We start from the raw sequence: 72089 nt of genomic DNA, 5'->3' as shown, positions 1-72089 counted from the left end.
AAGACACGCCATCTTCCTCCAAGTCCTTATAGATCTGAAGACTTGATATTTGCTAAGCTGGCAATGTTCCCAAGTAGGTCTGCAGATCCAACACAATCCCTATCAAAATCCCAGATGCCATCTTTAAAAAAACTGAAAAGCTTATTGTAAAATTCATATGGAAATGCACCTGACCCAGTGTAGCCCAAACAATCTTGAAATAGGAGAACAAAGTTAAAGGACTACACTTCCTGATCTCAAAATTTACTTTAAAACTATAATAATCAGGACAATGTGGTACTGGCACAAGATAGACATGCACAAGATAGACATGCGGTACTGGCACAAGATAGACATGTACTTCAATTAAGAATTCAGAAATAAACCAGTACATTTACAGTCAGTAGACTTTCTACAAGGTGACAAAATGATTGCACTGGGAGAGAGTCGTCTTTTCAACAAATGGTACTGGGACACCAACATACACGAAAACAGAACTTGTACCCCCACCTCAAAAATTAATTCAAAAGAGGGGTGCTTGGGTGGATCAGTTGGTTAAGCATTTGCCTTCAGCTCAAGTCATCATCCCAGGGTCCTGGGATCAAGCCTCACATTGGGTTTCCTGCTCACTGGGAAGCCTGCTTCTCCTTCTCCACCCTGCTCATGCTCCCTCTCACTCTCTTTCAAATAAATAAATAAATAATCTTGAAAAAAATTAACTCAAAATAGATCATAGACCTAAGTGTAAGAGGCAAACTATGAAACTCTTACAAGAAAATACATGAGAATATGAGTGTATCTTTGTGGGCCTGAATTAGGTAATAGTTTCTTCATGAAACACAAAAAGCATTAAGTGACAAAAGAAAAAAACAGATCAATTGGACTAAATAAAAATGTAAAGTTTTCTGCTGAAAGAAAGTGAAAATATAAACTAAAGAATGAATTTGTTTTCAAATTATATATCTGTTTAGAGACTTATATCAAGAATATATGATAAAACTTTTTAAAATAAATAACTCATAACTCAAAAAATAAAAGACCCAATCAAACAGCAGGCAAAGGACTAAAATAGACATTTATTTTCAAAGACAGGCAACTGGCCAAGAAGCACGTGAAAAGATATTCAACCCCATTAGTTATTAAGGAAACGCAAAGCAATAGCAGAATAAGAAACCGCTTCATACCAACTAGGATGGCTATATATATATATATATATATATATATATATATATATATATATATATATATATGGATACTAGCAAGTGTCGGCAAGGATGTGGGGATACTAGGAACCCTCCTTCATTGTGGAGTGGAAAGTGGTACAGCCACTTTGGAGAACAGTTTGGCACTCCCTCAAAACCTAGAACCCACCAATTCTACTTTTTAGGTATACACCCAAGACAGATAAAAACATATGTCCACATGAAAACGTATACGTGAATCTTCATAGTGAGCAGCGTTATTATTTATAGTATCCCCAAAGTGGAAACAATGCTGATGTCCGCCAGCTGAGGAGTAGGCAGAGAGGGTATGATGTATCTGGGCAGTGGAATCACAAAAAGCATGAAATACTATTGTATGCTACCTCCTGAACCTCAAAACCATGCTGACTGAAACACAGCAGTCCCAAAAGATCACATATTGTAGGACTTCATTTATATGAAATGTCTAGAATGGGCAAATCTGCAGAGACAGAAAGTATAATAGCCATTGGCTAGGTCTGAGGTGGAGGAGGAAGAGGAAGAAAAAGAAGAGAGTGATGGATGATGGGTACGGGCTTTTGGGGGGCGGTGGAAAAAATCGTTTTTAAATGATGGTGATGGCTGTACAGTCTGCGAATCTACAGAAAAACATTGAATGGGGAAACATCCCTAAGGAAGGATTCTGAAGGCTTCAGCAGGGCTACGTATCTTTGAATCTGTCTGCTTCCAATAGTGTTTGGATGGAAGGATGCGGAAGGAGGAGGGAAAAGGCAGTTTTCAGAAAGTTCGTGCGTGGCTGGATGGAGGAAACAACGGGTAAGTCATAACTAAATGTTCCTTCACAAAGAGCCCACTGGTAGATAAATACGATGAATGTGAATACCTTTTATTAAGCTTATCTCTCTTGCTTTGAGTTGCCATTTGGAAGGTAGCTAGAGCTTGGTTTTCAAAAACATTATTGGATATAATAAGCAATACCTTGACTTCCAGACGAGTTTGACTCAATATTATTTTTCCTTTCTGAAGAGCTATTTTAAGCAAAGACTGTTAGTAAAGAGGCAACTGATGTTTGCTTTATTTGCCTGTCTTCTCAAAACGCAAGTACTCCCATGTGAAATGCCACCTGGAGACAGTGGCCATGGCCCATAAATTTAATTACTAACCTTTAATTCATAGCTGGCAAAATCAGTTCTTGAAGCATCTAAGCTAATCAGGCTTCTCTAACAATGCCAATCAATTGTGCAGCAGTCTACCTTTGGCTTAATTATTCTTGCACTACATTACATTTTCAAAATGTCAAGAATCCTTTTCTGGAAAAGCAATAAATCATTCCTACATGGTTTAGTAGAAAGCCTGTTGTTCCCTCGCACCTGACCTTGGCTGCATGAAGTTGAAATTGATCATTTACTACAGTGGTACAACATTACCGAGAAAGGAGATTCAACAAGAACCACAGCCCACAGAAAAGAAGGAGGCTTTGCAGCACACTGTTTCTTCAGCTAAAATGAACCAGGTACTGTCAGATGCTGTTGTTAAGGGTTTGCATGTCCGCAATATGTCTGCTTCGTTTTCTGAAGCAGATGAGCTCCCAGGCTTCTTATGCTTCTGAATTTCTGCGATCTCGGCAGCGTAAAACCACCATAGCATCAGAAATTCAACTAATCGCTTGCTGTAGATTTGGATCAAAAACAACAGTTTCTTCTCTTGATATTTTCTCCAGACTAAAAAAGATATTTTCAATTAATTCTCAGAAAAATTAGAAGAAAAGAGTAAAACAGAAGAAGGCAGCTCAATGTTAAGATTAAGTAGCAGGATAAGGGTTGGATCTGGGTTCAAATCCTGATTGCTCCATTCACTACCTGCATGAGGCTGGGCAAGTTCATTTAACCTCGGTAACCCTCGTTTTGTGCTTTGATGCCCAGGGCTTAATTACAGGTCGGTGCTTCTAGACCAGTGGTTCTAAATGGCTCAATTTTGCCCACCCACTCGTAGAGTGGGAGTTGGGAGCATTGTGTAATATCAGGAGACACTTTTTGATTGTCCCAGCCAGGGGTGAAGTGTATTAAATAGGTTGTGGTCAGGGATGATGCTAACCATTTTATAATGCTCAAGACAACCCTCTTTAAGGAATCATCTAGCCCAAAATGTCAAAAATGTAGTAGTTGAGATGCTCTGCCCTAGAGTAATTGGCACACCGCTTGATACATAGGATATATTCAGGAGACCATTACTGTAAAGCCATTCTCATCACGAATACAAATTTGCTCTCCTCTCTCCTTAGCCAGTTACTACAAAATCATTAAATGCAAGAAATATTTTAACAGTAGCTAATATGGGAATTATTCTCTTAGTAAATCTAACCAAACGTTTTCTTTCTACTAGGATTTAGTTTCTTTAAATGATCTCTTCTCAAAATAGTGATTACTTCTCATTTTAAAATTGTTCACCATGAATGAACATATGAATTAGATCTTAAAATCTCCCGTAGACGGGACATCTGGGTGGCTCAGTCAATTAAATGTCTGCCTTTGGCTCAGGTCTTGATCCCAGGGTCCTGGGATTAAGTCCCACATCGGGCTCCTTGCTCAGCGGAGAGAGTGCTTCTCCCTCTCCTCCCTACCTGTGCTCTCTCTCTCTCAAATAAATAAATAAAATCTATTTTTATTTAAAATAAATAAAATCTTTAAAATCAAAATCAAAATCTCCTTTAGTCTTTGCTGGTACATTTTTCTTCAACCCAGAAACTTGGAGCTAAATCACAGAATGGTAAAAATCTTAGATGTCTTTGAGTTTACTCTGACACATAGAGCAGAACTCGGTTAGCTTTAAAATAATTATTCCATCATTCTAATAGACCATTAGCTCTATTCATTGACTTCTTAGCTTAGTGCTTCTGCATTTAGGTTCCAAGCTAGAGAGGCTAGGGTTTCCCTGGGTTCCCCTGTACAGTAGGCCTTACCTTGTCACTGCCAGTAACCTGGGTTACCATGCAGGTCCACATTTACCATGCTTCTTTTGCTCTGCTTTGTATTGTAGGGGCCTGTCTCTGCAAATTACATTCTTCAGGCTCTCTTGCCTACTGACCTCTGGCTCTATTAGCCCATGTCAGGCAGTGACAAGAAAGAATATAGGAGAAAGGGAGATACCAGGGTGTCTCTCTCTCTCTCTCTCCTTCAGAAATCACCTCCACCATGATCTAGGTTGGTCCCTGGATCCTGGAAACAAGCATCCCCTTACTTTGTCCATTACTCTTAGGGTGGCAGATGCTTCCATTCTCTAATCCCTAATCCAGGTTGTCCCCCTATCCCATTTTCAGATGTAACGTCATTTATTTTCTTGCCATTGTCTTTGTTTTGAAATAATTTGTCCATGTTAAATGTCCTTCATGGTGCTTGTATCTTTTAAGTCCGTTCAACCCTGCTATGGGAAAGAAAGGAAAAAAGCAAGTAAAAAAGATAGCTGAAATCAAGATCAGAAATGAATATCATATGACCTGCATCAGATATAGAAAATGCAAGTCCAGCACCGAGGTGTTGAACATAGATGGAAAGGGGTGGAAGGACCCACAACATTAAATATCCTCGAAGCACCAGTCATACTCCATAAACATGAGCCTCTGGAAGCTCTCAGCTGCCATGATATCTTTAACTGGCCAGCCACCAGTGGCACCAGTTTTGGCAGCTTCTACCCAAAAAGCTGAAAAAGTGTTGGTTAAATTTTTAAAACCCAATCTGTATGATCCCAAGTCAGCACCTTGTTTCAGCTAATTCTAGAACACTCTAGACTGGCTTCTCAAAACGTGGCTTGCCAAGGCCTTCAGTGGGTTTCCTGGAAAGAGAGCCTAAGATGGGATTGTTTGAGGCAGTGCTCTGTAAAGAAAACCTTTAAGGAAGAAAAGGAAGCAGGATAGGATAGGATGTGGTTTCAGGTGAAGTCTAGCTTCAGCCTCACCCTGCTCTGCTGAAAAGCTCTGAGGCCGAAATGATACCCAGGGTTTGTCCCACTTCTGTTTCTCCATACCTGTGAGTCACTGGGTACCAGTTGCTGAGAATGGGGATAGGTAGACAGAAGCAGTAGCCCAGGAGCTATCCTTCAGAGACCTTAACAGCAGAAGACATAACCAGTGGGGAATGGACACACGGAACCTGGTAAAAGGAATCCCAGGTGATCCCCTGGAGGCATGCTTAGTGTTGACATCATCTTTGAGCCTGTTGGAAAGACAGCTACAGGACCCATTCCAGACTTTCTAGATCAGAATCTGCATTTAACCAAGATTCCCAGTTGTTTGTACATTGAGGATTGAAAAGCTCCAGTCTAAAGAAGTTGAGAGAGAGAGAGAGAGAGAGTGAGTGTGTATGTGCGTGTGTGCGCGCATGTGTGAAAAAGTCTTCAATATCACAATGAACTCAAAAAACATTTGTATCAGAGAGGTTAGGTTCCTATTATTCTAGTATTTGGTAAACCAAACCTATGGTGTTTCCTTTGGTGGAAGGCAACACATGTTGCCTTAAAAACTACAAATAGGAAACCAAGAAGCAGATGACTCATTTTAATAGACCATGGCCAATCTCTGCAGTTTTCTAGAGTTGGAAAATCTCCGGGTGCTTCCTGGACCATGTCAGTAGGGCCCGCCAACGCCAGCAAAGCCCAGGCTCTCTGGGGCCTGGCTCTGGCCTGGCTTTGGAGCAGCCGTGGATCAGCTTCACAAATATTTGCTCCCTGTGATATGGGGCCAACTGGAATCTACAAAATGTTCTGGAAAGAGAGATGCAATTTAGAGTAGTGGTCTGTAAAATGTTATGGACAAAGCAGGTGGCCAATATTTTGGGTCATAATATTTGTGAAGTCACGCTTGGAGATTTAGAATGCCTATACTAAAAGAAATGAATTCATAAGCCCTCAGTATTTCTTGCCAGGCCTTCATACTTTAGTAAGAGTTTAGTGGGAAGAGTAATTGGGTTATTCGTATCTCCCAGTCACCCAGGAAATCTCCATACTTTGCTTAGTAATAGTGCTTTATTTTCTGTTTCTTGAAAACCAGATATGCACGTGTGAAAGGGATTAAAAGTATTCACCCAATTCTCGTCTCCTTCCTGGGCACATGGGGGGATTGTACTTTCCAAAACCATTTGATTTAGATGAAGCTCTATAGTTAGTTCCAGCCAATGAAATGTGAGTGGAAGTAATACATAAATCTTCCAGGCTGAGGCATTTAAGAATTCGGGTGATAATCCATATTCTTTTTTCACTAATGTAGTGACCTACATTAGTGCGATATGGAGGTGGTTCAAGTTGAAGAGAGTCTGGTCCTCTGATTCCCTGGACTGGGGAAGTCCCCACTAAACTGCACTTGATTTCACATAAATTTTGGTTGCCGACCCCCCGAGATTTCAGAGTTGGTCTATTGTAGAATCTTGCAGTTACTTAGCCCGATTAATAGAATATAAGCAGTCAATATCATATAAGTTTGGGAGCTAAAATATTAAGATACTCCAAGAGCGCTGGATTTGGAATCAGAAGACCCAGATTCAAATCTTGGCTCCGACACTTATTAGACATGTGACATTAGGAAAATAAACATTTCTGGTCTTAAGTAATATTAGATTGTTTTACATAAACCCTAACACCCCTTTTCCCCAACGTCAGCATTCTCTAATTCTTTGAAGCCTCGTATCATATTTTCTCCTTTTAGTCTAACGTTCCTCCCTGCCCCTTACCCTGCTTGCTTATAGGAAATGATAGTCATGAGAATGAAGTATATGTACTAATGTAAATTCTACAAAGATAATCTTTATAAAGAGTCATGGAATCAGTTCATGCCTATAAAAATACAGTGTTTTATGAAGAAGGTTCTGTCAGTACATAAGCTCTATTTACAAGGCCATTCCTTATGCTTGCCTGATTTACTCATCGGCCTGATTCACAACAGTGTCTTTCAAAAAAGCCATCATTGTCACATTCGGTGGTCTGCCCCCAAAGAATCAGTCATATGAAACAGAACTGTTTGTGTTACCACAAAATTGATGAGTTTCCATCTGGATTTAACCACAGTCCCATCTCCAACTAGAATACTGGAGACCAATACAGATGGTAGCTGAGAAATTTATTCTTTCTGGAATGGTGGGAGTCCCAGTGAGTTCTTTGGGTGCAGATCGCTACTTAGTAAATCATTTGCATGCTGATTTGTTTGGGGGCCTTCAGGTTTCTCCAAATCCTCCTTTTGTGTCCAAGGCATAATGCTGTTGCTGTGACATCCAGACCCCTCCCTCCATATGTGCATTCACTGCCTCTTCTTTCTTCTCTTGCCTTTGACATGTCAGATGGTATGCTACAGGCTTCGATTGCAGTAGACAACACTAGTGCTTTCCACTTTAAATCAAAAAGACACGAACTCTTCATTTGAAGGTGGAAAACCCCAGCTTCTTAAAAGTTTTTAAAACACTGAGATCGAAGATTGATCCGAGGGAAAATATCAGGGGACTCTGGGGGGGCAGAAGGGAGAAAATTGGGGTGAGAAAGGAATTACGGACATAGGAATATATACATTAATGATTTCAGGCAGTGCCTTGTTCCTGAAATGAATATATCCTCCCAACTTGAGTCGTCTTTTCAGAGCTCTTCTGAAAACAGGAGGCATTTTCTGTCTCACTGCCTGTGTGTTCATGGTTGGTCCTCTCTGGGGCTGTTCCAGCAGCTGCCTCCACCCCCGCTGCTCCTAGATGAATTGTGTCGGCCCTACTGTGTGTTAGCTGCCATTTCAGAGGGAAAGTCCCTTTGTCGCTACTTTCTGAGACTTCACAGCTCTGATGCTTTTCAGGAGCACCAGAAAACAAAACACTTCCATCTACAAGAAAATGCAGGTGCCACCACTCTGTTGCTACAGGGCAGAGAGAAAGTAGATTTTTTTCTCATTTTTTCACAGTGGGTGAAAGTCCCTGAGGACAGACTTTAAAGGGAACCTGCACAAAATATGGGTGGAGTATTTGGGTGTGTGTGTTGGGGGGGAGTTGTTGTTTGTTTGCATTTGGTCCTTTCATTTCTGTATTTCAAAGTGGGATCGGAAGCCTAGGTTCTTCTGTGTTGTTCGTTCTTAAGCGTAGATACGTAATAATTACAAGGGCTCTTGTAAAATCAAACCTCTTTCCTACTCGGACACAATGAAAGGAACATCGTTCAAGTTATTAGTTGTATGTTTTGCAGTAATTTATTCTCCCCTACCCTCTGAATTCCTAATGAAGAATTCTGAATTCTATTGAAATCTTCAGAACCAAACTTTGATCTTATTTTTGTTCTTTGGCTTCAAGCACACATTCGCCCTGATTTCTTCTTTTCCCACACTCAGCTGACTTTGACATTATTTTTCCATCTCTACTGCTTCCTTCTAGTGTTTTTCCTCTACTAGGAGTTAGCTGCCTTCCTCCTCTTTCTGTAACGACAACTCAGTTCCTCTTTCCTTTGACATAAATAGCTTCGTTCTATCCTCCTTCTTGTGTAACTTTTCACCCAATTCTTTTTTTCCTTTATCTTTTTCTTCCCAATTTCTATCAGAATCCAGATTAATTCTACTTTGTTTCTGCCCCCCTGGCATTCGTCAAGAATGACAGTAGAGCATGGAATAACAAAATATTTGGCTTACTTGTTGGGTTAAGAAATTAAAATATATGTTTCCTGTGAAGATGGCATTTCTTCCCATGCCTTGGTAGCATTGGGGAAGTTTGGTGTCATTCCATGAAATAGTACTTACTGGGATTTTATTTTTGATAACATTTTGCTGATTTCACTTGATGGAAAATCAAAGATCGCCAAAAATGTTTGATAATTCTTCTGTCTAGAGGGGAGAATCTTCCTCTCCCTTGAGCTTGGCTGGGCTCTGTGACTGTGTGGGCCTTGAGAATTTGGTGAAAGTTTGGCTGTACCTGTCTCAGAGCCCAGTCCTGAAGAGACTGGTCGTTCTACATCCTCCGTCTTATAACACTCACCCTTGAAGCCTGAAGTCACCATGGAATAATGAGCCTTGTGGAGGAGCCATGTGGAGGAGGTCTTTGCAACAGTCCTAGCTAAGTTTAGCCTCCGAGTCGGGGCTCCAGGCACACAGAATAAGGCCATCCTGAACCAACCTCCAGCCCAGCAGACATCAGCCGATGTACAACTTACCCCTTATTGCATTTGGAAGTTTCCTTTGGGTCTTGGCCGTTCTCCCGATTGTTGCTACAATCATTTTGCTACTCCTGCTCCACATATGGGAGACTCTCTGGGTGCCATTCCAAGCCCTCTGCCCCTTCAATCCTTCTTGGGCTCACAGGTATTTACAGAAACTCCATGCAGTGACATCAAACACTCCCAACCTAGACACTGCATTTCTTCTCTAGGATATGTTTCTAATACAATGTCTTGGCTGGGAAAAGACATACACCTGTTCATACATCCCCCAAGCCTACCTCCCTGTCCTGCTTTCCCTCCCTAGGGCACACCCCGGACAAGAAAGTGAAGAGGTTCAGGAGACGGTCACTATTTCTTGAGATTTTATCAAATGGCAGGCACTGTGCTAGGCTTTTCAGATACACAAGTGAACAAAACAAAAATCCCTTCTATCATTCTAAAAGGGCAGGCAGACAATAAATAATAGCAAAAAAAAAAAAAAAAGACTAAGTAAATTATATACTAAAAACGTATAGTAAAATATATACTGAAAGTGCAATCAAAAAGGAACAAAACAACAGTAAGAGCAATAGGTTGGGAATGGAGGGTCTCAAGGCAAACCTACTGAGGATGTGATATTTGAGTAAGAACCTGAAGGAGGTGAGCCTCGTGGTTGTCAGGGAGAAGACTATGACCATGTACTGAAGACAGTAGTATGCCTGACATATTCAAGCAACAAGAGGAGGGCTAGTGTAAATGGAAAAAAATGTCATCAGAAGAGGACTAAGATATGTGTACAGAGTCTTGTAATCCTTGCAGAGGTCTTTCTGGCTTTGACTGGGAATAGCATGCGGAGATTTTGCAGGGCTGTGAGCCGAGAAATTGGCCTGATCAGGCATAGGTTACAATAGGAGACCCTTTGTTTGGCTGAAAGCAGATTGGCCTGGGGGAGATGAGGAGGGCAAGAGAAGCAGGTACCCCTGTTGGGAGAAGCTATCACAGTAATCTGAGCAAGACATTATGATTGCTCAGACTTAAGGTGGTAACAGTGGAGTCGATAGGACATGCCAAGACCTGCCCTGTCCAAGATTTCATTTTTTTCCCCTTCAAAGTCTTTTTCACTTTAGCACAAAAGTATTTTATAGAATGCAGGTTCAAAAGTCTTACACTTAAATGATCATGTGGTCTCCCAAATCTGCAAACTGGGCCCTGAATTCTTTCCCTTTCCCTCAAGACCCAGGTGTTTAAATCTCAAAACATGAAAGGAACCACTTTTTTTCTCCGCCTTCCAGAGAACATGTCCTTTCCCTGCATCAGTGAGCCCCAAGTGGCCTCACTACAACTTGATAGATGAAAGAAAGCAAGGACAAAAGCAGAGCAGGAAAGGCTGGGGGGGACCATCAATTATTGTTTCAGAAATATCATCACTCCACTCTTGTTTTGCTACATCACAAAGAGTCATTGCAAGTCATGGTTGGTGTGAGAGAACATACGTTATGAAATAAGGTCACTTTCATGGAGCCACTTGCCCCTGAGGATCTTCAGCTGACCACCAGATAACATGCCAATTTCAGCAGGAGAGAGCCTACCAGTACCTGGTCAGTAAATATATGCTGGATTAGTCTTTGGATCCAGAGTTAGCAGAAAATGTAGGTTAAACCAATCTCTCCTGAATTTCTACCTTTTTTTTTTTTTTTTACCCCAAAGTCCCATTCTCTCTTCCACATCCTTCTAATGATTATTTTTTTCTAATTGAATTATAATTAACATACAGTGTTACATTAGCTTCAGATCTGCAATATAATGATTCAACAATTCTGTACGTTACTCAGTGCTCATCATGATAAGTGTATTCTTAACCCCCTTCATATGTTTCCACATGCCCCATCCACCTCCCTTCTGGAAATCACCAGTTTGTTTTCTTGTCTTTAAGAGTCTGAGTTTTGGGGTTTTGTTTTGTAGTTGGTTTTTTGTTTGTTTGTGTTAAATTTCACAATTGAGTGAAAGGGTATGTTATTTACCATTCTCTGTTTGAATTATTCACTTAGTGTTATACTCTCTAGTCCAACCATGTTGTTGGAGATGGCAAGATTTCATTCCTCTCTATAACTAATATTCCTGTGTGCATGCATGTGTCTGTGTGTGTGTGTCTGTGTGTTTAAGTAGATATCACATCTTTTTTATCCATTCTTCTATGGGTAAACACTTGGGTTGCTTCCATATTGTGGCTCTTGCAAATAATGCTATAGTAAACACCGGGATGCATATATAGCTTTTTGGATTGTTGTTTTCATTTACTTTGGGTCAATACCCGGTCGTGGAATTACTGGGTCCTCTGGTAATTCTATTTTTCATTTTTTGAGGAAACTTCATACTGTTTTCCACAGTGGCTGTACCACTTTGCCACTTTCCTACCAGCAGTGCAGTGAATTCTTAACTTCTTAAGTACTCTGTGAGCCAAAAATCCGCTCAGTACTTTTAGAGTCATCTGCCCAAGGTCACATGGACGTCAACCAGCAGATTCAGGCTTCTGGGCAGGCCTCTCTCAGAGTCTGTACTTTCAGGCACTAGCAATGCTGTCTCCCATTATAACTAGCAGTTTGACTATGGAGGGCCTAAGTGTGGTTGGCTTATATTTATGCTCCTTGACATACATTCATGAAAAATGTATGTCTTTCACCAAATTTGCAAAGTGTCGGGCCACTGTTTCCTCAGATTTTTTTTTTTCCTGCTTTATTCTCTTACTCCTCTCCTTCTGGGATCCCAAGTATAAACACATTATTTCTTGAGCTATTGTCCTACAGATCCCTGAGAGTCTGCTCACTTTTTAACGTTCTTAGGTTGGATACTGTGTGTCTTCGCATTGGCTGACTATTCTGTCATCTTCAGTCTGCTGTTAAGACCATCCAATGGATTTTCTATTTTTATCATTTATTTTTTTAAAGATTTTATTTATTTATTTGAGATAGAGAGAGAGAGAGGCTGATGTAGGGCTCAATCCAAGGACCCCAAGATCAGGTCCTGAGCCAAAGTCAGACGTTTAACCTACTGAGCCACCCAGGCACCCTTATTTTTAAGATAACATACTGTTTAGTTCTAGAATTTCCATTGGGTCTTTTGTTTTTTTTAATGGTGTTTTTTTTTTTTTTAATTATTTTGCTGCTGTGATTCTTACCTTTTTTCATCTTAGCGTGTTTTCCTTTATGTCCTCAAACACAGTTATAAGAGATGCTTTAAAATACTCATCCTGCTGTTCCCAGTACCTCATTCATCTCAAGTTTGGTCTTGATACTCTCTTTTCTTGAATATATGTTACATCTGCCTATTTCTTCATGTTACAAGAAAAATCTGGATTGTATCCTAGGGACTGAGGATAATACATTAAAGCATCTCTGGATTCTGTCAGGTTCCTTTGAGAAATACTGATTATTATTTTTATTTATTTATTTATTTATTTGACCGAGAGAAAGCACAAGTAGATGGAGAGGCAGGCAGAGAGAGAGAGAGAGGGAGGCAGTCTCCCTGCTGAGCAGAGAGCCCGATGCGGGACTCGATCCCAGGACCCCGAGATCATGACCTGAGCTAAAGGCAGCGGCTTAACCCACTGAGCCACCCAGGCGCCCCCTGATTATTTTTATAAACAGGAAGTTAACGTTGCGGAACTCAAACTGCAACCTTTTTCTCCCCTCCCATCGGGAGCAGCCGCAGTCCTTGCCGCTCTCTTAGCCTTAGCTGGGCTGCTGGGACCTTCCTTCTTCCTGGGTGACCTGGGGGTTGACCACAGGCTGGAACAGAGTTTACCTACCAAATCTGGGACACCCTCTCTGTATCTCTCTCCTTCCTTCATCTTCCTTCCCCTTTCCTCCTTCGCTCTATCTTCCCGCACTGTCTAGCTGTTGTACTAACCTGAACTCTGACATCTGATTTTTAAGCCAGTCCATTGCAGGATTTTCTCTCTGAGTTGGAGTCCACCCCCACAGGGGAGATCAGACCACCCTCGGGCTAAAGCCGTCAAAAAAATGGGCAACACCACTAGTCACTCCTTTTTTCTTTGGTCCTATTATCTCCCCGACAGTATCTGTTTTCCTCTGGTGGTTCTCCTATGCTTTTCCATGTCAGTTTTCTTTGGTTTGCCCCAAGTTGATAATATCTGCCTAACCGAGAAAGGAACCTTCCCACTCTTCTTTACTCGTCAGTTAGCTCTCCTCCATTTGTTGAAGAGCCCACGGCTGGGCTTTATTGTGTTCATCTCTATTTCGACCCCAAGGGTTTTGCTACAGAGTGATTCCTAGGCCACCAGCACTGGCTTCACCTGGAAATTTTTAGAAATTGAGAGTCTCCAAGATCCACGGAACCAGAATCTGCATGTGTTAGGTCCCCCAATAATGGGTCCATGTTTAAAGGAGCGAGACTGATACAAAGTGAAGGTCAAGCAAAGCTTTATTTTGTGCCAAGCATCAAGAATCAAACCAACCGGCTGGGGCCACGGCTCTTACAGAGAGGGAGACCCCTCTCTGCCTCACAGACTAACTTTTTTTTTTTTTTTAAGATTTTATTTATTTGCCAGAGATAGAGAGAGAGAGTACACACAAGCAGGCAGAGAGGCAGACAGAGGCAGCAAGAGAAGCAGGCTCCCCACGGAGCAAGGAGCCCGATGTGGGACTCGATCCCAGGACCTTGGAATCATGACCTGAGCCGAAGGCAGCGACTTAACCAACTGAGCCACCCAGGCGTCCCCAGACTAACTTTTATAGAGCAAAGGCCATGTGGTTGAGCCTGGCCACACACAGGTGGCCATTGAGATTGCAACACACAGAGAAAGCTGCACAGTCATGCTAGGTCACACACGGGTGGCCAATTGAACTACAATTCAGCCCATAGTAGCTATTTGCACTAGCCTATCCCCTTGGTGAGAATTGGCGCCCAAAAGGCAGGGCCCACACTCCTTGGTAGCTAGGGGGACAGCATGCACACTCTACTGATTGGATGTCTGCACCTGACCCGACTCATCCCTGCATTCGGGCTGTTATCTCCACCTGGCCTGACCCACCCTTGTATTTGGGCTTTGTTACCTGGGCCTGGTTTCCCGGACTTGCTTTTAAATAAGTTCCCCTGGGGTGGGGGAGGCAGGGTCAATTTAAGTTTTACTGCATAAACAACAAAATGGCTGTTCAACCGAGGTGGCACCGCTCTGGCTAAATAGGCCCTTACACATGAGAACAGCGTCCCACGTGATTCAGATGCACATTAAATTTGATAAGCGTGGCCATAGAGCACACTGAGGACCACATCATGGGCACTTGGCAAATGCTAATTAACAGAGCAGATAAATTCTTCAGCCCAACATTTACTACTAAGGGAGGGTATATTTGCATTGAGAAATCATTTTCCTCTCAGATTTTAATATTAACATCTGTTCTGTATTGTCCTCTTAAAAAAAAAAAAATGCTACCTAAACTGGTGGGAGATTTGGTTGGCAAATATGAGTCTGGATGGTAAAGCAAAGATATTTTAAAACTCATCAAAAAAAAAAAAGGAAATTATCACCAATATCAGTCATTTCATTTGTGAGAGAACCAGCATCATGTTGGTTGTAATTGAAATGCGGGATTTTATGAATCAAATTCTCTGTCTACTTCTGTAAAAAGCTTTTCCCCTGCCTCTAGGCTATAGATGAAATCTCCGGCAAAAAAAAAAAGAATTTTCCATCCACATCCTATGCATAAATTCATCCAGATGAAAGCATTCTTCTTGATTCTTCTTTATTGGCAAGCAAAGCTGATGATAATTATGTGCTCTGGCAAAGCAAATCCTGTCCTAAAAATGTTTCTGATAAATGTTTATAGTTTAGGAAACTACAAAATAAATTCAAATGTAGAATATAGAAAAAGGTTGACACCAACCACATGAATATATCCCCTTCACATTTAAAAGTAATTCTACCTGATTAAAATTTTTTTCACTCTTCTTCAGCTAATGATAACTCTTGATATAATTTTATATGTTGAATTCTTTAAAGAGAAATTATAATTTAAAAGCATGCAAATGGGAAACAATGCTAGTGGAGAAAGAACCATCAGAGAGTACAAAGTTACATATAAAGCAGGGAAAAGAAAATTGTCAAGAAGAGTTTGTAATGCATACACAGAAACAACAAAAACATGTTTGTGCACCTAGTACATAATTATGTTGCCTAGAGACATGAAAATAATATCAGAAGTCTTACCCATAATGAAATTAATTAGTCTAACACCCCTCTCTTTCCAAGGGATCAGTGATTTCCGTTACCATGTAATAGACAAAAGCTGAAGTGTTTTTCTTTTGTCCATTCTGGGCCTACATTGTTATTAAATTAGTGCAGTCTGTGAAAATGACACTTCTTAATAAGAATGGAACAACACACTTAACAATAAACCCCCTTAAAAAGAAAAAAATGTCATTACATTTGAATGTTAAGATAAATTTCTTCTCGATGGATCCATGGAGTAGCTCAGTATTTAAAATCAGCTTATAATGGACAGCTATGAATTCTCAGTCAAGGAAAAGAAGCAACAATGTAACTGCCACAGAAATGAAATAAAATAAGGGGACCTGGGAGGCCCAGTCAGTTGGGCATCAGACCCTCGATACTGGATCAAGTCATAATCTTGTGATCTTGTGATCTCTTGATCTCTGGCCTGTGTGGGTCTCTGTGCTCAGCAGGGAGCCTGCTTGGGATTCTCTCTTTCCTTCTCTCTTTACCCATCCCCGCTCATGCTCTCTCTCTCTCTCTCTCTAAAAATAAAATAAAAACAAATGGATGGAACTGTAGGGTATTACACTAAGTGGAGTAAGTCAGAGAAAAACAATGATCATGCTTTCACTCATACGTGGAATATAAAGAATAGTGCAGAGGACAATAGGGGAAGGGAGGAAAAACTGAATGGGAGGAAATCAGAAAGGGCAACCAATCATGAAAGACTCTTGACTCTGAGAAACAAACTGAGGGTTGCGGGTAGGGAGGTCAGTCGGGGGATGCGGTAACTGGCTCATGGGATTAAGGAGGGCATGTAAATGATGAGCACTGGGTGTTTCAGGCAACTAATGAATCATTGAACATTACATCAAATACTAATGATGTTAGATAGTCGAATTTGAATTTTAAAAATTTTAATTTAAAATTTTAAAAAAGAGAAATAAAAAAAAATAATCATCATTGTGAAAATAGACAATGTCCTGTTTTTCACTGAAATGGCCCTTACGGTTGGCCAAGAATATGTTATCTGACTATATAATTTTGGTGCGATCTTCAGGCAGATCCCAATGGACCAAGGTCACCGTATCCATCCCCTCTCTGGCTTTCCAGTGGGCTCACTGCTTAATGGGGCTGTGGATTCATTTCTACAGACTCTGCTTTATTGAATGATCATGAGGAGCCTGAGTTTTAGGACCAAACAGACCTTGATTTATTTCTTTATTTTTTTTAAAAGATTTTATTTTATTCATTTGACAGAGAGAGATCACAAGTAGGCAGAGAGGCAGAGAGAGAGAGGAGGAAGCAGGCTCCCCGCTGAGCAGAGAGCCCGATGTGGGACTCAATCCCAGGACCCTGAGATCACGACCTGAGCCGAAGGCAGCAGCTTAACCCACTGAGCCACCCAGGCGTCCCCAGACCTTGATTTAGATCCTAGACTACCATACATTAATGATGGGAGCTTCAGCAATTTAATTAACTGTTAAGCCTGTGTTTCTTCATCTTTAGATAAGGAGGAGTTATCTCCCTTATCTCATAGGACTGTGTAAGCAATTAATTTAGATAATTTGTGGAATGTTCTTATTCTAGTGCTTGACAGAGAGTAAGCACCCAACAAATGATTCTTCCTCCTCCTCTTTCTTCTTCTCCCCCTTCTGCTCTTGCTATAATAGGATTTTCAGGGTAAAACCCATGGGGGTGGGGGTGTTAGTGGGCCAGCCACAACTCTGAAATAGGTGATGTCTACAGCAGCTCTGCCCAAGAAACTCCATCCATTTAGTAATGGAAACATTGTGATCTATCTCACCCAATATGGCAGTCACTAACCTCTGGCTGAGATGCACTTGAAGTATGGTTAGTGCAACTGAGAAGCCAAATTTTAAATCTTATTAATGTTAATTTAAATATAAACTTTTTATTCTTATGTGGTTAGTGGCTACTGTACTGGCCAGTACAGATCCAGAGAAGGGTCACTAGCTTCATGCAGGGAACAGACAGGTGACCTAAATGAATGAAGTGAGTTGAGTTAATGATAGACTCAAATGGCAGTTGTCATTTCATGCCTTGCCGAAAGGAGTCAGGCAAGACGAGTCAGCCAGTGCTGCTGGACTGGTGTAGAGCTAGCTTTTCTACTGTTTGAGGAGAAGCCAAAAATCCAGGTTTTTTACAAAGTCTTCTTATTCTTTAAAATATCACTTAAAAATTTTTGGAACCACTACAGGCCAAACCAAATGCGTATACTGATCAGACATAGGCCATAGAACATTAACATGCAAACTCTAGCTTGAAGCCCATTCTTAAAATCATGGAAAAGTCTCCAAATTAGACTATCCCAGGAAGAGTGGGGAGCAGGGAGCATCACCCTCATTACATATCAGGTCAGTTTCAAAGGCAGTGGGACTTGGGAGCCCCATTAATGATGGCCTCGGTGCCTACGTTAGACCTTGAGAATCCACCTCAGTCCTGGGTCCTCCATTTTCCATGGCTTACAAGCCATGAGAATATTTTATTCAAGATCCCAAAACAAAGTTGAGGAGTTAAGGTAGGTTTGAATTGAAGAACAAGGTCAAGTTAATTCTGGAGACAAAGTTTTCACTTGGTGGAAGTTGAAATCCATGTATACATTGTAATCAAAGACCTGTCCCATGTAGGAGTTTTCAAGTTTTTAAGAGTCTACCAGGCCAAACCCTTGGCCGCCTTTGCTGCTTTTGCTTTGCTTTTCCCCTTCCCTTTTTCTCGCTTTGCCTTCAGCCTTTTCCTTTGTCTCTGGTTCATCCATATGGGGTACTGTCCATGCTGGTCTAGAAGACTCTTTTTGTTTCTCTTAATTTCAGTCTCCATTTTCATGTCATCTTTTTCATCTTGTACCACACACTGAGTTTTCTTTTCACAATGTTTGGGTACCACCACAGTTGCTATCTCTTGAACATCTTTCATTAAAACATCACTATCTATTTTAAGAATACTTTTCAGTGGCTGAGTTCCTTTGGGGCATTCTTTTTTCTCTTTTCTGCACGCATCTTCCTAAGATAGACTAAATCTTAGAAGAATCTTGGGGCACCTGAGTGGCTCAGTCAGTTAAGCACCCAACTCTTGATTTCGCCCCAGGTCATGATCTCAGGGTCCCGAGATCAACACCCAGAGTGACATCGGCTTCTCTCTCCCTTTGCCCCTCCCCTTACCGGCACTCTAAATAAATAAATAAAATCCTTACATTAGTGTTTCATGGTGCAGCTCATCCACAAACACTTGGTATCCATTAGTGTAAGCATCTTCCCCAAAAGGGGAGTAACCGGGACAGGGACCAGCTCAGTCTTCAATGTTCTCAATTCTTAGGACTGGCAAGCCCCAATGGCTGGAAAAAAAAAAAAAAAAAAAAAAAAAATCTGTCCTGCTTGAACTCAAAGCTCTCTGGAGTCTGGTAATTCTAAGACAGCACCAGTTTTCACTCAATGTATTCCCTCATTCATCCACTCAGTTATTATTAAGCAGCTCATCTTGCAATCACTGCTGACCTCCCACTCTGCCCGCCACTTCAGTGTGCCCATTAGGGAAGCGGCTTTTAGACTTGTCCTTATGTAGGAGCAAAGGCAACAGCGCACCAGGGCTGAGATGCCCTATCCTTGGCCTGGGATTCAGATTGTCAGCTTACTGTCTGTGTGGCCTTAAACAAGAGACTTGACTTCTTAATACCTTATCTGCAAAAGGGCTAGAGTAAGTGTCTTCCTTACAAATTGGTGAGAACATTAAATAAGAAAAGTATAGAAAGGGCTCAACTTCAGCACAGCAATTCTCAATAAAAAAGGACATTCACAGGTCATGGATTACCTTCCACTCCATTACAGGGGCACACTCCAAAGTAGGAAGTGTCGCAGGCGGGTAATTTGCCCCTGCCAGGAGAAGACTTTTTTTTTTTTTTTTTTTAAGATTTTATTTATTTATTTGAGAGAGAGAGAGAGATCACAAGTAGGCAGAGAGGCAGGCAGGGGCGGGGGGCCCAGGGAAGCAGGCTCCTGCCAAGCAGAGAGGGCTCCATCCCAGGACCCTGACTGAGACCTTGACTGGAGCTGAAGGCAGAGGCTTAACCCACTGAGCCACCCAGGCACCCCCAGGAGGAGCCTTTTATCACTGACTTCATTTAGAATGGCTGGTGCAGGCTGATAATGAAAAGCACACTGACTTCTAATCAGTTTTATCATTGCTTTAAAATTTCTCTACAGAGGGTGTGCTCTGTTACTGTCTGTTTCTGGAGGATCCCCAGCTATTGCCTCCAACCCTGCAGTACCACTGGCTTCCTATTTATCCCTCCTGTGGTCTTGCTTTGCAAGTAGCCTCAATACTGATTTTGAGCCCCCTTGGAATCATATATCCCAGTGGATGGCAGATAGACGCCTTGTGAACCAATACGGAGCACTTAGGACAGAGGGTGACCCACTTGTCCCAGTTTATCCAGGATTTTCCCAGTTTGAGCACTACAAGTGCCGTGCCCTCTCAGTCCTGTGCAATGGGGACAACCAGTTAACCCTGAACTGGCCACACATTGAATAAAGATGGTAGCAAAGGCAAGAAGCCAGAGTTTCCACACTAAGAATTTGAATATCATTTGGGGTCGCATCAGCAGAAAAAGAACTATCCACAAAATACAAGCACACACACACACACACACACATTCATATTTCAGAGCTTGGATAACACTGGTATGCCCAGCCCCTGCCTTTCTCATTACACAAACATCTGCCTCTACCCACTGATCATCTCCATATGCCCAGACTCATTTAACTGGAAGTAGAGCTAGCAACTACCTCTTCATGCCCTTTCTTGTTTCATGGGTTTTGATGTGCCTGCTAAGGGAATGTACAACGTGCTCTAAAGCAGGCCACACAGACGTGTAGTTGGAGCCAAACTGATCATTGCATAATTGATAATAGGCCTTTTGTATTCACATTCTATTTAGATTATTGTATGAAACAGGTGACAGGTGTTCAGAGAGCATTACCCAAGCCGCCTGTTGCCCAGAACATCCTGAGACCAGCTGGAGCGAGGAGCCCAGAGGAAATCCCCATAGTAATTTAATAGTTCACAGGGCTTTGGGTTTGTGTGGATTACAATGAAGAATTAAAGTGATATTGACCACCCACTTAAGAAGAGCCTTTGTGCTTTTCCCTTGATATTTCTGCACTTATTTCATTCCCAAGGATATTGCTGCAGGGTGACCAAGAGGAAAACTTTTTTTTTTTTTTCTCAGAAGGGTGTATGCTACCATTTGACATGAGAAATAATTAAACAGAATACAATTAGTAGGAGAGAAGCCTGCTTTGAAACACCCAATTTCGGGTATGCCAACTTTGGGGTGGATGGGGGTTCCTAACTTCTCTTTTCGAAAGATTTACAACAGGGCACCTGGGTAGCTCATTCAGTTAAGCGTCTGCCTTTGGCTCAGGTCCTTATCCCAGGGTCCTGGGATCTAGTCCCTAATCAGTCTCCCTGCTCCACAGGGAGCCAGCTTCTCCTCCCCTTTTGCCTCTCTTTCTCTTTGTCTCTCATGAATAAATAAATAAAATTTAAAAAAAAAAAAAAAAAAAAGATTTGCACCAGTGCCAGAGGTGGGAGAAAAAACTTAGCATGCAACTTTCAGGATGACAAGTTGGTGCTGAAACAGAACTGGGGGCAGGACATGCCACTTGGTTTCCAGAACTCCTACTTCAGGCTCACAGCTACACTTTCCAAAGTTAATGAGCCACTACCTTGTTCTTTGTTATCAAATTCACTTGCAATTGCCCTAACTTTTTAAGTATTTCTCCCCTGTTTTCTCAGGTACAAATCTGGGTCAGAATTCAGAACAAAATTGGGTCAGAATTCATTCACTGGCTCATTTATTAAGTGTGCCTCCTATTTCCAACACACCATGTGGGAATCCATCCATTATTTGTCCCACAGATACCTTAAGAGTATCCTACTCAGGCACAAGCTCTATGCAAGGCAATGGAGACACATCCTGCACATGAAGCCCATGTCCCAATGGAGCACACAGACCCATTTCCTTGCTTTGGAAAAAAAAAAAAAAAAGTACAGTTATAGGTAGGGTAAAAAGAGCTAGAGCAAGGAAGTGAAAGATAATATTTGAGCAAGAACTTGAAAACAGTGAGTGAATTAGAAAGACATTTGGGGGAAGAATGTTCCTGACAGGGAAAGCAAGCTGTGCAAAGGCCCTGAGGTAGAGGATGCCTGGATGGCTTGAGGCCCTTGTAAACACTTCAGCTGCACTCTAAATGAAATGGCAAGTTACTTTATAGGGTTTTGAATAAAGGAGTGATGTGAGCCAAGTCAGATTTTAACAGGATTCCTCTGACTGCCCCCTGAGAAATAGCAAAGGTCAAGAACAGACTCAGGGAGTCAGAAGACTGTTGGAATAATCCAGGGAGGAGAAGTCAATACACAGAGAGGAAGGCATAATTCTAACCCTCAACAAATACATAGCTAAATGTTTTCTGGGGGGAAACAGATCTTTGCAGCATTTTAGCAGAATGGAATAATATAAAGCAAGCTGAGGAAAGGGTAATTAATTCCAACTATTAGGGAAGGCTTCTTAGAGGAGGTGACTGCAAGAATGACATTTTCTGTTCATTCTTAAGCCCCCTTCATTCCTTCATTTTTCTCTTCCTTTTCCCTCTCTCCATTTTGCTCTCTGCTTCTCTCGCTTTACAGTTGTCTTTCTTTTGATGACTTTTTTATTTTTTTTTTTGCTTGAGTAATAGTTAATCATGACCTAAAGGCTAATTTTCATAGCACCTTTATAGCACCTTACTTTTACTGCCCTCAAATCTGCTATAACTTCATTTTTCTTCCTTCAGGCAAATAGAGTTCAGAATATCAGATAGTGTTTCACAGAAGGTTTTTAAGCACTGAAAAAATGGATTTTGATGCACAAAATATGGCAGTTAATAAAACTGATTAAAATGTCACTGGATATGAAGGGGTTTGGAGTGGAAGAGGGAAGTGCTGTTGAGATTTGATTGGTAGAATCTCCTTAATGGCTGAGCTGGTCCATGGGCACACGGAGGTCTAGTGTTCTATTCTCCTTCTGTGAACGCTCGCAATTTTCTCTAATAAAAGGTAGAAAAATTGCATTAGATCATTCTCATGAAAAACTGCCATTTATATCCTAAGTGTTTGGTATCTTTTACAACTTATAGCTTTGAAGCTCTTTTTGTTGGGAACCAATCTCTGAACAGAATGGTTTGCAAGAATAAACATTTCAGGATTTAACTATTTTAAATATGTGAACAGGATGGGGCCGGTTTTCCTTTCTTTCTTCATTTTAGGTAGTGAGATATCAACCCTTGTTTTACATTCTGAGTTCTATAATATGCTCGTCCTGTTCGATAATGTATCTCTAACAGAAACTGTTTGAAATAACTGGAGACGTTTGAAGGAGTTCTAGAATAAGACGGGGCTTCATCAGCAGGGATCAGCCCATGGTAGGTGTGTAACGGATATTTGCAGAATTCACCTCAGAAGGGGTTTGTCTATAAATCTCTACTTGCTCCCAGATAGCCCTCACAACCAGATGACATTTATTAATTCTTAAAGGAAGAACACTAGAGGTCAGTCTTCACATTGAGAAAGAATGGGAAGGTAGCAAGAGACCTTGTTCCTGGAAAACAGACTGACAGTCTTCTTCCAAATAGCCTCTTACATAGTGAGGAAATTATACTAGACCAACGTCAGTGTAAATTCCTTCTATTATTAATTATATTCTTCTATTACTAATACAGCTCAGGAGTATGAAAAGCATCCAGATATGCAGTATGTAAGTGTGTATGTGCTTACCTTTCCATAGAGTAGATGGTAAGGATCATATAACAAATGTGATTTTTTTTCAGCCCTTAATCTAATAAGATATCCTTTAGCAATCTTTTTTTTTTTTTTTAAGATTTTATTTATTTATTTGACAGAGTGAGACACAGGGAGAGAGGGAACACAAGCAGGGGGGTTGGGAGAGGGAGAAGCTGGCTTCCCACTGAGCAGGGAGCCCAATGTGGGGCTCCATCCCAGGATGCTGGGATTGTGACCTGAGCCAAAGACAGATGCTCAATGACTGAGCCACCCAGGTGCCCTAGCAATTTTTTTTTATAAGATTTTATTGATTTATTCGTCAGAGAGAGAGCATAAGCAATGGGAGTGGCAAGCAGAGAGAGAAGCAGGCTCCCCACTGAGCAGGGAGCCCCATAGGAGACTGGATCCCAGGAATCTGGGATCAGGACCTGAGCCAAAGGCAGATGTTTAACCAACCGAGCCACCCAGCAGTCCCATCCATTAGTAATCTTGAACCTAAATTAAGAAACTGGAAATTAAAATCTAAACTCATATAGGTTAACTACACTCTCTGCAAGTCCCAAACCCACAACAGCAGTTTGGTGACTACCTTCTTTTCCTGCTTCATTAAAATACGTTTCCCTTCCCAAGTAATGGCCATGATGAATCTGAGGACTTGGGTTGCTCAGCTTCCAGATAACCTTTCTCAGTGTTTTACCCACTATCAGATTTTTTTCTCTCCCCAACCCGTGCCCAGTTTGAACATGTGCTATTCCCATGATGCATGTTCGTCTCTTTATACAACATCTACCAGTATCCCAAGTCTTGGACAGTAGCATGTTTTCCCCTGCTGATACTATCTCCATTACTAGAAGTACATTCCTTGTTGACTCTGCTAAAGCATACTAAATTCATTGAAAATAATGTCTCATTCTGTTCTAAAATTATCACCCTAATGATGGCCATTGAAGAAGAAAAAAGTTCTTTCTCTTCTATTGTTATGGATTAGAAAGTAAAGCAAAGAGCACCTTAAACAACAATAAATGTTAACACAAGAAAAAAATTAACTATAAAAGTTACTTAAAAGTTGCCTTTAAAATATAAGGCAAGTACAGATCCTTTTTCTCTTTGGTTAGGTCTATTCCTAGATATCTTATGATTAGGGGTGTAATTGTAAATGGGATCAGCTCCTTAATTTCTCTTATTATTAGTGTATAGAAATGCAACTGATTTCTGTGCATTGATTTTATATCCTGACACTTTGCTGAATTCCTGTACAAGTTCTAGCAGATTTGGGGTGGAGTCTTTTGGGTTTTCCACAGAAAGTATCATGTCATCTGCAAAGAGCAAGGGTCTGACTTCTTCTTTGCCGATTCAGATGCCTTTTCTTTCTTTTTTTTTTTTTTTTTTTTTTTTTTTTTTTTGTCTGATTGCTGAGGCTAGGACTTCTAGTACTATGTTGAATAATGGTGGTGATAGTGGACATCCCTGATATGTCCCTGACCTTTGGGGAAAAGGTCTCAGGTTTTCCCCATTGAGAATGATATTCACTGTGGGCTTTTTGTGTATGGCTTTTAGGACATGGAATATTGTTAAAATGTCTATGCTACCTAGAGAAATCTACATATTCAGTGCAATCCCTATCAAAATACCATCAGCTATTTTCACAGAGCTGGAACAAATAATCCTAAAATTTGTGTAGAACCAGAAAAGACCCTGAATAGCCAAAGGACTGTTGAAAGAGAAAGCCAAAACAGGTGGCATCACAATCCTGGACTTTAAGCTCTATTACAAAGCTATAATCATCGAGGCAGTATGATACTGGCACAAAAACAGACACATCCAATGGTCAATGGAACAGAAAAGGGAACCCTTAACTCTGTGGGCAACTTTCCTTCAACTGCAGAAAAGAATGTCCAATGGAAAAAAAACAGCCAAATAGACTCCAAATGGATGAAAGACCTCAATGTGAGGTAGGAATCCATCAAAATCCTAGAGAAGAACACAGGCAGCAACCTCTGTGACATTGGCCACAGCAAGCTCTTGCTAGACACATCTCCAAAGGCAAGGGAAACAAAACAAAGATTTTTTTTTTTTAATGAACTATTGGGACTTTATCAAGATAAAAGACTTTGGCACAGCAAAAGAAACGGTCGGTTGACAAAACCAAAAGACAACCAATAGAATGGGAGAAGTTATTTGCAAATGACATCAGATAAAGGGCTATTGTCCAAAATCTATAAATAACTTACAAAACTTAACACTCAAAGAACAAATAATCCAAACAAGACATGGGCAGAAGACATGAACAGACATTTCTCCAAAGAAGACATACAAACGGCCAACAGACACATGAAAAAGTGCTTGTAACACTCAGCATCAGGAAAATACAAATCAAAACCACAACGTGATACCACCTCACACCAGTTAGAATGGCTAAAAGTAACAAGTCAGGAGCCGACAAGTGTTGGCAAGGATGTGGAGAAAGGGGAACCCTCCTACACTCTTGGTGGGAATGCAAGCTGGTGCAGCCACTCTGGAAAACAGTATTGAGTTCCCTCAAAAAGTTGAAGATAGAGCTGCCTTACAACCCAGCTATTGTGCTACTAGGGATTTATTCCAAAGATACAAATGTGATCCAAAGGGGCATGTGCACCCCAATGTTTATAGCAGCAATGTCCACAAAAGTCAAACTAAGGAAAGAGCCCAGATGTCCATCTACAGATGAATGGATAGAGAAGGTGGGGTGTGTGTATCTATATACTGCATACACACAATGGAATACTACTCAGCCATCAAAAAAATGAAATCTTGCCATTTGCAACAACATGGCTGGACCTAGAGGGTATTATGCTAACCAAAATAACTCAATCAGAGGATCTTATCTTATCATATGATCTCACTCATTATGTGGAATTTAAGAAACAAAACAGAGGATAGTAGGGGAAAGCCATAAAAAATAAAACAAGAAAAAATCAGAGAAGGAAACAAATCATAAGAGACTCTTTTTTTTAAATATTTTATTTATTTATTTGACAGACAGAGATCACAAGTAGGCAGAGAGGCAGGCAGAGAGAGAGGAGGAAGCAGGCTCCCTGCTGAGCAGAGAGCCCGATGTGAGGCTCGATCCCAGGACGCTGAGATCATGACCTGAGCCGAAGACGGCTTAACCTACTGAGCCACCCAGGTGCCCCAATCATAAGAGACTCTTAATCAAAAGAAATAAACTGAGGGTTGCTGGAGGGGAGAGGGTTTGGGGGATCGGGTAACTGTGTGATGGGCATTAAGGAGGGCCTGTGATATAAGGAGCACTGGGTATTACATAACACTGATGAGTTATCTTTTATCAAGATATCTTTTATCACTGACCTCTATCTCTGAAACCAATAATAAATTATATGTTAATTAATTGAATTTTAACTTAAAAATGGTGTAAGCAAAACAAACAAACAAACAAATAAATAAATATATAAATATATAAGGCGAACCTTTAAAATACAAGGCAAAGCCCATGGAAGGCAGGGAAAAAGACAAGGTATGGGACTGGGATACATCTAACAAAGAACTTACATCTAGAGCACAAGAAGATATCTCAAAACTCAATGGCAAAAAATATAAAAAGCCAATGAGAAAATGAATAAAGACATGAACAGGCATTTTATTGAAGAGGAGATAGAGGTAGAACACAAAAAGGTGTTCAATTTACCAGCCATTGGAAACGTCCAAATTAGAATCACAGTGAGAGGCAGCTACACACCTATTGGCTAAATGGTACAGCTGAGAGTAGTATAACCATACATTAACTAACTAGAACCAAAATAAACACCTAAAAAGGACAGGATGGTATTAGTGAAAGAATAGATATACAGGTCAGTATGACAGAAGAGATTCCTCCAAAATAGGCCACACGGTAGTCAACTGATGTTTGACAAAGAGCAAATGCAGCTTAATGGAGAATGGATAGTCATGTCAGCAAACGATGTTGTAGTGATTGGAGATAGATGGATACTGAAATTCAGCTAGACACAGACTTTACACGTTACACAGAAACTTTCAATGGATCACCAGCGTAAAAACAAAATGTGAAGCTATAAAACTTCTTGATGAAACATAGCAGAAAATCTTCATGAACCTGGGTTTGCTGGTGACTTCAAAAATACAACAGTAATAACAAAAACATTGAAATGCACAGATATTTGAAAGAAAAATTGCTAAGTTTATTTAAATTAAAAACTTTTTAAATAAAGATTTTTATTTATTTATTTGACAGAGAGAGATCACAAGTAGGCAGAGAGGCAGGCAGAGAGAGAGGAAGGGAAGCAGGCTCCCCGCCGAGCAGAGAGCCCAAGGAGGGGCTCAATCCCAGGCCCCCGGGATCATGACCTGAGCCGAAGGCAGAGGCTTAACCCATTGAGCCACCCAGGTGTCCCTAAATTAAAAACTTTTGATCTGTGAAAGACAAGCCCCCATCAGGGAATAATATTTGCCAAACACATATCTGAGAAAAGACTTATATCCAAAGTATACAAGCCCCTCTTAAAACTCAACAATAAGAAACAAACAAGCTGGTTAAGAAATAGGCAAAAGTTCTGAATGGACGCCTCGCCAAGGAAAGGATATACATGGCAAGTAAGTGTACAAAAAGATGCTTGACATCATCTATCATTAGGAAATTGCACATTGAAACAATGAAATACCACTTCGCCCCTGTCAGAATGGCTACAACCCAAAACTGACAGTAACTTCCATCGAGGATGTGGAGCCACAGGAGCTCTTATTCATTGCTGGAGAGAATGCAAATGGAATATCCATTTTGGAAGACATTTTGCAATTTGTTTACAAAACTAAACATGGCCTTACCATACAATCAATCAATCACGTTTCTAGGCATATATCCCACTGATTTAGGAACTTGGCCCACATAAAAAACCTGTATGTGACTATTTACCCAGATTTATTCATAATTACCAAAAGTTGGAAGCAAACAATAATAGGTAAATAGATAAACAATTTGTACCACCTCTACAGAATGGAATATTATACAGCAACAATAAAAATGAGCTACCAAGCCACAAGGAGATATAGATGAATCTGGAGGTTCCATGGGTGGCTCGGAGTCTAGGGATTGAGCCCTGCATCCACTCAGTGGGGAACCTGCTTGTCCCTCTCCCTCTGCCCCTCCCCCAACTCATGCCCTCGAGCACTCTCTCTCTCTCTCTCAAATAAATAAAATCTTTATTTTTTTTTTTTTAAAAAGAAAGATATGGATGAATCTTAAGTGCATATTGTTAAATGAAAGAAGCCAATTTGGAAAAGCTGTGGGCTGTATAATTCCACTCATATGAAATTCTGGAAAAAGCAAAATTATAGAAACAGTGAACAGATGAGTGATTACCAAGGGTTCAGGAGTAAAGAGAGGGGAACACTTGAAGACATATTTAGGATGGTGAAACTTCTATTTCTTTGTTTAAACTTAAAGGGAAAAATAGTGGCTAATATAAAAAATTACAGTAACACCAAAAGCCGGTGTGCAAGAGTAGCAACAGGATCACGCATACATTGCTAGTGGAAACACACTACTTACTCTGATAAACAATTTGGCAGTTCCCTATATAACTGAACAGGCAGTTACCATGTGGCGCAGAAATTGAACTGTTAGGCATTAATCCCAGAGAAACGAAAATTTATTGTGGACTGAATGTGTGCCCCCAAAAGCCATATGTTGAAACTCTGCTCCCTAATGTGAAGGTATTAAGGGGCAGAGTCTTTGGGAAGTAATTAGGACTAGAGCCCTGGATGGGGGAGGGGGATTAGCGTTTGCCTCTCCCTTCTTCCCATCCTATGAGGACTCATAGAGAAGACAGCACTCTGCAACCCAAGAGAGGGCCCTTCGTAAAACCTGATTTCCTGACCCCCTGCTGATACTCAGAACTCTGACTTTCAGACTCCGAAGCCTTGAGATAGCTTTCTCTTGTTTGCAAACCACCCAGAGTATGATGCTTTGTAAGAGCAGCCCAACCAGACTAAAACACTTACCTTCACACACACACCCGCGCGCGCGCACACATACCCCTGTACGTGCAAGTTCATGGCTGTATTCATGATAGCTCCAAACTGGAAACAGCCCAGTATCCTTCAGCAGATGGATGGGGAAACAACCTGTAGTCCATCCACACCAGGGAATACTACTCAGGAGTGAAAAGGAACCAATTGCTGATACAGCAACAGCTTGGGTGAATCTGCAAGGAGTTACACTAAGTGGGGGAAAAAAAAAAATTCCCAAGGATAATACAGGATGTTTCCATATATGTAAAAGTGCTGAAATGACAAAACTTTAAGAACTGAGAATGTGTTCATGGTGGCTGTGGAAGGGGGAGGGATTATAACCACCCAAGCAAGGTGAGTGTAGTTACAAGGGAGCAAATTCATGGTTGCTTGTGGTGCTGTACCTGTTCAGTGTCTTGATTGCCCTGGAGTCATAAACAGGTGACAAAACTGTATAGAACTAAATACATACACAGAGACACAATGAAGCCAGGTGAAACCACAGAAATCTACATATAATTGGTGGATTATATCTATGTCGCTGTCCTGGTTGTCATATTGCACTAGATTCTTATGAAATGTTAACATTGGAGAAAATTGAATCAAGTGCACACAGAACTGGTATTTTTGTATTTCTTACAACCACATGAGAATCTTCAACTATTTCCCAATAGTTTCAATTAAGAGAATACATAAACAGTGGCTAAAGAATTCAAACAATGTAGCTAGTCAGTTCACAGAAATTTAAATATGTCTTCAGATGCTTAACCACATTTTTCTGCTTGTTCAGACTTAAATTTCCTATCAGAGCATGTGCAAAGTGGTTGTTTCCGCGTCTTGAGACTGGCTGGTGGAAGAGTTGATCAAAATAATCTGAGATAACAGTTCCCTAAGGCAAAAACGGGAGTGGGGGGATGGGGGGGAAGTAATTTCCAAAGTAGATTGGTATTCTGAACGATCACCACAAAAATTACAGTATCGGAGAAGGAAAATGGTAATGCTGGGAAAATACGAATCTTCCCTCGGTTATCCGGCTTTCAAAATACGTTGCCAGGCTGCAAACCCGACACGTGAAACGAAGTCCCTACTTGGCATGTGTGGGCATTCGTGTGGGGAGCACTGGCAACAAAGTCCTAGTTTTCCACCTTCTCTCTGCTAAGCTCTTCTCTGCTTCTGCTCCCACCTTCCTTCTCACATTATCATCAGACGCAAAGAAAAGCAAAGGAGTTTAACTGGGGAGAACGAAGCTGCTTCTATCACTTTTTTTTTTTTTTTTTTTTAATTGAGGGAAGCTAGGATTCACTCTGGAGGGTGAAAAACCTCAGAGGTTCTTGCAAGGATGTCCTTTCTTGGTTGATGGTGTTGATGCCTTCCTACAAGGCAGCAGCAACCATTCTTATTCTGGGGGGAAGGGGACTGCTCTTTCCTTGTCCTGGCACAGCAGAGTAACTGCTGTTGATAGCTGATAAGGCGCCAGCGACTCGTCGACTTTCTCATGGCTGCCGGCAGGGTCGGAGCTAATCCCAGAAACTTTTATTAGGATGATATTTTTAAAACTGTGCCCCTTGTGCTCTCGCTGGCTTTCATCAAAGGCTAAGACAAAAACCTGCCTAATCTGTCTGAAGGGCCAATCTAATATGCCCTATTAACTGTGTTTATGGAGGAAAATGCTTTGTAACATTATATATCATAAAACTCAGCACATGAAGCAGATGCAAAATGTTCCAGAAACTGCCAATATTGACCCATCTCTTTTGCTCCCAAGCAGATGAACTTGAGACCCAAGAAACACATCAACTGTCACCGAAGGAAGAATAATAGAGAAACACAGGGTCAAACTGTTTCTCCCACCCTATCTGCTTATTCTGTAATGCCCTTCAGAATACCCAAGCTGCCTAGAAACATTTTGTAAATGAAGAATATTTCTTTTTTTTTTTCCCCCCGAGGGGCACCTAGGTGGCCCAATTGGTTAAGCTTCTGCCTTCAGCTCAAGTCAAGATCTCAGGGTTCTGGGATGCAGCCCTGCCTCAGGCTCTGTGCTCAGCAGGGAGTCTGCTTCTTGCTTCTCCCTCTCCCTCTGCACCTCCCCCCAGCTCATAATCACTCACTCTCTCTCTCTCTTTCTCATAAATAAATAAAATCTTGGGGCACCTGGGTGGCTCAGTGGGTTAAAGCCTCTGCCTTTGGTCATGGTCCCGGGATCCTGGGATGGAGCCCCGCATCGGGCTCTCTGCTCGGCGGGGAGCCTGCTTTCCCCCTCTCTCTCTGTCTTCCTCTCTGCCTACTTATGATCTCTGTCTGTCAAATAAATAAATAAAATCTTTTTTAAATAAAAAAATAAAATCTTTAATAAATAAATAAAAATAAAAAATTTTTTCCCAAAATTATATTGGTCACTTAAAATGTGCAGGTAGTCAAGTCATCATATCAGAAGGCTCAGCAACCTATATTGTTTCTTACCCTCCAACCTATTTCTGTCCTGGTAATGCCCAGCCACCTGAACTATGGGGGGTAAGGGGGACTTGTTAAAGGTGCAGGTTTGCAAGCCTTTCCCCAGACCCACTGAATCAGATCTCTGGGGCTCAGGGGCCCAGGAAATGATAGCTTTAACCAGCCATCCAGGTGATTTTAAAACTGATGCAGTCTTACCAAATCTTTAATAATAGATTTAAAAAATTATGTTTAAAGATCATAAAACCATCTTTATATTTTAAATAGATTGATTTGTCTGCACATTTCTTTTTAAAGTGTCTTTTGGGGATTCTTTTGTCTTGTGAATTTTAGTACATAAACATGATTGAAACACAAAGAGGACTGCATAGTTATAACTATAGACGGACATAGAGATCTTCATATCTAGCTAACTTGAAAAAAATTCCCCACGATAGAAATGGTAAATATTTTTTAAATGCTAATAACAAAAACAAAATTCAGGTTTTATGTAATCCCGATTAAGCCTAATAGGAGCATGGATTTTTGCAATATAAGGGACTGAGGGGAAAATTATTCATTTTATTTCATTTTTTAAAATTTTCATCGTGCTTGACTTAGATCATTTCTCTAATGGGTTGCGTGGCAGTTTCAAAAATATGAAATGCTGACGAGGATCAGTTTCTTCAAAATAAAATGCAAGCCATGGTGAAAGGAGAAAAAAGGCAAAAATCACCCCTAATTTTGCTCGAAATGATAGCTGGGGCCTGATGACAGCGTACTGTGCAGCCAGTGTTTTCCAAAGCGTTTTCCAAGAACACTGGCCCCATGTGATGTGCCTCTAGGGAAGGGTTCCATTTTCCCAAATATGTTTGCAAATCGCTCCAGGCTCCCTTGCCTGCACCCCGCCCCCCATGCTTCAGAGAGCGCACGTCATTCACATTAAAGGCTCTGAGGAGTCCTGTGGGAAAGAAACTCACTTGACTTTGATCAGCAAAGCATTTTTCAAGCTTATATGTCCCCAGAGCCTTCTGCTCCCCTTCCCCTCAATCCCTTATATCACCTCTCGAGGCTTTCTTCGAAGCAGGCACACTTGGAGGTTGCCGGGAGCAATCCTGAATGTGTCTACGGAGTCAGTGCGGTGGGGTTAAATCTCTTCTCTGAACCTGTCCGTTGGATCAATCTACCCTTCACCTTCATCTTCTAAAGCCAGGCTATGGGTCATCCGTGGCAGGAAACTCTAGGACACCCCCATTCCACGGCCATAAGAAGCGCAGAGCCCCTACCCTGCTTTTCAGCCGCACAGCCTGATGTAAGCAGAGCAAGGTGTCAGAAGCGCGATTCCTGCCTGACACTACTCTTTCCTTGAGGATCCCCATGGAAGGTGGTTTCCCAGGCTCCTTCCCTAAAAGATGGCATCTCATCTGCCTCCTACTCCAGAGATTTCTGTCTGATGTGCTTGCTGTTTGATGGGCTCGCCCAGGGCAATGCTTTCCAAAGCCCCCTCTTTATGGGGGCTGGAATGACTGGAAAATACCGCCTATTGGTAATCTTTCAACATTTCAGTGTAAAATCCTGTTCCTCCTTAAGTGATGGAAGTGCTCTGAAGTCCAACAGCAAGGTCTTCCCCCACACATGGATATGGCTGTTAGCATATCTTATTCATCACCATCGCTGATACCTAGAACAATAGTGCAGTCCATAAGGGGCCAGTGGGCACTTGGCAAACTTGTTGGAGGGGAGACTTAGGCAGAAAACTCAGTAAGGATCCCATGGGAAATCTCCTCAGAGCAGAGCATCTCTGTGGCTGACACTTCAAAATCCTTTCAGTTCCCCCTTCCTTAGGCTTTCCTTCCAGGACGGGCAAGCCTCCTGAAGCATGGGGCCGTATTCCAGGCACTCACTCCTGTTGCTCTAGGACAGCAGCAATGTTAAGATCTTCTCCTAAGATCCACGGAATATCTTATGAGGGCACCCAGCAGGGGCCTGTGGCCAAAGGAATAAAATGAGTTCTTGGTCCATCAGTCACTGAAGGGAAGTCACTGTGAGGATTAGGGGATTTTTTTTTTAAGTTTTTTTTAGATTTTAATTATTTATTTGACAGAGAGAGAGCACAAGCAGGAGGAGCAACACGCAGAGGGATAGGGAGAAGCAGGCTCCTCGCTGAGCAGAAAGCCCAGTGTGGGACTCGATCCCAGGACTCTGGGATCATGACCTGAGCCGAAGGCAGAGGCTTAACTGACTGAGCCACCTAGGCACGTAGGAATAGGGAGTTTATCAGAAAACCAGGATAAAGCAATACAAATCCAGAGTAGAAAAGACCATGAAGCTATGAGGAGTTCCAGAGTCTTTACACAATCAGGCTCTTTCTTGAGGGTTGGTCACACTCTTGTCCATTCTTGGCATCCAAATAAGATGGGGCCTGACTGTCAAACTCACAAGGAAGCTCCCGCATTTTCTTTGAATGGGCTTTTTAGCTTCCTCCAAAAGGACTCAAAATAAAAAGGAAAGTAGCATAACAAAGGAAATAACCCAGTCATCAGAGAGGCAGGAAGACTCTGGGTCAAGCATGTGACCGTTCCTGCAGTGACATCCAAGGGGGGGCCTTCTGACTGCACTTCCAAGCCTGAGGGGGCGGGGCTGGGAGTAAATACGGGAAGAGCACGTTCCTTAAATTTGGGGTCAAATTGAGAATCCCTGCTTGGGACCTCCCCTAGATTAACAGCATCACAAACAAGAAAACGTCATTTTTCTCTCCTTACACCAGGCTTTAGCACAACTTTGGTGCCCAGACGGCTCAGTGCAGCTCTCGGCAGGGAATTCTGTGGCACAGGCCCCTGGGTGACTCAATTGCTTAAGCATCTGTCTTTGGTTCAAGTCATAATCTCAGGGTCCTGGGACAGAGCCCCTCCTTCTCCCTCTCCTGCTCCCCCTGCTTGTGCGCACTCTCTCTCTCTCTGTGTCAAATAAATAAATAAAATCTTTTTAAAAAAATCCATGGCAAAACAGGGTGGGAACCTGGTTCCCTGAGGAGCGGGGCAGACTCTTCACAGGGTCTGGAGGGAAGACAAGAGCTCCCTGCTCAGCAGAGCGAAGACTTAACGCTTGGGGACAGGGACGTCTACCCTTGCATACTTGTGGGGAAGGCTTTGGGGGAAGCTGAACATGCCTTATGCACAGGTGAGGGCCAGAGGTTGAGTCGTTTGTGTCAGTAAAATAGGAAGTTGACTCTAAGATGACAAGACCCCAGTAGCCCTTTAGTTTGGGCTTTTCAGGACCCTCTCGCCTGGGACATCTTGGTGTGCCCACACAGGTTGGGAAACGAGCATTTTAGAGAAAATATTCTGAGAGATGAACCAGGGACTCTGATGATAAAATCTAAGAATTTTAGAAGATGGATTTTGAAGGTGATTTCACTCAAGCCTGTCCTTTTAGGGATGAGGAAACTGATGCCCTAAGTGATATGTGGGAAGTCACTTGGGAAGGAACAATTGTGTTTTTTTCTAAAACAATAGTCCTAAGTTGCAGTCCTCTTTCAGCAGCTCCTCTCACAGGCCTGGCACTTCCATCCCTCTGGGCTGTGAGAGAACCATCGTGGAGTATGGCTTAGCCACTGCTAAAGAGTCTACCACACGGACAAGAGTTTTATTCCTCTGGAGACATCAAAGCCCCAATTCATTGATCTCTAAAGCAAGACACCTGCTCCAGGAGCAGAAAATACACCAGCCTCCAACCCCAAAGCCAGAATTCTGCCAGAAAAACTGCTTGAGATGATATTGTTGTCCAGCTGGTCCCAAGAGGCAAACCCTAAAAGTCTGGGCTTCTGCTAAGACTCAGCTACCCATCCTTGGAACTCCTTGGAACTCCATGGTTATGTGAACACCAGAATATCTTTCTCTTTCCTTTCCTGGGTGAGCTGCATCACGGTAGTGAGCTGGAACAAGCACCTATACTTGGCAGTCATCCATGGGGATTTTTTAAAAAGTAGGTATCAGCCATGCACACCTGCGGGTGAAAGCCCCCCACTCTCACCTGTGCCCAGGGAAGCCTCTGGGAATGTCCCCCACCCCCGCCCAGCTCTCTCCTGGGAGGACTTCTCCAGCAGATCCAGAAAGAAATGGCTCATGGGGTCCTCTAAGCCTTTTCCTTCCTAAATTCCTCAAGGCTCCATTGTAAGCCACTCTAGAAATTCCAAATCCTTAGAATTTGAAGAGCAAACATGTCAACGTTCAAAGAATAGTCCCAGAAGAAGGCTTTGCTGGGGTCTAGGCTTCACAGACCTTTTTCCTTTTCTACAAGTTCTCCACCTGTCCAGACTGGACCTCCATCTATCACTAGCTTTTTTTCTTCTGCCCTCACTTGGTTAAGAGTAAACACCTACGTGCTCATTTATTTATCCATTCACAATACAGTTAGGGAGTACCAGGTCCTGTGCTACTCGACATCAGGGAATGCAACCATGGCATGGTGGAGGTCCCTGTCCTAACGGAGCCACCAATATGCTGGGGATCTTAAGTGATTACACAGGATAGTGAGAAATGGTGGAATTGCCGTCAAGACAGAACAGTAGGAGAATACAGATAGGAAGGGTACCTAACTCAGTCTCAGAGGATCAGAAAGGGCGTCCTAGAGGAAGTGATGGGTTTTTTTTAATCTTAGGAATCAATTAGTTGCTTGTCAGAGCAGAAGGTCCAAGTGTAGTATAAGGAGAGGGTGAAATTCCAGATAGAAAAGTTTTTCTGCAAAAGCTCAGAGGTGAAAACACAGTTCATGCAGAAATCTTAAAGATGAGGATGATTTAGACCAATGGAAAGGACAGGAAAAAATGGGAGGCCCAGGACTGGGGCTGCACTGGTGGCACAGAGCTGTATTAGCAGTGGAACCTGGTCCCCCCTTCCCCAGCTATAGTACAAGCAGATTGGGCTAGAGGACAGTGGAGCTTTATGACAATAGATGGTCATAAGGCTCCTGCCTGTAACATGCCAGCACAAGGGCCATCCAAGGACTTCTGTTGAAAGGGCAAAGATGGTCACCTTGGTCTTGGTCTGTGGCTCTCCTCCAAGTTCCTGCTGTGGAGCTGGGGGAGAGCACTAGGGAAGCAATGGAAACTTTCCCAGGACTTGGAGCCACTCAAGTCGCCACTGAGTCCTGGTATCAGAGGGAGACATTTGTATAGTCCTTGTTCTTTGATAGTCCGTGTCTGAAACATTTTGTAAAACCCAGTGAAGGACAAATACTAAGCTGTGATTGCATGGCATGCTGAAAGAACTTTCCATGTTTAATGAATGGAAAACAAATATTGATTAGAAATTGTTCGAGTTGTGCTACATAGAATAAGAAACAATGTTGGCCAAGGTTCTTAGATTTCTCCTACACACAGTAGGCGCTTAGTAATGATTTGGATTCAGTTGAAATGAATGTATAGATATAAATAGAGATATAGGTATTTGTCCTGTTATTACATGTTGGTTACCTAGGACTTGTTACTACGTGAATCCCAAAAAAACCCCTAGTTATAATGTGGTTCCCAAAGTGTTGACTTAATCTCATGGGGTATTTTCCCTCAGGTAAATGATTTTCTTCTGATTTGAAACAACATCTGTGGCAATGGTCAAACAAAAGTCAGTCGGGGTCGATCCATATCATCACATCAAAACAGGTTGTAGTCAAGGTCATAGACCAAACACATGCTTTCTCTTTCATCTAGTATGGTCTTAGTCCTCCTTAGAACAACTGTTAGGAGTACTGGCCAGCACAGCTTAAGGTCAAACAGAATGAGGACTTGCAGGAACTGATCCATAAATGGCAGATTTGATCATTGATTCCACTTTCAAAGGAGGAGCTTTTTTTTCAAAGGAGAAGCTGCTTCTATGATGAAATACATGTGAGATGCGTGCCCTTCATATCGATATAATCCACGGTCTTAAGCTACACACAGGAACCATCTAAAATACATTGGGAAGTAAGACTGCATTAGAAAAAACAAAGAAGTTAAGTTTGGGAACGTTGTAGCTTGTTTTCAGGAGACACATGTCCAGCAATTCAGCTAGCCTAAGGCCTGGTGCAGACCTCACCCTATCATCAGTCAGGCTGGGCTCACCCCAAACTAGAGAAGTAACCAGCAAAAGGTATTTGTGACGTGGGGAGAATTCCGGTTAAGAAAACCAGAGAATTTAAAATAGCCAGGGTAAGAGTTGTCTCACAAAACTCAAAGTGAAAGTACTAGGCTGTATGGACTCTTTGGAACAGGCATGTAACTGGACTGTCACCAGCTGGTTCTTCAGCTTGGGAGGGACCCATCTATATCTCCAGGTGGTGTGCTCTTAACCCCTCCCTCCCACTCCCCATGTCCTGTCTGGGAGAACACGCCCCAAATGACCACAAGGGGGAGCATTGACCTGAGGAGTCAAGCCCCCCCATAGGTGATACCAGGTGGATGGTAGTGCACGTTAAAGGGACATGTCAGAAAGCTGACCATTTACAGCTAAACCTCCACCATTCACGTGCTCAGCCATTATCCACGCTGGGAGCTAGTCCTCCAGCACTGGCTCAGTGTGGACACAAACATCTACCAATTTTGAAACCCAAACAACCTCTCAGCCCACAGGTCAGTTCTAGGGGTCTGAAAACTTCCCAGACAAAATGTTTTCTCATACCCCCTTTCTGAACACTGGAGTGCTCTCCTAGCTTCATAAGGAAAACAACCTTAAGTGCCTGCAAACCGTCCTAGAAAGGGGAGAATCTGCCTTTCACACCTTGGAGGCAATTTCCCTTCCTAATACTGAGCATGGGGGGGCTCCCCAAGGTCTTTTCTGCTAGAGTAAGGACACTGAACAATTATTTAAACCTTTCCCAGCCATCTTCCATAATTCACCGTAGAAATCCCAAATAGAAAACTTCCTCCTTTCCCATCAATGGTGCCCCATGAGGGTAGTGCCTTTCTTCCAGAAATAAATTCAGGGTCCGGTGTATCATTTCCACTTGATTCTTGAAGAGGACTGGCCAAAGAAAGAGAAGGAGAAAAGAAAACAATTCTTGAAGAGCTTCTAAATAATGAATGGCTAGCACCTTCTCCACCTTGGTGCCCATTCTTACCCCCCACCCCGGAAGCTCTACCAGTGCGAATCCATACAACGGGCATGAAACGTGCTCCCACATTGAATGTGCCATTTTTTTATTTTTTTTTTGTTTTTTATTTTTTATTTTTTTTGGCTTGCTGTATAACTGGCCACATGTATCCTGGCATCTAAAGAGAAACTACAGCTTCTAAATGTCAACGTGGCATTTTTCTTCCAGCTTTAGAAATGTAATTGTGGGGCATCTGGGTGGCTCAGTGAGTTAGGCCACTGCCTTCGGCTCAGGTCATGATCTCAGGGTCCTGGGATCGAGTCCCGCATCGGGCTCTCTGCTCAGCGGGGGGCCTGCTTCCCTTCCTCTCTCTCTGCCTGCCTCTCTGCCTACTTGTGACCTTCTCTGTCAAATAAATAAATAAAATCTTTAAAAAAAAAAAGAAATGTAATTGTGCAATGGAGTCATGAGGTCCTTGGCGTGAAGGCCCGTGCATTTCCTGCATGTGCAGAAAGTCACACTTGAACTTCACAATGCGCTTTGACTCAGTCAGCCCAAGATGAAGGAAAAAAGAAAGCATATCAGTGTGTGTCATACCAGCTTTGGAAAATGAGGTTCCCCCCACCCCCAGCCCAAAGATTCACCAAATTTATTCACTAGATTTATTCTATTAACTGCAATCAACTTCAGAACATGTAATCTAACCAAATAACCCAGAAGCTGAAGACATTCAACAGCCTAAGAAGGGGCTTCGTCAAAGGCAAACGGCCCTCACTTACCTGTTGAAACCCTTCTCCCTGAAATCATCTTCTAAGGGACAGAATTGTCCCTATAGGAGTATTAGGTAATAATGATCATTTCTGTTTCTGAAACTCTTCCTAATAAATTACGTTTGCCTACATCATTGCCTTTGTTTTTTACAGCAACCCTGAGGAATGGGCTCAGGGACAGCTGTCATTCCTGATGGGTGAGGAGCACTTACTGGTTACGCTTCAGGATACCCAGACAACGGGCAGAATCGGTATCCAAATCCAGACCTTTCCATCTGGGAGTTCAAGCCTGTTCCTCCATCTCCCTGCCATGGCTTCCCAAGTAGCAGAAAACGAGCTCATTAAATCATTAGGACTTTCAGGAATAACCATACTTGCAAGCAAATGGCATTTTTTAAAAGAAGGCCGCCTCCTTGATTGCAAGAGGGCTTATAAAGCAGGCTTTTTCTACTCACTGTTCCTGTCATCTGTGAGACATACAACTTGAAAATGCCTTAAAGGAGTGAGTTAAAATTCTGGTGCTGGGAGCCTTTTAAATACCCCATTGTCTCTGAGGAGGAAGACAATCCCGCCTTTGTACGACCGACGGGGACACTTTTCATCAAGCCCTGCTCCCTGGAAGGCCTCCATCCTTAGAAGGCTTGTTGTCTTTTTCCTGCCACAACATCAGTGTGACACATCTCCCACTCAAGACGGCAGCCTCCTCAGACCCCATTCATGGATTCCTCTGGAAATTAATGTCTGCTCACCACCCCCTCAACAAAACAAAACAAAAATCTCTGGCTTTGTCAAAAGAGTGATTGGAAATGGAATTTGTGAAAAACCCTTTCTAGGCAGTGTGAACCCAGACAATATTGTGTTGTAACAGTCCCGTCTGATGTGTGCTGACGGGAATTCATCATTTTCTTTAACAGAATTGCTCTTTGTTATGTAAACTTTGTAAGGTCCGCCTCATATGACCTTTTGCAGGCGGGAATCCTGTGTTCAAAACTGTCCTCTTTCTGTGGGCAGTGGTATTCCTATGGCAACGTCGGGAACCAAATTACCACTTGACCTTAACATTCATACCGCTGCCGGGTTGGGTGCCAAGCCAAGCGAAGATGAAAATACTGTAAAATGTGTACATACACAGGTCCTATTCCCCAAGAATTGATTAAGTGGAATAAGTATTTGTTTTCCCATTTCTCCTTTTCATTTGCAGGTAGGTGAGATAGCAAGCCTCTATCAAGAATGACCACAACCCTAAAAATACATCATTTCTAGATTAATTCACTTCTGTTCACCTTAGATATCCAGCTCTGGTCTATGTACCATTTAATCCCTGCGGGAGATAGTGGGATCTGAAATGTGTGCTTTTAGATTGGAGATTTGGCAAGCAAATAAAGCAGACCCCCACCCCCACACCAGCACTGCCTCCCTAACACCATAAGAAACAGAATTCCGTCCCCATATGGTTTCCCAAGCGTGACTGACATGGCTCGAGCCAGCTCGTCCAAGCTCAGCCGATAGACCTGTGGTCTATGAAATCACCCCGCTTCCATCACCGCGAAGAACGGCAACCTCAATCGTGTGAGAACCTCTTCTTCTCACTCTGCCCGTGAGCATCTGAATTGGCACAACCATCACGAAGACCCGGCAGGGTTCCTTGAACTAGTTCAAAGATTTCGTCTCCTACACTGACGTCCTCCTGGAGCTGGCTATGAAGGGGTTAATTTCTGTGTTTCCCACACGTATGTACCTCATAAGCCAACAGATAGCCAAAGGTTGTTTAGCTATAAATATTCCAAGTGACAAGGACAATGACAGTGTATTAGTACAGTGCATGAAGAAAGCAGGCAGGCACTCAACAAAAAGAAAAAATCTGAGGGCAGATCCTGCCTCACCCACTTTCATGCCACCTGCGTGAGACAGGCGGGTCATCACATGTCACTGGCCTTACTTCCTCTCCTGCTTGGTAAGGATGATGTGTAGTGGAAATTAAATACTCTAATGTGGGGTGTCTGACTCTTGATTTGGGCTCAGGGCTCAGGATCTCAGCATCGTGAGATTGAGCCCCATGTTGGGCTCCACACTGGGCATGGAGCCTGCTTCAGACTCTCTCTCTCTCCTTCTCCTTCTGACCCTCCCCCCAGCATGCATGTTCTGTTTCTTTAAAAAAAAAAATTAAACATGGGACGCCTGGGTGGCTCAGTTGGTTAAGCAGCTGCCTTCGGCTCAGGTCATGATCCCAGAGTCCTGGGATCGAGTCCCACATCAGGCTCCTTGCTCGGCAGAGAGCCTGCTTTTCCCTCTGCCTCTGCCTGCCTCTCTGTCTGCCTGTGCTCGCTCGCTCTCTCTCTGTCTCTGACAAATAAATAAAATCTTTTTAAAAAATAGTTTAAAAAAATTAAACATTAAAAAAAAAAAAAGAATGTTCTAACACATACACAATGGTACATCACGTGTAGGTATCTGACAAATAACAGCTCCTTAATGACCCCGTTAGAATTACTATACTTAACTGTTATTGAAATAAAATCCATTTTCCACATAGTTTGTGAGTGAAAAATTAGGATATCAGGGCAGAAAATAGATCTTTTTTTTTAACTCTAGATTTTTTTTTTTCTAATTCTGCCCCAGATTTTCAGATAAGTAAAATCTATAATCCACTTTGGAATACCCATTGCCAGCAATAAGAACATGTTAGAATTTAATCAGTTGGGTTTTCCATGAAAATAGCGGTGGAAACTTCCAAAAGCAAAGCATCTAGCCCCTAATACTGCTTTTTTGGGGGGAGTGGGGAGGGGAATTAGAAAAAGCCCTTAGAATTTCACACAAACTTTATCAGCCATGTGAGTGGAGCAAGATGAAAGCACTGACCTGTATATTTAGCACCAGTAATAATACTATGAATGCAAAAGAAAAAAAAAATGGGTGGGAGGTTGACAGTGTGAAGTTTTTCATGTAGGTGGTTCCCTGGTAACCTTACCTGGGTCTTCAGTGCAGTTCAGCCTTATCAGAGGCTGATAGGAAGCACACCACGCTCAGCCAGCTCCAAGGGTGTACTATGGCTCTTCCAAATAAAGGGCATGACAGGCATAGCTGTTTGAAAACTTACCTGCCAGGATATCTGCAAGCGCATCAGATGATCACTGGTAAACAGGTAACCTGAACTCATGGGTTCTTACAGACAGGGGCGATTGCAGGGCGAGAGAGAGGTGTTGGTCTGATTTGGATTGTGGATACTGGACCCGCAGGCCACTGAACACAAACGCAGAAGCTTTTATGTTGGTTATTCAAAAACTGGGCATGTGGGCAGAGGGCCCCACCACGTGTCCCTGCCAGGACTTCCAAGACCACACTAAACCTGCAAGGCTTTCTCTCCCAGACTTTCCCAGAAGAGCTCCTACCAGTGAGAAGCAAACTTTGAGCAGAGATGATACTAAGTTATTTCTAATTCTGTTGACTGCAACAATGTGGCGACAGGTGTATTTGAAACACACGTTTGGAAAGAAAATGTATCAAAATTGATTTACTTTCACTGACTTGTATAACATTCATTCCTTTGTTTTAATACAGGGAAATGAAAAAAAATGGTCTAAAATCTTACTACCCATCAATTCATACCTGATATCATTTTTGAAACTTTTATTCTAACTGAGACAACAGGGAGGAATGTACATAGGTGAGAAATTTACAGCTTGACTGGTTTTAATAGCCAACATACCTTTGTTACTGATACCAGCTCCCACATCAAGAGAAACATCACCAGTCTCCCAAAAGTCTCCTCTGCCCCTTCCAGGCACTACTCTTCTCAAAGAGCAAGCAACATCTGGACTTTGCCCAGCATTGAGTAGCTGCTTTCTCTTTAATTAACTAAAATAATTAGGTACATAATCAGAAAAATCTGAAAGCACGGAAGCATGAACTGGAAAGCAAAATTATCCTTCCCAACCCTCTTGACCCTAAAGGTACCTTTGATGCCCAGGTTTTCATTTTGATCATTTTGGTTTTTTTATTTCAGGGAAATGGTTGTGCCATTTGCCAGAATTATTTCTTCATTTCTTCTCCTTCTCCTCTTCCCTTTGCTCCTCCTTCTCTTCTTCCTCTTCATCCTCTTCCTCTTCTTCAGAATTTTTTAAAGGTTTATTTATTTATCTCTTGGGGAGGGGCAGAAGGAGAGGGATAGAGAGAATCTCAAGACGACTTCCTGCTGAGCATGGAGCCCCACTCAGGGCTCGATCCCACCACCCTGAGATTGCAACCCGAGCCAACACCAAGAGTTGGACACTTGACCGACAGCCACCCAGGCACCCCTTCTTCTTCAAAGTTACACACAATAGAACATACATAAACTTGTCCTATTTGCTGCTTATCTTCTTTGTACTATTTTTGCCCTGCAGGATGTTTGTACCAATTTCATACTGCTGTGTTAAAAGTATTTTGGTGGGACAGGGCAGTAGGGAGAACAGTAAAAAGGAACAGTTTATAATTTGTAACCACATAAATTGTTCTCTTGATGGCAACAAGAGAAGAGGGGGACAAAAGTGCTTCTTCCTTTCTGTAAGAAGGTAGATATGGTCAGTCCTGCTGCTTCTCCAGGTATCTGGGTCCGTCCATAACAGAGCTCAAAAAAGAAAGCCCCTCTAGCCCAGGGGAAGGGCTCTCCATGCCTATCCCAGAGAACTCAGTCAGACCCCATTGGAAGTGCCCATGAGACATCTGGCAGAAAAGCGCATTCTTGAACTATGGTTTTGTTGGCTTCCTAGTTCATTATTATTTAGTATTTTCTTTGCTATCAGGTTGAAAAATGAACCCCCCCCCCCAAACAAAATGCCTAGAGCTCACGTAAGTTGCCTTCAGCGAGCTGGCTTAACTTTGTTTTCCTTTGACGGGAAATTGCCATCCAGGGAGACATTTTTCCAACATTGCAGACTTTAAGCCTGCAACTTTATTTTTATTAAAATATGTTTTTCCAATAGGTGGCAGTAGTGTGTTTAGCTAGAGCTAATACAGTCGCAATGGGGAGAAATTGTACAGTTGAAAATAATCGTACTTACCACTTATCAACAAGTTTCTCTTATACTTTGAGAGGTTGTCTTGACTTCTCCGAACCTCAGACACGGTTGCAAGATATCCTATCTAGCCTCTTAGAAACCGGCCCTAGCCCCTTGATAAGGAGAAAAAGATTAGAGAAAGAGCAAATAGATCTGCAATGAAGATTATTCCTTCTGTCCTTTAGTTCACTTACGGCAATGTTAAAATTGGAAATTTAAAGTTTAAGGTTGAAATTTTCCTTCTTTATACAATTAAACATCCAGAAAGCTGCGAAGGTCTAATTGGTCTGCAGGTCACCTACTTGAAAGGCCATCTTGATGTCCAGAGAAAGCCATGCGCTCTGCCTGTTTCATGTTTTACATTCGTGAGTTATAAGTAATAGTGGCTTCCTTCCAGCGAATCACTGTATTTGATGCTATCTCAAGAGAAGAGGTTGCTCTCCATTCAAGGTCAATTTATAGTATGCCCTTAGGAGGACTTGAATTTTCACCACTTTTTAGCAATACTGTAACTGGAATATTAGAGCTACTCTGTGTGTATCACAGGGTCTGGGAGAGGACAGGATGATACAGTCTGGGTTCTGCAATTAAGCTGAACATGATCCCAGTTGCTTCCTTTTCCAACTCTACCCCCACGAAGACTCATCTACACTCTCTTGGTTTATGAATCCATCTGTAAAATGGAACTGAATATAACTTCTGCTCCTTTATTGCAGAAGAATAAAACCCAAACCAGGCATTTTAAAAGGACCAGGCTTGAAGGGTGGATGCAATTTTATTTTCACTCTTTTTTTTATGCCTGAAATATTTTGTAATTAAACATCATATAATATTTTAATGACATCATCGTGTTTGGAAGGAAAAGCAATATATAACTTCAAGATGACTTTGTAGAACTTTTACTCATCATAGGAGTAAAACATGACCATTATAGAAAAATTGGAAAATTAACAGAAGTGGAAGACAGAGGGAGAAAAAAAATCACTGGCCACAGGGCAGATATCCACAGTTGCATAAGCCTAACATATTCAGGGGGTTGTGATCAGCATTCTTCACCCAAGGTTCCTGTAAGAGTTCAACAATTAAATAAAATTGGGCTGCTTTAGACTGCTGAACCCAAGGGACAAGCCCAGCACCTTATAAATCCCAAAATTATTGAGAATGTTGCTTTGAACAGAAGATTGAATTAATTAAATTTCTAAGGTCCTTTCCAAACCTAAGACACTGTAATGTCATACATTCATTCAGCAAGTACTTATAGAATGCCTGCTGCTTGGAGGACACTTATGCTGGGTACTAAGATATACGTGGGTGAGTAGAAGCAGCAGGAAGACAGGCATTAAACAATGAAACAGATAATTCATTCCTTGATTATGAATGTATAAATGTACTCTGAGGTCGGTATGAAAGAGCAGTTTAGAGAGCCAGGAAATAACTGTGAACACAGAAAGAGTTTTGACCTAGACAAATGGAAGAAAGGGGAAGGAAGAGGAGGAGCCTGTCCATGCAAAAGCCCTGTGGCAAGAGAGTGTTATCTCATCTGAGAAGAGAGCAAAGTACATGATATGAGAAAGGTACAGGGATGCCACAGATGCGTTGAGAGAGGTTTCCAGGGCCTCTGGATCATGAGCGGACTCTTTAGACTAACAGCTTCATTTGTACTCAAAATAAGGTAGTATTCCATTGAGTTTTAAGCAGAGCGTAACTGTTCTTAGATTGAGCTTCCATGTTGAGGCTGAATTGGATGGAAATGGGGGTGGATATATATGGACACGAAGCATCTGCTAGAATCGTTCAGATTAGAAATGATAGGTGTGACAGTGGATGTGAAGAAAGTGATTTAAAAATCATCAATGGGACTTGATGCCATAGAGTATGATCAGAGGGGAAGGCAATAGAAAGGCTGCCTCCCACAGCAAATGCACTGAGTTAGGCTGTTGTTGACATATATATTATGTTTCAGGGAACATGACTTCCTCCAGTCAGCAAACATTCCCAAAGTACCTATGAAACTGTATTATGAAAAAATTTACTCCCACCACTCAGCAGGGAATCTGCTTCTCCTCTGACCCAGCCTACTCTTATGCTTTCCAACTCTCTCTCCTAAATAAATAAACAAAAATCTTTAAAAAAAAAATTTTAGACAGCAAACTGTAACCATGATTCCATCCAGCCTGCTGCCTGTTTTTATGAATAAAGTTTTATTGACACACAGCCCATCCAAACCCATCTGTTTGGAATGTCTGTGGTTGCTTTCACCCAGCAACAACAGAGTGAAGCAGTTGCAACAGAAACAGAATAACCTACAAAGCTGAAAGTATTTGCAGTCTAGTGCTTGACAGGAAGTTTGCCAACCCCTAACTTAGATGATTTTTTTGTTGATCTTACCTTTCTGATTTTCTCTTACCTTGAGGAAACGAATTAACTCCTCTCAGCATTCCCAGACACAGAGCAGCTATACTACCCATGGGGACAAATGGAGAAAACGGCAATGAGTGTTCGGATTATACAGATTATGGGGCTGGTATAAGGTATCAAAATAGATCATGGGAGTCTGCAATATTGATTTTACTCTTCCTTTGCCTGGTCCTCAATCTCCTCTTCCAACCTGACCTTGCTGCAAATTCTAGAACCATTTCCTGCTTCAGCCAAACTGAAAACTTTCTCAAGTCCGTGACCTCATCTATACTGCTCCCCACCTTTGTTTAACTCTAAGTTTACTGAAATACTGCCTGTTCACAGTCTTTCAAGATGACATATCCTTTATGAAATTATTCCAAATTGACTCAAGCAGGTGCCTCTCCTTTGTTCAAGTATACTTCATGCTGTGTCTGTTCCTCTCTTCATGGCTTACCTCCAATCTGTCCTGGTCTTCTACTCACTTATCTTGCTAGGATTTGTGGGATGGGAGTGAAATTACTCTTATCTACAGCCCTGTAGGACTTAGCACAATACCTAGCCCTAGCAGAATCTCAGTAACTAACTGTTGGTTTCAGTTAAATATACACCTAATAATGATGGCAAGTTTTATGATATAATCCTAAAACGAGTTCCTCCAAGGGGAGAAGGCAATATAGAGGGTGAGTTTCCAGCAACCTAATCTAACAACGGGCTGGGAAGATTCTTCCTCTGAATGCAGACATCACACCCAGTGACCCAGAGCTTGATTTCAGCCTATCGACCTGTTCTGTGTGGCTTGGCCTATGTGGACCCATGCAACATTATAATCACTCTAATTCAGTTGCCAGCATCTTAACATAGGAGAACATCACCAAACAATAACAACAAAATCTAGATTTCTGGTTTATTTTAGGGAAACCTGGATGCCCACATGGCAACAATTTACAACACTCAGTAGAAACTGCTCTTTTTAGAGGAAGAATAGGTATAGTCTCAAATTTGTCATAGTCCCCCCTGTTGTGCGACTGATCTTGTAGTTCCGACACATTGGCCACTTGTCCTCTTACTTACTACACTTATATACTCCTCTGAACAGATTTCAGAGGCATATGAAATACTACTTTTACCCAGGTTTTTAATAAAAGTATAAAACTTTTTTCTGGGGCCAAATTCTGATAGGCCCTCCTTACTTAAAGTTAGCTGGATTAAAAAAAAAAAAAGTAACAAAGCCAATTACATCTGTATTTCACATAAACATTGAGTGATTTTTAGTGTAAGTATGTCCCATGTATTTTTATTTGCTTAATATACCAACTCTACTTCCACTTGGCACATGACCTTTGGCAAGTTGCCTAGCTTCTCTGTGCCTCAGTTTTCTCTTCTGTAAACTGGGGATAATAAAGAGACATTGTGATGACAACATAAATACTAGCCACTAACACTATTAGTTTTTTTTAACTTTTACAATTAGATATACTTTACATGTAACATTTGTAAGTTGAAGGTTATGGTGTGCTGAGTTGATACATTTATATATTCCAGTACAGTTACAAATATAGCATTAGATAACACCTCTATCATGTCACATAGTTACCATTTCTTTTTTGTGGTGACAGTAACCAGTTTGAGGTTTATAATACAATATTGTCGACTACAGTCACTATACTGTGAGTTAGAACTCCAGGACTTACTTATCTACTGGTTCCCTTCTGTACCCTTAACATCCCCCAGGTCCCCACCCACCCTCCCAAACCCTCAGTCACCACCATTCCACGCTCTATCTTTGTGAGCTGGGCTGTTTTAGATTCTACATATAGGTGATAGCATACAGAGTTTCTATCTGTCTCTGCCTGACTAATCTCACTTAGCACAATGACCTCAAAGGTGTGTCCATATTACAGCAAAGCTCAGGATTTGCTTCTTTCCTGAGGCTGAATAATATTTCATTTTATATATATATACATATATATATATACACACACACATATATACACACACATATATTTATATATATATATAAAATAGTCATTTTATTTTTTATATTTTTATATGTTAAATATATTTTATATATCATATATATTAAATATATATATTATATATATATTTATCTATTGTCTTTGTCCATTCATCTGTTGACATTTAGGTTGTTTACATATCTTGGCTATTGCAAATAGTACTGTACTAAAAATGGGGGTCCAGCTATCTCTTCAATAACCTGTTTTCATTTTCTTTTTTTTTTTTTTTTAAGATTTCATTTATTTATTTGATAGAGATCACAAGTGGGTGGAGAGGCAGGCAGAGAGAGAGAGAGGAGGACTCTCTCCCCTCCGAGCAGAGAGTCCAATGCAGGGCTCAATCCCAGGACCCTGGGATCATGACTTGAGCTGAAGGCAGAGGCACCCATGTTTTCAGTTTCTTTGGAAATATATACCCAGAGGTGGAATGCTGGATCGTACAATAGTTCTGTTTTTAATATTTTGAGGAACCTCCATACTCGTTTCCATAGTGCTGCGCCAATTTGCATTGCTACTAACAGTGCACGAGGCTTCCCTTTTCTCCGAGCTGACCCACAGTTGTTATCTCTTGTCTTCTTAATGATAGACATTCTAACAAGTGTGAGGTGTTATCACAGTGTGGTTTTGACTTGCATTTCCCTGGTGATAAGTGATGTTGAGCATCTTTCTGTATACCATCTGGAGGTGTCCTTTGGAAAAATGTCTATTTAGTTCCTCCACCATTTTTTTTTAAAGATTTTATTTATTTATTTGACAGAGAAAGAGAGATCATAAGTACACAGAGAGGCAGGCAGTGAGAGAGGAGGAAGCAGGCTCCCCGCTGAGCAGAGAGCCTGATGTGGGGCTCGATCCCAGGACCCTGGGATCACGACCCGAGCTGAAGGCAGATGCTTAAGGACTGAGCCACCAGGCACCCCCCCTTCTCACCATTTTTTAATAGAATTTAATATTGTTGTTATTTTATATGAGTTTTTTTTTAAGATTTTATTTATTTATTTTAGAGAGAGCTAGAGCATGAGTAGGGGGAGGGGCAGAGGGAGGGGGAGAATCTTAAGCAGGCTCCATGCCCAGTGAGGACCCCAACTCAGGATTCAATCTCACAACCCTGAGATCATGACCTGAGCCAAAATCAGGAGTTGGATGCTTAACCAACTGAGCCAACCACATACCCCAATTTATAGGAGTTCTTTATGTATTTTGGATATGGAACCCATATGTAATATGTGGTTTGCAAGTATTAGATTTTTTAAGAAAAATAGGAGACAACATATTTCATTGGGAATGTTTGATAAACAAAGTGTATATGTGTTCAAATATACAATTTAAGATGCCACATTTGGGCAATACTCTGGACAACCCCTGAAAAATCTCAGTGGCTTAACAATAAAGATTTATTTCTACCTTGCATACTGCAGAATGTAGATCAGGGACTATATCCCCCTTACGATGGAAGACTTGAAACCCAAAGTCACAACAGCCAAGGACGAGAGAAACAGAGTTGGTGCACTAACTGTTAATAGCCCAGACCCAGAAGTGATACAGTTGCTTCCATTGTTCAGAAAGAGTCACACGTAGGGCACCTGGGTGGCTCAGTAGGTTAAGCCTCTGCCTTCGGCTCAGGTCATGGTCTCAGGGTCCTGGGATCAAGCCCCGCATCAGGATCTCTGCTCAGCAGGGAGCCTGCTTCCCCCTGTCTCTCTGCCTGCCTCTCTGCCTACTTGTGATCTCTGTCAAATAAATAAAATCTTAAAAAAAAAAAACTTAAAAAATAAAATAACAAAAAGAAAGAAAGAGTCACATGGTACTAAGCTAACTGTAGGGGAACACACAGACTACCTGGTGAGCAGTACCCATCATGGCCATGGGTGCCATTATATGACAAATATGACCTGCTTCACTTTTTATATTACCCATCTGACTACTGTAGATTTGGATTTGCAAGTCCAGTGTGTGTAACGGATGCAAAGTCAGAAGACCTATGTCCTAGTTATGATCTTTCTCAAGTCAGAAAGTATAGCTGGAGGATTTTCTTCTTTCCTTGGGAGATTCATCTCCTCCTACCACTGGAGAAGCAAAGGGACTTTTTTCTCTTCCTATCAGGAGCAGGAAGCTGTTCCAAGTTGAGTTGGCTATACTTTCACCTGGGAAACTTGGAAGGAGAGTATGAAGTCATCAAGCAAAAGGAAAATGAAAGGAGGAAACTATTATTCTGATTCAGGGCCCCCAGGTATGAGAGGTAACAGGCCTTTTCTATTTGTAGCATGGAAAGCAGGTCTCATTTTTCATTTTGGATTTGGAGATACATAAACCTTGATGTCTTCCAGCATTGGAAGAATAACTCTCAGAAGATAGACAAATGTCTGCACAGGTTCAATCAGTGGCATGTATCCAGGTGTTTTCCTGGAATGGAATTTTACCAAAAGCATTTTGGGCTGCAGCTCTGTTTTCAGAAGAACATCATGTCGATCAGTATAGCCAGGCTTTGGAGCTCACTGACTTGTCTCAGAACCAAAGGCCAGTCAGCCGATAAGGTTGATGAGGCTATGTTATAATCTAATCTTATATGGGGTTTCTGAGCCATGCACAGGGAGAGAGGGAGAGAGGGAGAGAGAAGCGAGCTGGAGAGAACTAGTCTGTGATGAGTGATGAGGCTTTGTCAGTGACACCTAACCTGCACAGTTCATAAATCAGAGACTATTTCCTGATCTGAAAATCTGGATTTGCAGCTTTGGTGATTATTTTTAGATAAGTTCTGTGAGGTTTACAAGTAGGAACTTGAAAACACAATTAAAACCCTAGAACAGATAAGCCATCTGTGTGCACTCAAGGAAAGAAAAGTGAATTTAATCTTTATACTCTCCGAAAAAGGAGGAAGGTGCTGTTGGCAGGTCCATAAAATGTGTATGATGGCCAGGGTGGCAGAGACTCAAAGTCAAGGAGAGAATCATTTACCCGATGTCATCATTGTGCCTGGATCATATAAGTTTCCTGAGCTTCAGTCATCCTGGTGCCATAATGATCTCTGAAAAGAAAAAAAATGCTTGTCTCAAAAAGATCACAGATTTGATCCACGACTTATCATTATAAATATTGGGAGACTTTTCTTAGGTGTTTACTAAAGTCTTGGAGACTTACTGAGGTGCTAAAATCCTTGAAGGGAGGAGCTATGTTGGTCCATTTCACGTTTGCTTTCCTTTGCTTCTTCCCCAAATCCAGAAAACTCTCACAGCTCCACGAAACTAATAAGACATCCCAAATATAACCTCTTAACACCCTCGTATGAAAATCAACCAGACCCTTACAATTCCCTTTTATTCTCCATTAAACAAACAGGTAAAAAAAAAAAAACTTGGAAATCATCCTCAGTGAAGTTAACACTAGATATTCTGTGTTTAATAAACTAAGAAAGACTAATCCTTATGTTTTCAACTTTTTTTTTCTTTCAGTATTAAACATAGTTATATCCACTGAAGGAAGATTCATTGATGAGTATCTTGCTTTCAGGTGGTCTCACTTAGCTCTAATACTAGTTATCAGTCTTTTAAGTGGTTCTGTGATGTTATCAACAACCTTATAGTAAACGTCCTTTACTGCATAAATCAGGCAGTCAGTTTCTATTGCTTGCTACCAGAATTTCTCCTTGGTGCATGATCTATCTATTCTGCCTGGTATTGGAGCTGCTTACGTCTGTGGATCTCACCAACAAGAAGCAGCATCTTTCAGGATAGGTTAGCTTAATATCTCATGTGCAACATAATGCCCAGAGTCGAGTCTCACATCCAAATAGTTAAAAACGTGGATTCTGGAGTCACATCACACTGATTAAATCCCAACTTCAGGATCCCTGGGTGGCTCAGTCGGTTAAGTGTCTGCCTTCAGCTCAGGTCATGATCCCTGGGATTGAGTCTCACATCGGGCTCCTTGCTCAGCGGGAGCCTGCTTCTTCTTCTGCCTGAAGCTCCCCCTGCTTGTGTTCTCTCTCTCTCTGACAAATAAATAAATAAAATCTTAAAAAAAAATTCCAGCTTCTTCCTTTACTAAGTGCATGACCTTGGGCAAGATAGCAACCTTTCTCAGTCTTGGCTTCTTTGTGTAAACTTAAGAACACATCCCCGTTTTAATGCTTAAGGGCCCAGAGCATAGAAAGCATTTCATAAGTATTAGGTATTATAAGAAAAATAAATAATAAATATTGGGCTTTTTTAGTATAATGAGATGAATTTATATTATTTTGTTTTTTATTACTTCATGTTATATTCACATTATAAATCATATATATTATGTCTAAAATTATCATATATGTTACAATAAATTATATGTTCATATTACATATATCATGTTATGGTTATTATTTTAAGTCAATAAATGTATAGTTGAATTTAGTTTTTTCTCAAACTGTAAGCTCAGTTTTAATTGACCTTATGAGGTGGCTTGCTCATTTTTAAGAAAAGTTGTCTAATCCTTGGTTTTAAAAAATCTATGTTAAAAGTTTTCCCTTTGAAGGAAGTAATCATTTTTAATACAAAAATTATTAAAATGCCAGCAAGGAGTTTTTCCATAATCTGCTAAATTTTTCAACCTCTATGCAAGTAGTATTCAGCTGGTTGAAATGTTTTTGAGTCTTTTTTTTTTTTTCTTTAAAGATTTTATTTATTTATTTGACAGAGAGAGAGATTGCAAGTAGGCAGAGAGGCAGGCAGAGAGTCAGGGGGAAGCAGGCTCCCTGCTGAGCAGAGAGCCCGATGCGGGACTGGATCCCAAGACCCTGAGATCATGACCTGAGCCGAAGGCAGCGGCTTAATCCACTGAGCCACCCAGGCGCCCCTGTTGAGTCTTTTTCTTAATGTCATGAATGTTTTTCAAGAAAAATCTGTGCATTTCATCTGCCTGAACACAGTGCTTTCCAGAGCAACTCCATTTTCCACAGAGTTGTGGGCTGTAAAGTCATCTCTTTCTCCAGATCTCTTTCACTTGATCTCCGTATGGTGCCGAACTCTGAGATGCTTCTTTTCTTGCATTTCTGAAAGACTCTGTCTGCTTTCAGACCCACTGGTCAGTTTCATCCCTCCATCTGACCTCTCTAACAAATATCGGACATTTCTTCCTCCTTGGCATAGCAAATGATGCTGCTGAATTTCACTCTGTTTCTTTAGTGCTGATGTCAGAAATTTTCTTTTGTTTCATTGAAGCATTTTCATCCCTAGATTGAAGTGCTAACGCCTGAGTTCTCAATCATGTCATCAACATGGCAATCAGGGATGGGTTTGGCTTTTATTTTCTTTGGAAACCCCTGGTCCCCAGAAGAGTGTCATCACGGAACTGCTGCAATGAACACAGAATTGATTTATCTGTTCAACCATTACTAATTGGGGATTGACAATGGGTCCGATTTGCTCAGAATGTTGGCCTGACTCCGAGATGAATGGGACACATCCGCCTGTGTTGTATAAGCAAACAGTCTCAGAGGATAGAATTCTCTACTGAAGATCAATGCTTCTCTTTATTTCAAGCTCATGGCACCAGTCCTTATTTGGAATATAAATACAATAAACTCCCCCATAGACCTCCAAGGACAGAAGAATGCCAGGGCAAGACAGAGAAGGGAGAAGAAGGTCATGAGGGGAAGAGGTTGCTGCCTCCTCAATATGCGAGAACTTTCTCATCCAGTTTCACAATTAAGGAAACAAGAGCTCAGAGAGGTCTGATACCACTTCCGCGGTAACATAGCTGGGATGAGGCAAAGCCATCTGGTTGCCTGTGGGACCCGTGCTTTCCCCCTCCTCTCCCGCACTGCCCCACAGACGGGGAATGGTGGGGAATGGGTAACAAAACAGGGCAACACACGGTTGGGACCAGCTGAAGGGCCCCTAACCGCTCCTGTTCCAGAATCTGAGAAGATAAGCAAAGTCAAAGAAAGAACATTTGAATGATTTTGACTCTTATTAATTGTCACTATCTAATTAGAAGGCATTTGATGTAGTCTGCTAAATTTCTAAATGTCTCCCTATCTACCCGTGTGCATCTTGATGTCTGCCCTAGAGAAATGCTTGCACATTGGTAGGGGAGAAAAAAAAAAAAAGCATGTACGTTATCTGTAGAATTTTATGTAATGTGCAGAAACTGGAAACCACACAAAGGTTCATTAATTTTGGAATAATTAAATACATTCTGATGAATCTGTACTATTAAATACTATGCTGTTAAGATGGATCTATATATGTAGAACTAGGAAGATCTTCTAAACACATTAAGTGGGAGAGGCAGGCTTCCAGCAATGAAATGACTATGTCAGGGGATAAAAGTACAGCATAGGCAATATGGTCAACACTACTGTGTTAGCATTGTATGGTGACAGATGTAAGCACAGCATTACATATGGACTTGTCAAATCACTGTGTTGTATACCTGAAGCCATTGGAACATTGTGTGTCAACTATACTTAATTTTAAAAAAAAAACACATTAAGTAAAAAGCAGAAACATGTTTGTAAAATGATCACACATCTGTAAAAATTAACTTAAAGTTTAGTATTTCAGGGGCACCTGGGTGGTTCAGTCAGTTAAGCATCTGCCTTCGAAGGGCTCAGGTCATGATCTCAGGGTTCTGGGATCGAGCCCCACATTGGGCTCTCTGCTAAGTGGGGAGTCTGCTTCTTTCTCTTCTTCTGCCCATCCCCCTGCTTGTGTACTCTCTCTCTCTCTCTCTCTCTTTCTCTCTCTCATATACGTAAACAAAATCTTTTTTTTTTTTTAATCAGTATTTCATAAAAGGGAACAATGCGTGAAGAAGAGGAAACTAATATTTCCAAATTGGGGATGCTAGGGAAGCAAGATCACAGACTGCTTCAGGTAGAAGGTGGTATTTAAATGGGAACTTGGAGCGTGGTGAAATGTAGAGATAGAAGAATTTACCCAGAGCCCCCTAGCTAACAAAGAGCTGAGCCAAGGCAGGTACCCAGTGCCATCTGAATCCAGAGTGGGGGCTTTTAAATAAGATCCCTTTGACTATAAATCCCAAACAGCAAATGTAAGCTGTAGACATCACCTTACATCTGCGTAAGGTAGAGGTAGAAGATATGCATGTATCTTTATTAAGTATTTACTGTGTGTTTGGTGCTCTGCTGGAGGTGGTGTGGGGTACCCAGGTGAATTAGAGTTCCTGGCCTTAATAACTGGAGGCTGGTCGGGAGAGAAGATGCATTTATAAACCTTTTTCATTTATGAAAGTTGAATCAACTTTAAGACCCAATTATAGGGAAATTCAGAAGAAGGATGCATGAGCCAAAAGGAAAGCTGCTTCCAGCTGGGGGATTAGAAGATGTACCAGGTAAAATGTGTTAAAATACAAGAAACAGTGGGTGCCTGGGTGGCTCAGTCAGTTGAGTGTCTTCCATAGGCTCAGGTCATGATCCCAGGGTCCTGGGATCGAGCCCCACGTCAGGCTCCTTGCTCAGCGGGAGTCACCGTGCTTTCTCTCACTATCTCTGTGTCTGTGTCTCTCTCAAATAAATAAATAAAATCTTTTTTAAAAAATACAAGAAACAGAAAACTAACAGTGACCTAAACCATAAGTCTTACTTTCTGAACAGGAAATCTGAAACTGGCTATTCCTAAACTATTCAGCATCTCAGCAGTGTCTTTAAAGACATAGGTTTTTCCTGTCCTCCTCAGTAAGCCTTCATCTTTGGGCTGGTCACATCAGCATCCATTGCGGCAGCCACAAGCACAAGCATGTCAACGACGTTCAAGAGCAAGGAACAGGAGGTAGCCAGGGCAGCACAGAGAAGGGAGTGTGGCTTTTAATGAGGGACAGTCTGTTAGCATCTCTCTGAATAAACTTTTCCCCAGATGCCTCCTACATCCATTTCTTCTTATAGTTCTTTGGCCAGAATGGGTCATAACTCCTCCACCCCCAAGAAATACCATGAGAGCCCAATCCTGCCTTTTCCATTCTATCCTGGAATCCTGGCTGGGAATAAGGAGCCCTGCGGCCCCGAGGAGCACTCAAGGGTATGTGCCCTAGCAGCTTCTGTGGAGGAAGGAGTCCTTGGGTTGGATCTGAAACAATGGTGAAAAGAACATTTATTGGATTGTCTCTCCGACATCCCTTTTCTAAGAATTGACCCTGCCCAGCTCCAAGTGGGAGTAGCCAAGATCATACACTATGTTCCTGCCTTCTGGGAATCGTTATAATAGATTTAAATAGATACTGCCAAATCAGTCTTCGTTTTGTCTGGTCCTCTCCAGGGGCATTTCTGACTTTCTTCTTTTTATTGAAGCTAATTGTGTAAGCGTCGTATGGCTGCTTGGCTGTCAGTCAACGTGGTTGTTAATTCTCTGTGCTCGGTTTCTGGCATCAGTCAAGATCTCAAGCATTTCATCAGGAAGAATTTAACAGAAAGGATTATTAACCAGGCATGAGGAAATCAAAAAGGCACAAGGGTATCACAGAGGTACTGAGTACAGAAAGCTCGCTTTCTCCCTCCCCAGTGTTAAGGGAACGAAGAGGTTAGGTTATTAAAGCTTAATAGAAACCCTTAGGAGAAACGGGGGAGAAAGAAGGAATGGGAAGAAGCAAATATAAGAGACTTGAGGGAGCTGAGCCCGGAGCTAAGTCTGTTGAGGTTCGGGTGCTTGCTGGTACGGATGTCTCTGGAAGAGTTCGATGCACCTAGTTCTGGGAATGGAAAGACCTGCAACTAGAACCAATGGGCGCCACCATGTTTACAACGCAATGCTGGAGAGAGACTGCCAGCAGCCACAGGCGAAAGCGGCGGGAGCCAGTCTCCTCCCTCCCCCTTGCTCCCTTTCCCTAGCCTTCCCGATGCACGAACCTAACGGGAGGCTGCTGGCAAAACAGAAGTGGGGCATCACTAACAGAGTATAGATTTGGAGCTTAAATGGTAGGCCTCTGTGATCATTCTTGAGTGGACGTCGTAATAGAACCTACCTCGTAGCATTATTTTATAATATGGAAGAAGTTACCTAGAACTTGGTGGCTAGCAGCCAAGAGAGTGAACATGTAGGCCACATTTGGGGACAGTATTTGGGACACACTTAGGCTAAAAAAAACTATTGTTTTCCTGAAGTTCACAGTCAGCCGGAAGTCCTGTTTTTTATCTGGCCACTCTTCACCTAGGACAGAGTAAGAAGGTTGCGTTTTCTTTTGTCTGCACTGAGAAACCAATGGTAGGGTTTTCAGAGGCACGGTGGGGTAATTTATGTTTTACTAAGATCGTTCTGATTACTTTGGAGAGCAGATGGTAAAGAAGTAAGAGCATGGCCACTGCAGGGGTCCAGGGAGAGAGGATGGTGGCATTAGACCAGGTAGCAGTGGAGCCTGAGAAAAGTAGATAGTTTGAGGAGATAGAGTTTGGAGATAAAGATCTAAGGACTTATTTACAGATTATTTTCTTGAGGGGGGGAGATAGACAAGAGAAAGAGGAAAATGAAGGATGCTCTTAGGATTTTGGCCTCAACAACAGGGCAGATTCTCTCTGATCTAATGATAAGAAAGACTTAAATAGTGCTTCCAATGGGCCATGTTCACTTCTAAGCATTTCACATGTATGAACTCATTTAGTATTGACTCATTATGAATTAGGCCCTTGAGAGTGATAGGGAGACTTAGTCCCATTTTACAGATGAGAAAATTAAGACACTAAAAGGTGAAATAATGTGCCCAGGGTTGTGCAGATGATATGCTGCAGACTCAGGTTTCTAACCCAATCAGCCTGGCTTCAAGTCCATACTCTTGAATGCCAGGCTCTGCTGTCTCTCGGGGGATTGGGCCCATGATGGGCACTTGGTAAAGAGTAGTTGAATCACTGAATGAGTGAGCGAATGAGGGGACGGGTCTGTGAATGGGGTCCTCACACTGGTCTCATGTTTATTTTTACACAGGATGGCCCCTACATCCTTAGGCATGACAGGAAGAGGTTATCATTGTGCTTTTCTCCATTTTCCACAAGAATTTCCATTTTCCCTTCGTCCTTCTGGACATCATCTCATATGTTGACGTTGGAAGTCATTAAAAGAATACCTGCGAGGCGTTTTTAAAGTGTCAACTATTACTAGGTGGAGTTAAGAAATACTCTTTTGCAGCGCTCCAAGCGAACTGGCACAGGTAGTCAAGTCTGAGCTCCAAACAAGCCACATAGGATCAAATTCACATTGACTCTGTCATCAGCCAAATCTGTGGTCCAGGTATCTTCCAACCTGGAGGGCATGATGTGCAGATGAGCCATCTCACTCAGAGGGACTCTACTTGCTGCAGGAGACGATCTAGTGTGGCCTTAAAGGCTGCTTCCCCGGTAGGCAAAGAGTCTTGGATTCAAACAATGGCTCTGCTCTGTGGCTTAAAACAGTTTCTCTGTGTTTAGCTTCCTTGTTTGTAAATTAGGAATAATAACAGCGCCTTTTCACTGGATGATTGTTAGCACTGAGAAGATAATGCTTTTAACTAGTATCTGACTGATTAAAATGCAGAATAAAAGTTGGCATCTGTTATTTCTATATCTAATTCGGACCTAGCAGCAAGCTAGTCCCATCAGGCCCACTAGAAGCACCCACAGCTACATACTAGGTTCTTGCCTGGAATGTGCCCTGGTTTTCATGCCCAGCTGGGAGCATAGGAAAAAGCAATGATTTTGTTCTTAGAACCATCCCTTACCACACTCCCTCTTCCCTTGGGTCCAGGAGCTGTTCCGGAATCCCTCTCCGCTCTAACACTCTAACGGCAAGATCTGGCCCAGACCTCACAGGTCTGTTGAGGCCCCCACCTTACATCCCATCTTGGCTTCAGAGGAAGCGCACACCCAAGAACTTGGAAGCTGACTGCGACTTCCGTGTTTTCCGTTCATGTCACCACATTTGTGAGTGAGTTAAAACGATAGAATATTCAGATATTAAATGTCAACCTAGGACAGGGAGTGGAGTTTATAGTGTTTTTCATCTTTTTACTGACAGATCCTTGCCTCTGAGTGGTGAAAGCCCCAAAGAAAACAACTCTGCCAGGAGACATGTCTCAGTATCTGTTTGCACCATTAGTAGGACATAAATTCATCTTTATGGCAATATCATTGAGGAAGATAACCTTGAAGAGCTTGTTACATCGGACCTACTGAGTGGCTCAGTTGGTTTAACGTCCAGCTCTTGATTTCGGCTCGGTCATGATTTCAGGGTCCTGGGATGGAGCCCTGTCCATGCTCACTGGGGAATCAGCTCTGGGATTCTCTCCCTCTTCCTCCGCCCGTACCCTCAGCTCACATGCACAGGCTCTTTCTCTCTAAAATAAACAAATCTTAAAAAACAAAAAAACTTTTTTTTAAAAAAGTACACATTACACCCAATAAAAAATAATTTTAGAAATAGATGAACCTACTCTTAAGAAAGCCCTGTATGCCTAAATATGAGCGCATAAAACAGATAGAAATTGGGGATGTTTATTCACTTAACAAAAAGGTTTTTATTTTTAGCTTCAATGCACACTTTTTCCTGGAATTGGTTGACGTATGAGCTATGAAACACATTTAAAATGTGATCTGATTCACATGAAATTTTCCCCTTTTACACTAACTAGCTCAATCACTTTCTCTCTCTAAACATCAAGACCTGGTTTACAAAATAAGAGGCTTAGGTTAAATAATTTCAGAGTCCCATCCAGGAGCAAAATCCTACTTTTGTGGGACTGGAGAGCAGCTTGACATATTAATTTATTTTTTTCCTCTATATATACATTTTTCCTTCACTCTTTCCCTCGTTTAAGCAGATAGCAGATTCTGGGCTTCTGAGCCCCCAGCACAATTTTGTGGCAAGGCAGAAAGCAGAGAGAACCTATCTTTTCCAGGGAAGAGGCAAATAGGGTAGCGTTGAGAGTGAGGTAGGAGAAACCTAAAGGCAAAAGTGCTGTGGGGCCAGAATCCCAGAGAAAATTGGCTTATTGGAGCATCGACGCATCAGTGGAGGTGAGTCCTACGTCCCAAGCTTCCTGCTGAAGCAGTCACGAGCTTCAGAACTAGCCTCTGTGGATGGTTAACAGTGGTATTCCCAAGACCACCTCTGTGGTCTGACAGTCAGAAGACACCCCCACCACCCCACCCCACAGCTTGGAGTAAGGCTCTAGGAATCAAGAGAAAAGAATGCCAAAAATGACTAAGACTAAGATTCCCACCAGTATGGCAGGATAGGGGCTCAAAATGAAAATTGGATGCGCTCAGTGATAGGAACAGACGCGATGCTCCAGGAATGCTAGATCTAGGGACTGAGTCCATACTCACTGTAGGGCCACATCACAATATTGGCAGTCCTTCATTCTTTCCAAATTTTCACTGTTAAATCCACCTCCCCCTCCATTTTTGTCCAATCCTTTCATTTCTCCTCTTTTCAAAACTATATGACTTGCATGAAAGAATGTTTCAGGGCCCGTTTTTTTTTCTCTTCTTCCAAGAACTCAAGGATTTACAGAAAAGTCTGGGACCTACAGCTGCTACCCCACCCCGGAGGGTTAATTGAGTTCATTGATACAATTGAAATGCGACCTGAACTGAGACGTTTGCCCCAGCAAGTATGAAAAACAAGCTTTGTTCAGGTCTCTGGTCAGCAGGACTTCAGAGAAACCGAGAGATGGCTGGAGCATTGGAGGTCCAGCCATCCTTTCTTCCGGAGCGTGTGCCCGTAGTGTGTTTCCGAAAACAGCCGCCCAGGGGCTGGGACCGTGCAGTGGCTGGGACCGTGCGTGAGCTGGGAGGAGGTACTACCGTCCCGGCCTTTTCAAGAGGCCTGGGCCCTCGCTGTGGGAAACCGTCCCGAAGTTGCAGCAACTGGGTCCAGCTGGCGTTTCTCAGAAGTCCCGCGGTCACCCATGACCGAATTGGGGCCGAGCTCTGGGTGGGGACCGCAGGCCTCCAACACCTCCTGGGAAGACTGGGCTTCAATGGTGTCTTTGTTGTCCCATCCCGTGGGCGAGTCCGTTTGCCATTGGAATGCAAATAGCACACCTGCGCGGCTGCAGACCTCCCCCCTCCCAAGCTGCGCGCCCACTCCCGGGGCGCTCTGAGGGCGCAGCGGGCCACCCGCGGACCCGAGAGGCAGGGACCGGATGAGGGAGGGCACACCGGGATTGAGAGGGGACACACGACCCTCCCCCTCCGCAGTTCGCGGGTCCCCAGCCCCAGCGCCCTGCCGGGTCCTCCCTCTTCCAGCTGCAGGAGCTCGGTGGTGCTTTTTTCCTGTTTTCCGGTTGCAGCTACAGGAGGCAGTTGAATGAGAGTCATGGTTGTAATTTAATTTCTCCGAACTCAAAGCTGTTTTCTCTCCAAATGTATAAGAGGCCAGGAAACGTTTCAAAGAACTGGGGAAACCGGTCTAAACTCAGAAAGGTTAGAGAAGAAGAGAAGTCACAGGGTGAATGTTACTACTAATATAAATAGTTCTTAATAGTCAATCAAATAAACAATACCATGTATTATAGACCTTCATATAGCACGAAATATGTATCCTTATATATAGTAACATAGATCTATTATTGTTATGATAATGTTATAGATGTTATGAAACACAATATTCATAATGTTCAAAAATAATTTTAATAATGTTTAAAAAATTCGAGGACCACTCCAAAATCAAAGTTTTAAGAGGAAGAGGAGAGAGTGAAAATAATAATTTTACAATTAATTTAATTTAATTTACATTTAATGTTTAGTTACATATAATTTTCTGTATCATAATGAATGCTTATGTGATACTCTATGATATAAGCATAACCTCATTAATTATTCTTATTATTATCAAAGATAATATTTACTGATGGCTTAGTGGGCATTGTGCTAAACACTTTATAGGCTAATTGAACAGTAATTTGAACAATATCCTATGATGTAGATTTATGGGCTTTTTTCTCCTTTTTTAAAATCACTGTTTCATTGAGATATAATTCCCATACCACATAATTCACCCATCTAAAGTGTATAACTTAGTGGTTTTTATTATATTCAGAGTTTGCAACCAGAACCACAGTCGACATTAGGACATTTCATGACCCCATAAGAAAACTCCATACCCATCAGCAATAATTCTTCATTACCCTCTCCCACCAACCCTAAGCAACTACTAACTACTTTCAATCTTTATGGATTTGCCTATTCTAAACATTTCATATAAATGGAATCATGCTGTATGTGGTCTTTTGTAACTGGCTTCTTAAACTGAGCATAATGCTATTCAAGTTTAACCTATCTTGGAGTGTGTACAGATACTTCATTCCTTTCTCTAACACTCCATTTGTTTATCCAGAATAGGTCTTTGGGTTATTTCTACTTTGGAGTTATTATATGCATCACTCTGGGTATTAATGTGTAAGATTTTGTATGGTTGTGTACTTTCTTTTCTCTTGACAGTACTGTGTTTCTACCCCATTATATAGAAGAAACTGAGGTACAGAAAGGTTAAGTAACTTGCCTAAGGTCACACAGCCTGTTAATGCTCTGAGACTCAAACCCCATTCTGTCTCATGCCTTTAGCTACTCCCTCTGTCGCTCTCAAGTTTATCAAAGGTTAACATGTGGAGGGTGGGGACTCCTGTCCCTCAGGGCCTCTGGAGAAAATCTGAGAAGAAACACAGCAGGAAGAGTTTCTCTGCAAGCTGAAGATGAACTCTTGCCTGTTAAAGCTGGTTAGTTAAGCCTGAGAATGATTGCCAAGGGAGGGGTGAATTCCCCTTTTGAGGTGAAGAAGCTTCTCTGGGGATCTTTAAGACATAGCAGGGATGGATACCTCACTCCTGGGAATGGGGTTTGGCTCAAGGCTATCCAAATGGCAGTCCTCATTCTGCATCTGGTGTCCAAATGGTGTTCACAGGGGCCAGGCTATAATTCAGGCCTCCCTCACCCCTCCTCGGCCCTGACTGCACCCCAGCCAGCCCAGCCTGCTTCCAAACCTCCGCCCTATGGAGCAGGACCTCCCAGACCTCCCTGTTCATCCCAGGCCCTGACCTACCGCTCCCTCTGGCTCCCACTTGGGTGTCCGCAGAGGGAACCAGGAAAGGCCTGCTGAATCAGGCCCTTTCTTGGGTGGAGAAGAAGGTGATGAGGTTAGGGGAGGGTGGAAATGAGGAGGGCCAGAGGAGCCGTTCTAGAATGCCCAGGGCAGGGCAGGTCTAGGTGGAAGAGGAGAGGAGCCACAAAACCTCCACAGGGGAGGTGATGTTAGACACCGAGACCCCTGCCCTCGTGCTGCTTATAGAACCAGGGTCATTGATATATTGTTTGAGGATGTGGGTTTTCTTCTCAAAAGATTCTACCAAAGAACAGATCCTGAATCTTGAAATAGTTACTGTGCCAATTGTAGAGAAAACAAGGCTTTTTCAGGGTAGAGAGGAATTCGAGCTATGAAATATAGTGGAAACCATTTTAGCTTTAAAGTCTGACCTGGAGTCTGTCCTTCACTAGCAATATGACCCTGAACAATTTTCTTAGCCTTTCAAAACTCCATTGTTTTTGTGTGTAAAATGAGAGTTAAGAGTAGCAAGACCTGCCTAGCTCAGTTATGGCCTAGGGTATGTTCTTAGCAACTCCACCTCTGCAAGTTATTGTAATGTGGGAACAAGAAGGGTCCACAAGCTGATGTTTTGGGGGAACCGTGGTTTACAGGCTGATGATTTGGGGGAACTATGGCTTTAAAAAAAAGCTAAGCAGGGGACACCTGGGTGGCTCAGTTGGTTAAGCATCTGCCTTCGGCTCAGGTCATGATCCCAGAGTCCTGGGATTGAGTCCCACATCAGGCTCCTTGCTTGGCAGGGAGCCTGCTTCTCCCTCTGCCTCTGCCTGCCATTCTGTCTGCCTGTGCTCGCTCTCTGCCCCCCACCCCGATAAATAAATAAAATCTTAAAAAAAAAAAAAAGCTAAGCAGGTTTCACGTTTGCATGACTTCTGAGAACATTTAATATACTGAACTGCATTAAGAATATCTAAGAAGGACCCCATTCTCTTGCATTTTGCAAGTTTATTTAACCACGGACATTTGGAGGTATAACGTTCAGGGTAGAGGTTGCAACCTAAAGGGCCAGATCTGGCCAACAGATGTAGTTCTTTGGCCAGCACAGGGCTGCTTAGAGTCTCCAAAATTTAAGTCTGGTGAGATTTCACACATACATCATGAATTTTTACATAAAAACGAGCATTTGAAATTTTCAGCTTCTCTTGAAAAAGAGTCTTCGTTTCCACACCATGATGGTGGGCCAGGAAATGGGTGATGGGAGCAGCAGCTGCTCTGTCTAGGTGGGGCGTGTGTCTCCAGTCAGTCACTGGGATCCGGGGCGTTCCAGTCTGTGACCCCTGAGAGTCCAGTGCTAATCAAAGGCTGAGGTAAGAAATTCAAGATGGTGAATTTTGTCCACACACCTGTTGGTTAAAAAATTGTTGAGCACATTCATCATCCTTTCACGCAAAGCTGAATGACATAAAAAATGTACATTATAAAGTGTATACAGAGAATAGTGTAACAGGATGAGATTTAAAAGAAATATAAATGTAAAGTTTCCCTCTTCATCCTACGCTCTGTGGAGGCCAGGGTGTAGCTTCTCCTCTGGAAGGTTACTCGTGGTTGTTCTCACATGGAATGGGTGGTTGATGGGATTGTGAAGACGTCCAGCTTGCTTGTTAAAGCAAAGTCGAGCATGGAACCATCAAACCTGGAGCTGACACTGGGCTCCGTGTCTTATGTACCTGAGCTCCTCAATCCTTACAAGGAGATTATGAATTACATGTCATTTTGCTTTGACTTTGTCCTTGAGGGTTATTTCTTCTTTCTTTGAACTATGCCCAATAGCATAAACCACCGTCTTTGGAAGGCAGGCTATGCCTGAAGTGCTAATTTAGGTCAATGCCAATCTAAAAGAAGTGAGAAATTGGTACACAACATTTTCCCCCTAAATATTGGTGAAGTGCTTGTGTTAGCCAGAAAGGACCGGCAAAAATATTACACAACTTAAAGGGACTCTTCAAGTCTTGAAGCAGCCACACTCCATTACGGTCCCCAAGGGAGCCATAGAAGAGTAAATAGTAACTACTCGTGAAGTTGTCAGAGATTTTAGATGAAAGTCTCACACAGAAACCTTTTTTAAAAATGTCCTTTATTAGGAAGATTTGGACTTAAATTTTCCATGTTTCAACCTCATCCCCTAACAAATTTTCAAAACAGCAAATAGCCATGCAACCGATAATACTGAGCTTCTCCCTAGTGAGGCAGAGGGAAGCAATTTCAACAAACAGCCATGGACCGTATGTAAGTCAATGGGTGTGGCTGTGCGCCAACAAAACTTTGCTTACAAAAATAGGCAAAAATGGGATTTGGTCCCCAGGTCACAGCTTCCTGCCCCCTGATTAAGGCTCTATTTCTCCCCAAAATGTGCAAACAGCAGGCAAGAGTCCCCTTGGGAGACCCAGGTGTTTAGCACATGTTTTTCAGAAGGAATAAGGGGAAAGGAGCTTGGCTTATGTGGGTAGAAGGGAAATGAGAGAAATGGAGCCTCCCTCCCACTAAAAAGTCACCTAGACTCTGCAGAACAGGACAGTCTCACAGGAGAAGGGAAGAGTGCTGGTGGGATAGCGAGAGGGGAATAGATCCAGTATTTGGTGGAGCCAAGGAGAGTGTTGTGCTCACATGGCTCCAGGCTCCTGCTGTATGTTGCTATGTTTCCCAGTGCTCAAAATCCCTGAGAGTTGGAGGAGAAGCCTGCAAATGTGTATGCCAGCAATAGCCCTGAAATGCTTCCACAACCATCCCTTCAAAGTACTCTTGCTTGTGCCATATGGAAAGGGTACCAGATATTCCCAGAAGTTTGCTGAAATCCTCAAGCAAGGGACATTTGAGAAAAATACCTTCCAGCATTTTTGTGTGTTGCTCAGCACCAACCACAACATTTGATTTCTCCCACATCTCCTATCTAATGAAAGTGGCTTCTCGAATCGTCAGTTCCTCCTGATGGAGAGTGTTACTGATGGTTTTCTCTATCTTTATATCTTTGGGGGAGGACAAAATCTCTTCTTCATCCCCCATCAAGCTCTTGACTAGAGAAAGAAACAGAACAAGCCAGGCAGTTCTTCTCTAGGGATCTCACTACCTTCAGTGTTTTTTTCTGCTCCATCTGCCCTGCCTCAGAGATCAGGAAAGCATCAAGAAGCCCTGGGTACCCAGTGAGTAAGAGTCCCTGGATTGGGCTCTTTTTGTCTAGAAAAGCGTAACCAAAATGAAATAAGGCTTCTCATGGTAGGGTCTCCCTCCCTCCACCCTTGGTCTTCTTTACTTTCCCCCAGGTGACCAACATCTGGCATATCTCAGGCTTGGGGCATCTCCTCATGCTCCAAAATATATCTCCATGCTATAACACTGGGCACAGGCTGTTGGTGATTTGCTTACCTATGTAGGAGGGCTTTTTACTTCACCCTTTGACTCTTTATAAGGGTCCCTGCAGTGCCCAGCTGACAGTGGAACTGGGGTTCACCTTGAGCGAAGATGTTTATTTTCCAACCATCAGAATTGGGCTATTTGAGGAAAAAATTCTGGGATACCACTGGAGCATGGATTCTAGTTTATTTGAGGTTGGCTCAAGTAGTAATCAAGCTGAAAATTTTCTAGACCATCATCTGCCCATCCTCTATCCAGAAAATAGCTTTGGTTCTCCAAGCAAGAATGATAATAATAGATGTAATTTCCCTTAATCAAGAGGTTCTCAAACTTGGGGGTGCATTGAGTCATCCAGAATGCATGAAGGAGGAAGAAGGAGGAGGAGGAGGAGGAGGAGGAGCAGGAGGAGGAGGAGGAGAAGAAGAAGAAAGAGAGAGAGAGGAAGAAAGGAAGAAAGGAAGAAAGAAAGAAAGGAAGGAAGGAAGAAAGAAAGAAAGAAAGAAAGGGAGGGAGGGAAAGGAAAAAAAGAATGAAAGGGAAAGAAAAAAGAAAAGGAAGGTCTCCTGGCCCTACTTCTGATTCACTAGGGCTGGCACAGAACCTGAAAAGCTCTGTCTATAAAATGTAATGTACACTGCCTTTCCTCTCTCCAACCTAGGTCATTCTAATGTAGAGGGGTTAGCGACCACAGCTAGCTAGACACACACTTGCTTAACCTGAGGATAAGTACTGATTCTCATACATGATGCCTCAGTCTACAGGTGGGTATTAGTGACCCATGCTGTAAAGATCATTCTCCCAACCAACCGCTAAAAAATTCTTGAAGGAAACCAACACAGAAGAAATACAAAGACTCAGGGAAACTTGGACCTGATGCGATTTGGGGAGAAGGGGAGGCACAGGGAGTGTCTTTCTCCATCTTTCACATGCATCAAGTCCCACAGCTGACATACATTATCACAGTTATTTTTATCAGAATGTCTTGACTTCAAGTCCATGTCCCCTCAAGAATATGTGGATATATTTCAGAGCTCTGTGAACTTGAATGAGAAAAAAACTTTTTTTATTAAACTCTAACTAGAACTTAGCATTTCCATCAGTTATGAGTGCAGGCAACAAACCACAGCCCCAAAGGTACCTGTGACTTTACCATGAAATGAAGTCACAGATATTTTCATATCATATCACTGCTGTGGTAGATACCTGAACATATATCATTTAGGCTCCCTATTATAGACCAACTGCTAAATCTTGTTATTTAAGGCATTACTAGAGACATTTATTTTTATATCAGTTGATCTTAATAATTCAATAATTATATTTTCATATGCTCTGTTTTGTTTGCAACCCTATGTATGTTAGGCATTTTTTTTTTAAGATTTTATTTATTTATTTGACAGACAGAGATCACAAGTAAGCAGAGAGGCAAGTAGAGAGATGGTGGGGGAAGCAGGCCTCCCGTCAAGCAGAGAACCCGATGCAGGGCTCAATCCCAGGAGCCTGGGATCGTGACCTGAGCTGAAGGCAGAGGCTTTAACCCACTGAGCCACCAAGGTGCCCCATGTTAGGCATTTTAAAACACAGTTCTAAAAAGGGATCTTTTGCTTCCCAGACTGCCAGAAAGATCTTTGATAAAACAAGAAAAAGGGTAAAGAATCACCCCAATCAGATTATCACAATGACTCCTTGAAGATATCAAAGTAGTTACTATTATCCTCTTTCCAAGGATGAGGAAGCTCAGGGAAGTCCAGGGGAAAGTCCGAGGTGCCAAAGCTAACAGGTAACACAGCCTGAACTCAAACGGGATGGTCAAGCTTCCTTACTGAACATAGTCAGTGAAAGAGGAGGAGGCCATGGCCGCAGTAGCCAGCCCATGAGTTAGAGCAGTGGGGAAGAAAAAACATTGAGAAATGTTTGCATCTGGGGAAGGCTTTGGAGTAATCACCAGAACAGCCCGAGGATGAGCCGCAGCAGAGAGCGGAGCCTGTCAGGCTGAGGTCCGGTGATTAATCGGTACAGGGAACACAGCCAAAAGCAGAGAAGCCACACCAGGCCTCCATCCATTTGTCCATGCCCTGGGGTCAGAGATGGAGCAAATGGAATCTTTTATAAAAGAGGAAAGGGTGGAATGTGGCCATCGGGGGAGTTCTGCAAGGAATTCACAGGTGTTTTCTTATTGTACTCAGCCCTCCCCAAGGACTTCTGGGTGTGCTGTTAGCTATAGAGGGGAGGGGCGGGGTGCAGCTTGGCTGTGTTCTGCAATCTTTCATACGTCCCACCCCCACCTCTGTATTTTTTTATGGTCTACAGTTGTTTCTATTGAAATCACAGAAGCCATGCTCAAGTCCCAGGGAGCTGGATCACTTGGGAAATTCACTGCGTTCTTCAGCAAATGTCAACAGGGAAAAAGGGAGGGGCTTGGGGTCTCTGAAGGGGTCAGGCACTAGGGTCTTAGGGTCACCCCACCCGGACGATGAGAGTGATCTCTTTACCGTTCTGTAAATCACTGCATCTTGGTGATTCTGCAGAACCGGGTTCAAAAGAAACTTGTCAAATTCTTCTCTCTCTCTTAAGAAAAGGAAGCTCAAAAGAAAAAAAAAAAAAAAAAAGGAAAGAAAAGGAAGCTTCAGAGAATGGGTGACCCATTTCTTCCCCTTAAATGCTGGTGTCAGTATCTTAGTAATTGGTACTCAGAGGCACTAGTGATATGCAAGCACAGCTGCTATGTATCAGGAGGACATTTTCCCCCTAATATTTATTTGACTTATGAAATAGTAGAAGATTTGGAAAAGATTTCTTTTTTTTTTTTTTTTTTTTAAATAAAACCCAATCTCATTACTAGGGTATTATGAACATAGAGTCCTACTGTGTTCCCTTTTGAGACATATAAAATCAGGTTCAGAAACGGAAGAATTCCTCCTTCTTTCTTTTTTCCCCTCCTTTCGTCTTCCTACTCATGGGAACTCAGTTGCCTCTTTTATCCTGCAAGCTTCTACCATCATACCCGTAGTAACTGGCAGAGCATGGCCATCTAACTTGGGAACCTTTGTCTGCAGTAGATTGCATTTTTCCTGCAGCGAGCAGTTTCCTGTAGGCCTCCAAGAACTAAGCTAAGGGTTTCAGATTCTTTAAGAAAAGAAAATGTAGTGGACTAACAGCCCCCTCCTCTCTGTGCCACTATCAGCCATCCCTCATGGTGTAATTTAACTTGTTTTGTGCTGAAAGACCTGCCCTTCCACCTAGAGAATAGGAAGATGGAAATAAATGACAAGGATAGAGCACATTATTTGATAAGACCTAACATATTTTTTAGCACTTAATGTGTGCCAAGTACTATTCTCATTGCTTATCATATAACTCATTGAATCTTCACATCCACCCTTTGACGGAACTACGATACAGAGAAGTCAACTGATATACAAGCCCCAGATCATACAATTAGGAAGTAGCACAGCATGAATTCTGACCCAGGCCATCTCACCTGACAGTCCCCATCACGGCAGGTTACATTTTCCAAAGATGGCAGCACCAAGAGATATCTCATCTCACATGGCATCTTATAGCATATGGTAATTCTCCTCCATCAAACTGTGGGGATCTATGTTGCGCTCTTTGAACCTGAGTGAATCCTTGTAACTGTCTTGACCAATGCAATGTGCTGGAAGTGGCCCTTTGTGATTTTCAAAGCCAGACTATAAAAGGCAATACAACGTTTGCATAGCTCTTTCGCTCATGGAACATTTCCCCTTAGGAATTCAGCCACCATGTGGTAGGGAAGCCCATGGCACGTGGGAAGGCCCAGTGTGATGCTCTGCCTGACAATTCCAGTGAGGACCCAGTCCAAGAGGCAGCACCATCCGCCAGAAAAGTGAGTGAATAGGCCCTTAGAAGATTCCAGCCCCAGGCTTCCAGTCTTCCCGCCGAGGTTCTAAAAACTCATGGAGTAGAGCCAAGTTGCGCTCATGGTGACTTGTCTGAATTCCTAACCTACAAAAATTGTGAGAGACCAAAAAAAAAAAAAAAAAAAAGTGATTTCCATTGTTTGAAACCACGAACTTGAGCAGTAATTTGTGATAGAGTAACTGTTATAGTAGGGCAAAGATAAGCTCTCAGCAACTCTCCCTCCCTCCTTTGTCCTGGCCCACTCTGGTACACCAGCAGCTTGAGCTTGCCATGAAGGAAATCTTGCCTGGATTTTTCTGGTCCAACTCCATTGGGACAATTATTTCCATTAGGCTTTCTATTATTGTTTAAGTTTTTGTGTTTTTCTCAGTTTTCATAGTTCTTTCGTTGGGGAATAAGAGCCTGAAAGCCAAATATCATTTTAAGCCAGATGTAGAGTTGGCCTCTTTTAGGAAAGATGTAGCCAGTCCTTCAACAATTGTTGATTAAAGAGTTACTCAGACCAGTCCTGGGCTTTGTCCAAGCAAGGTCATTCAGTCAAGAGATAATGTACAGTAATTTCCAAAAAAAAAAAAAAAAAAAAGAAATAGAAAAGAAAGAAGGAAAGAAAAAGTAGAAATGCACCATGTGTGGACGCCTGGGTGGCTCAGTGGG

The 72089-nt window shown here is 42.2% G+C and overlaps 1 pseudogene; it reads right to left on the bottom strand.

Annotated features, from left to right (window-relative positions):
• Positions 1-18053: 18053 nt before the first annotated feature.
• On the bottom strand, positions 18054-42837 carry LOC131825512 (protein LLP homolog; annotated as a pseudogene).
• Between the last annotated feature and the right edge of the window lie 29252 nt (positions 42838-72089).

Source organism: Mustela lutreola, chromosome 2 (genome assembly GCF_030435805.1).
Source record: "Mustela lutreola isolate mMusLut2 chromosome 2, mMusLut2.pri, whole genome shotgun sequence".
In the NCBI taxonomy this organism is placed as follows: Eukaryota; Metazoa; Chordata; class Mammalia; order Carnivora; family Mustelidae; genus Mustela; species Mustela lutreola.
This window is presented reverse-complemented; position numbering and strand designations above follow the sequence as displayed.